The sequence below is a fragment of the Hyla sarda genome, chromosome 11 (genome assembly GCF_029499605.1).
Source record: "Hyla sarda isolate aHylSar1 chromosome 11, aHylSar1.hap1, whole genome shotgun sequence".
In the NCBI taxonomy this organism is placed as follows: domain Eukaryota; kingdom Metazoa; phylum Chordata; class Amphibia; order Anura; family Hylidae; genus Hyla; species Hyla sarda.
This window is the reverse complement of record NC_079199.1, coordinates 91,160,750-91,222,452: the sequence shown is the minus strand read 5'-3', so window position 1 is coordinate 91,222,452 and position 61,703 is coordinate 91,160,750. Positions and strand designations below refer to the sequence as shown.

At 42.7% G+C, this 61,703-nt stretch overlaps 4 protein-coding genes across 4 annotated transcripts; all 4 read right to left on the bottom strand.

Annotated features, from left to right (window-relative positions):
• Positions 1-4,523: 4,523 nt before the first annotated feature.
• On the bottom strand, positions 4,524-12,997 carry LOC130294925 (olfactory receptor 10A2-like). The gene is made up of 2 exons (XM_056545077.1): positions 12,857-12,997; positions 4,524-5,387 (listed from the first exon to the last, which is right to left on the bottom strand). The coding sequence occupies exons 1-2, from the start codon at positions 12,995-12,997 to the stop codon at positions 4,524-4,526; spliced, it is 1,005 nt and encodes a 334-aa protein (XP_056401052.1).
• A 4,336-nt stretch (positions 12,998-17,333) lies between these two features.
• Positions 17,334-18,260, bottom strand: LOC130294924 (olfactory receptor 49-like). Its single transcript, XM_056545076.1, has one exon. The coding sequence runs from the start codon at positions 18,258-18,260 to the stop codon at positions 17,334-17,336; it is 927 nt and encodes a 308-aa protein (XP_056401051.1).
• A 24,140-nt stretch (positions 18,261-42,400) lies between these two features.
• Positions 42,401-43,333, bottom strand: LOC130294923 (olfactory receptor 49-like). The gene has a single exon (XM_056545075.1). It carries the CDS (start codon positions 43,331-43,333, stop codon positions 42,401-42,403), a length of 933 nt encoding a protein of 310 aa, XP_056401050.1.
• Positions 43,334-51,656: 8,323 nt separating this feature from the next.
• Positions 51,657-61,477, bottom strand: LOC130294922 (olfactory receptor 5V1-like). The gene is made up of 2 exons (XM_056545074.1): positions 61,331-61,477; positions 51,657-52,637 (listed from the first exon to the last, which is right to left on the bottom strand). The coding sequence occupies exons 1-2, from the start codon at positions 61,475-61,477 to the stop codon at positions 51,657-51,659; spliced, it is 1,128 nt and encodes a 375-aa protein (XP_056401049.1).
• Positions 61,478-61,703: the final 226 nt, after the last annotated feature.

The following is a 61,703-nucleotide window of genomic DNA, read 5'->3' as shown; positions in this document are numbered from 1 at the left end:
ATTTCTTTAGGTGGTTCACTAGGATAAAGCAAAGTAAAGTTTTTTTGCTTTTTTTTAACCCCTTAAGGACGCAGCCCTTTTTCACCTTAAGGACTGAGTCCTTTTTCGCAATTCTGACCACCGTCACTTTACGAATTAATAACGCGAAAGCGCTTTTACCGAATATTCTGTTTCTGAAATAGTTTTTTCGTGACATATACTACTTTATTTTGGTGGTAAATTTTCGCCGTTAATTGCATCATCTTTGGGTGAAAAAAATGAAAATTTCAGGAAAATTTTTGAAAATTTAGCATTTTTCTAACTTTGAAGCTCTCTACTTGTAAGGAAAATGGATATTCCAAATACATTTTATTTTTCTTCACAAATACAATATGTCCACTTTATGTTGGCATCATAAAATGAACGTATTTTTGCTTTTTGAAAAAATTAGAGGGCTTCAAAGTAGAGCAGCAATTTTCAAAAATGTCATGAAAATTGCTAAATCTGAAGGGACATATGTTACAGAACTACAACTCCCAGCATGCCTAGGCAGTCGAGGCATGCTGAGAGTTGTAGTTTTGCAACATCTGGAGGGCTACCATTTGGGCACCACTGTAACAGTGGTCTCCAAACTATGACCTTCCAGATGTTGCAAAACTACAACTCCCAGGATGCCTCGACTGCCCAGGCATGCTGGGAGTTGCAGTTTGGCCTTCCTAGTGGTTGCCACAGTAAAGATCACTTTACTTTCACTTTCAATCCCCCCCCCCCCCCACCGTCGATTCCCTACCTGAGCAAGGATCCAGCAGGCTCCAGCGAAGATCCCAGGTCCCCAGGCATCTTCTCCTGCAGGTACGGCCTCCATCTTCTTCCCAGATCCCCTCGACATCCAGGGGCGGGCAGAACGGGGGGTTGCCAGGGCGCTGCCATTGGTCAGAACTCCGTTCTGCTAATGGCAGGGGATAGGAGGAGATCGCAGCTTTGCGACCTCACTTCTATCCCTGTTGCTGTTGCTGACAGCTCCGATCAGCCCTATTTCCCGGGTGATCGGGTCACCAGAGAAAATCGAGAAAATCGAATTGGAGAAAATCACATGTCTGAATTGACATGCGATTTTCTCCGATCGCCGACATGGGGGGGGTCTCTAGACCCCCCTGGGCGAAGTGCCGAGGTGCCTGCTGAATGATTTCAGCAGGCATCCGGCTCCGGTCCCCAACCGGCTAGCGGTGGGGACCGGATTTCCCACGGGCGTATGGATACGCCCTCGGTCCTTAAGGACTCGGAATGCAGGGCGTATCCATACGCCCTTTGTCCTGAAGAGGTTAAATTCCAATTAATTATTTATTTATATGATTTTTGTAAAATTTCAATTATTTTTTTTGTAACGAACCTGCTTTGTAACAAAATAATAATTGAAAAAAAGTGCAAACAAACTTCAGATTATCATCCATTACCCCGATTCTTTGGTTTTTAGGGATATCCCATATGTCCCCCTCGTGTGCTTCTTGACTTCTTGAGGTCTTAGACATGACACCTTTTTCTAAGGATTGTCCACCATGGTACCAGTACAGTGGGGGAAAAAAAACACAAGTGACCCTATTTTGTAGAGAGCATTTTGACACCACAGATGTTTGAGGAAATTTTTTAGCATTAGGCATTTTACTTTGCACTTTTAGAACTGATTTTCTCACTTTTACACAAGGAGCACAGTGATAATAGCACCCCAAACTGTAATTTCTCCAGTACCCCATAAGTGGTCATAAGCCTCTGTTGGGCACACAGCAGTGAGGGGATGAAAGCAGAGAAGCTCCTTAAGGCATTTTGGATGCAAATTTTACAGAATCTGTTTCCTCTATTTCTGGGGTCTACATAGGGTCACTTGTTTGGGGAGGATGCTCATGCAATGTTGTGGGACGGTTCCTACTGGAGGAGGAGAAAAGGAATGTGGGGTATACTCCTTTTCTCCCTCACTGACTGTCTTGATGTCAGAGACAAGAAACCTTTAGGCCTCTTCTGCTGAGTAAACCCTTTTTGATGTCCAGGTGTTTCAAACCTTATAGGTAGGGTATATGTAGTGATTTTACATCTGTGTGTGTGGGTGTGGTGGTGGGGGGGGGGTGGAGGGTATGTCAAGTATGGGTGTATGTAGTGATTTCACACTTGCTGGGGGGATGTAAAAGAACCTAAGAGAACCTAAGAAAAGTCAGCACTCTACCACATCCCATCTCTGCAAGTAATTTGCCAGCATGCCAATGCGGAAGTAGTAAATTCAAAATGAAAAAGTATGATAACAGCATGACTCCAGAGGTCGGGTGTTCAAACAAGTATAGAAGTTTATTGCACCATAGTACAACATTTAGCATTTAGATTTCTTTTTACAAAAAACGTATGTCACTAACTTAGTCTAACCTAAACACCCGTCACCGTAACAACCTGAATATAACAGGAACCTATCTCGTAACAAAGATATGACATTTGAATAGCAAAACATACAAAAAAAAAAACAATAAAGGCATATGCTGTTGTGAGAAAGACCTCCATAGTACAACAGGAAGGTTTATTACAAAATATGTATTCAATAAAAATAAAAATAAAAAGAATAATAATAACATTGCAGGTGTAAATTCTAGAGGAGCTGTATTCATTCATTCTAACAGAGTTTGAAGCATATCTTTTTCTCTAAAAATGAGATACTATATTTTCTTAAATAATGAAGGAATATCTTTTCAAGAGAATGGAGCAAGGTTGGGAAGGCAAACTTAACCCATCGTCATTACAATACTAATCTTTTACTCCTTAAAGGGGTACTCCGGTGGAAAACTATTTTTCTTTTTAAATCAACTGGTGTAAAAAAGTTAAACAGATTTGTAAACTACTTCTATAAACATAATCTTAATTCTTCTAGTACTTATTAGCTGCTGAATACTACAGAGGAAATTCATTTCTTTTTGGAAGACAGTGCTCTCTTCTGAGATCACGAGCACAGTGCTGTTTGCTGACATCTCTCTCCATTTTAGGAACTGTCCAGAGCAGCATATGTTTTCTATGGGGATTTTCTCCTACTCTGGACAGCTCTTAAAATGGACAGAGATGTCAGCAGAGAGCACTGTGCTTGTGATGTCAGCAGAGAGCTCTGTGTTCCAAAAAGAAAATAATTTCCTCTGTAGTATTTAGCAGCTAATAAGCCAGAAGGATGAAGAAGTAACAGAAGTAATTTATAAATCTGTTTAACTTTCTGGCACCAGTTGATTTAAAAAAAAAAAGTTTTCCACCGGAGTACCCCTTTAAGGACGAAGTGCGTACCTGTACACAGCTGTCACAACCTGGTCCCGCTTCATAGTAAGGTGGTCCTGATGGTTTTCAGCCGCCAGTGGCTAACACTGGACCGATCCCAGTGATGCTTGGCATTAACCCCTTAGACGCCGCAATCAAAGTTGATCATGGCATCTAAAACAGAAAAAATCTATCCTGGCCGCTCACCGGAGATGATCGGGACCACCGCGTTGAAACTACGGTTTCCCGATTAGCTTAGAGGATGGTAGAAGGGCCCTTACCTGCCTCCTTGCCTTCTGATCATTGCTAGGTTGCTCCAGGCAGTCTCAGCAACCTGGAGCAATCGAGCACCGATAACGCTGATCAATGCCATGCTATGGCATAGCATTGAGCAGTGATTGCAATCAGAACATTGCATGTAATAGTGCCCTATAGTGACTATAAAATTGTGTAAAAAAAAATGTAAAATAAAAGTTAATAAATATGAATTAACCCCATCTCTAATAAAAGTTTAAATCACCTCCCTTTTCCCATTTAAAAAAAAAGAATATGTAAACAAAAACATGTAAACGATATGTGGTATCGCCGTGTGCGTAAATGTCTGAAGTATAAAAAATACAATGTTAATTAAACCGCATGGTCAATGGCGTATACGTGAAAAAAAATACCAAAGTCCAAAATTGCATATTTTTGGTCACTTTGTATACCTTAAAAAAATTATAAAAAGTGATCAAAAAGTCCCATCAAAACAAAAATGGTACCAATAAAAACTTCAGATCACGGCGCAAAATTATGAGGCCTCATACATCCCCGTATATGGAAAAGTAAAACAGTTATGAGGGTCAGTAGATGACAATTTTAAACATACTGATTTTGGTCATTTGTTATTTTTTAACGAAAAGTGCACTGCGTAGAATTTATATGTTGTACATCTTGGCAAAACATTAACCTTTCTAATCTACATTATAAAAAAGTTTATCTCCATTTTATAGAAATCATGGCTTATAAAAAGACCACTAGAGGTCCCCATGTCATGTCCCCATTATGTCCAGCTGCAGCACAAAGTCCAGGAAGTGGGTGGGACTAGTACTCCTATGTGCTCACTCCTAACCTGTCAGACTGCAGCATGAATGGATAAAGAGACACATATAAGCATGATTTTTTATGTGATTTGACAGGTAAGTTTTAAATAAAAAATACAAAAATATAAGCAGATATAGTGAACTGTTTTAAAGTGCCATTTCAGTTATCAAATGCACTGGTGTATCTTGTTAACAATGACATAGCATGATGGCTTGGTTAGTTACTTTTCTCAATGCCTTCTTTATCTCTCTATTTCTAAAAGTATAAATAAAGGGGTTTAAAATGGGTGTAACCACCGTGTACGTGAGGGCAAGGAACTTGTTATAGTGACTGCCTTTAGGCCTGACATACACAACAATAGCCGACCCATAAGCCAGGGATGCTACAATGAGATGGGACGAGCAAGTTGAAAAAGCTTTTGTTTTACTCCCGGTTTTGTCAATTTTCAACACAGTGTATATGATGTGAATGTAGAGCCCTAATACAACAAAAAAGGGTAAAACAGTTGCAACAACAGCTGCCAAACTGGTTGTCAAATTACTAATAAATGGGTCTGAACAAGCTAGACTTTGCAGTGGTGCAAAGTCGCAGAAGAAATGGTCAACCTCATTGGGTCCACAGAAGTCCATTGAAAAAGTAAAAATTGTGGGAAAGAAAGAGGTAATAAAACCAAGAAACCATGGCAAGGCAGCCAGTCTACGACAGAGTCGACTGTTCATTACAGCCGAATAACGTAATGGATTATTAATGGCTAGATATCGATCAAACACCATTAACGCTAGAAGAAAGCACTCTGTTTCTCCAAGGGCATTAAAGGCATACATTTGGACAAAGCAACCAAAGAAGGAGATGGTCTTTTTAGTCTGAATAAGAATCACTAGCAATTTTGGAATTGTCACTGAGACTATCATTATATCTAAAACAGTAAATATACTGATGAAGAAGTACATTGGAGAATGAAGAGAAGGCTCGGACGTAACTAAAAGAATAATGGTAAAGTTTCCAAAAACACAAATGATGTAGGCCAGAAGAACAACACAAAAGAGTACCTTCTGAAATGAGTGGAAGTGGGAAAACCCCACAAGAAAAAATGAACTCACAGTTGTTTCATTAAAATGCTGCATTTTGAGTTAAAAAAATGAAATACAGAAAGAAATATAAATACACAAAGATATAACGCAACAGGTTAATGTTATGTTTCTTACATTATGTTGACATTTATAAAAGACAAAAATCAGGCAGGTAAAAAAGAGGAACCAACTGAATTCTGACGTCAGAGCGGCGCTTTTTACCTTAAGCATATACATTTTGGATGAGTTAAAAAAAATCAACAGAAACATCTGGCACCACAATGGTTAATTTGCTTTTTCTGCAGGTGTAACTTGCCATTTAATAGCATTTACACTGTACTTTGTCTTAGATTTTTAGAGCGAAATTCATGGGATCAACTTTCCTAAATGGAACATTAGAAGATTACTTTCATGCGGCGTAAGGTTTGAAGGTCATTCTTCGAGGTTCTGATGTTGAGCCATCGGGATATTTTAAGTCAGGTTAAAAATCTTTACTAGGATTTGATTTTAAAAAATTAAACTTAAGTTCTGAATCTCAATGAGGGTAACATATGGAGAGCTTCAGTTCATTTTGGAAGGTAAGAATAGGATCTTCGGTTAGTAAATGATGTATTGGTCTTCTTTGCTGAGAACAGTATGGGTAGGTTGGTTTGTTATGACTTTTAAGAATTTCCACTTATGTGTTACTATCTGATATGAGCAAAGAAATCCCCAAAATAAATAATCTGTAATAGATTTGTCATCTTAATGCACAGAATACAAATACAGTATATGTAAATCACACATTCCTCTTTTATATCCTTTGTTGAAAAGGTAATAAGGGCAAAAGGGAATACTTTGTCCTTTGATAATGTACTTTAATGGTGTAATTGGGGACCTTGCAACATCAAACATCAAATATTTGGCAGCATTACAATACTGTAGATATAAAATGAATGGAGTAGAAATTCTGTAAAGAAGCCAGCTCACCCTGTTCTTTTTTTTTTTTTCCCCCCCAATTTCTGCATGGGTTGAGCTTGACTTTGGCTCCAAGGAATGAAAATCAAGGTCCTTTTTATAAGAACAAATCAGCATGATACACTTAAAAACAGAAAAACAGCCAATGTGTTCCCAGCATAGGTTCGGCCCTTAGCCATTGTCATAAATAAAAGCTTACGCCAAAAGTGCATCACTTGCTACCTGTTTGTGAGTGTACAATATTTTTGTGGCATCATAATAAAGGACCTTGAACGCCTTCCATGGAGCTGGAGCCTGTTATTGGGTCCATCAAAAATCCCTTTAATATAAAAAGTAGCGATTTGCGGCATGTTATATTTTCCATTGCCAATGTACGTATCCGACAATGTTTTTTGTTTTCTGTATAAATATCATAATAAGTTGTACCAATAAGCATTTGACTTTTCTAAGCTTTGTGCTGCATACTTCAAACTTTCCTTTCAACCTTTAGGGTTCATGGCTAGAGTTGAGCAAATTTTTCAAACAATTCGAAAAATTTAGTTCTAAGCCAAAGTGTTAACCAAACCTGGAACTTAGCAATAACCTTTAAATTTGTGTATAACACTAAGAGCACGTAAAGTGTACCTGTTGTTAACAAAAACTTTGTATATAATGCATATAATACCATTATATGTATATTTGTAGTATACATTGGTTAAAAAAAATTGTATATTTTTGTTCCTACAGCTATTGCCTTTGTGTGTCTGTGAGGAGACCAAATACAGGAAGTGAGGGTGGACAAGCAGGGCTCTGTACACTGAGGACAAGCAGGGCTCTGTACACTGAGGACAAGCGGGGCTCTGTGTACCGAGGACAAGCAGGGCTCTGTACACTGAGGACAAGCAGGGCTCTGTACACTGAGGACAAGAAGGGCTCTGTACACTGAGGACAAGCAGGGCTCTGTACACTGAGGACAACCAAGGATCTGTACACTGAGGACAAGAAGGGCTCTGTACACTGAGAACAAGCAGGACTCTGTACACTGAGGACAAGCAGGGCTCTGTGCACTGAGGACAAGCAGGGCTCTGTACACTGAGGACAAGCAGGGCTCTGCACACTGAAGACATGTCTGTGCCAGTCTGCGCCAGTGTGTGACAGTGTGTGCCAGGAAAATCCGACAAACCCGACATTGCACTGTGAAAAGCAGAAAAAGGGTCGTGGTCTATCACAAAGGGGGCATGGCTGGCTTCGCGAAGAAGGAATACAAAAGCGAGATGGGGAGGGTCCTAAAGAGATACAACATCTTTGGCAAAAGGAGCATCTTAACGCTAGCAACTACCCACCCATGAGGGTTCCATTTTAAAGAGTCTGCAGGATTCAGAGGCCAAATCAGATAGCAGTGGCTCGTAAGAGAGGCATGTGGGAAAGAAAGGTTTACTCCTAAGTATAGTTTGTGAGAAGTGCAACAATTGAATGTGTAGGAAGATTGTAGTTGCCAGGTAACGGGTGGGGCGAAGGTTAATGGGGTACTCTGCCCCTAGACATCTTATCCCCCATCCAAGGATAGGGGATAAGATGTCTGATCGTGGGGTCCCCCCAGTGGCAGGACCCCCACGATCATTCCTGCACCCATCTGACCCATGTGGCGACGTGTTCACTCTGCGGGATGGAGTATACAAATTTGTCTTCAAACATGGACATAAAAATATTGGCAAACGATGGGGCCACTGGGGACCCCATTGAAACGCCTTGTAATTGTAAGAAAAAATCTTCTCCAAATCTAAAATAATTTTTAGTTAGGATAAGCTCCAGAAGATCCATCACAAATTGAATTTTAGAATTGTCTAGGGAAGCATCCTTGTACAATTATTCTTTGACCGCTCTTAATATCCAGCGTACATAGCCACATGTCCTCACTAATATTAACTTTGTCTATGCGATCCAAAAACTCGTTTGCATCACATAGACAATTGTCCAATTTCTGTACAATCTTTTGTAGAAAACCATCGACATATACAGGCAAAGGATAGAGTATGGAGTCCACCCCGGAGACAATCGGGTCACATAGACAAAGTCAATATTAGTGAGGACATGTGGCTATTTTTCATTTAATTTTATTTATTGTACAAAAAAATTATAATATTTTTTATTTTTTTAAATATTTTTTATTTTTATATATTTTTTTTATTTTTATATTTATTTATATTTATTATTATTTTTATTTTTATATTTATATTTATTTAAAAAAAAAATTCTGTGTTTATTTATTATTTTTTCCATACTCACTCATTTATCATCTTCTCTCTACCAGTCGATTCTCCATTTACATATTATGGTTTCAGTATAATGCCCTACTCCCTTCAATATAGTGGTCAGATGGCTGGGTGCTCCACAACCCCTGCATTCCTTTATATACTAACATATAAGTTTATATAATATGTAAAAAAAAAAAATTTTTATATATGGTCTTTTTTATATACATTGCTCATATGTGAACCCCCTCTTCCTTTTATATATGTGTATCTTTGTATACTGGGTGGTTCCCCTCCAGTGGAGCCCTGGGGGTTAATCCCTCATGGGCTCAACTGGAAGGTTAACCACCCAGCTCCCTATATATAGCATGCCTGTACTCACCTGAGTATGCCTGATGAAGCATATGATCTGTGAAACGCGTTTCATGATGGGTGATTAAAGTGTATTCTACCCCACGAGTGTGTCCAGCGCCTGTGGATGTCCACCGCTCCCTTGGAGGCTCCTTGGCTTTTTGTTTATCTGTCCTGAGGTGGACCGGCTGCCGACACACTTTCACACAAGCCTTTTTCCATTGTTGCACTTGGCGAGTGTAACATCCTGGGGGAGCATTGTATTTACCTCTGTTCACCCTTGTATTTTTAAGTGGTAATGCGCTAGGTTGCGCCCTCTCTATTCCTTTGCTGAATATAATTCTGACATACATGCATAAACATCATATACACATATACACCCCCTCTTATCCTCTGTGTCCTCATCACCCCCAAAACCCCGCCAAACCTCTCCTCATAATTACTATAACTCCCCCCCCCACACCTCTCCTCATCACTACTATAACCCCCTCTCCTCATCACCCCCATAACACCCCTGCACCTCTTATCCCCTCCATAACCCCCCTGGACCTCTCATCAACCCCTGTATCTTTCATCACCCCCCTGCACCTCTCATCACCCCCTCCCCTGCACCTCTCATCACCCCCCTACACTTCTCATCACTCCCCCTGCACCTCTCACCACCCCCCCTGCACTTCTCACCCCCCCTGCACCTCTCATCACCCCCCTGCACCTCTCATCACCCCCATAACCCCCCCTGCACCTCTCATCACCCCCCTGCACCTCTCATAACCCCCTGCACCTCTCACCACCCCCCTGCACCTCTCTGCACCTCTCATCACCCCCCTGCACCTCTCATCACCCCCATAGCCTCCCCTACACCTCTCATCACCCTCCCTGCACCTCTCACCCCCCCCAGCACCTCTCATAACACCCCTGCACATCTCATAACCCCCCTGCACCTCTCATCACCCCCCTGCACCTCTCATCACCCCCCTGCACCTCTCATAACCCCCCTGCACCTCTCATTACCCCCATAACCCCCCTGCACCTCTCATCACCCCCCTTGCACCTCTCATAACCCCCCTGCACCTCTCTTCACCACCATAACCCCCCTGCACCTCTCATCACCCCCTGCACCTCTCATCCCCCCCTGAACCTCTCATCACCCCCATAACCCCCCTGCACCTCTCATCACCCCCATAACCCCCCTGCACCTCTCATCACCCCCATAATCCCCCCCTGCACCTCTCATCAACCCCCTCCCTGCACCTCTCATACCCCCCTACATCTCTCATCACCCCCTGCATCTCTCATCACCCCCCTGCACCTCTCATCATCCCCTGCAAGTTTACTTACCCTGCCGAGGATCGGTGCAGCAGCATGAGGCTTCTGCTGCTCCTGTCACTGCACGTGGGAGGGTGCTGGAGATCGCTTGGGACGTAGGCAGTGACAGGTCAGGTGATTGGAGTAGATGTGCGTGCCTGCGCGGGGCACATGACGACTCTACTCCAATCAGCTCTTGGCCTGTCCGGCCCAGCAATGATTCTTAAGCGGCCCGCACCCTCGAAAAAGGTAAAGGTAAATTAATAGAAATGTGCGGGCCCCCCGGACTATGAGGCCCAGTCATAGTCCTTGCGGGCACCCAGCGCCAGCGGTCAGTGAGTGACAGTCGCAGTTACTCACTGACAAGCCAGTTAAAAAAAAAACGAACTGTGTCGGCCGACGGGCGCCCCTGTCACTATGGCACCCTGTGCGGCTGCACAGCTCGCACACCCCAAAGGCCGGCCCTGTGTACACCACATTGCAGCAGTACAGAGTGGCTGTGTAGTAAACCCAAGAGTTTACTTTCTCTCTCTCTCCCTTCCCTGTCAGTGCTTTTATGCAGTGATTTGGGCTTGTGGTGAATCGCTGCTGTGAAGCTGTTTTTCTGTGCAACACATACACTGCTCTATCTCTGTCTGCAATAAAACGGTCTCTCTGAAATACAACGCTGGAATGGCTGCCCGCAAGATGGCTGCCAATTATATAGGGCTGTGACATCACAGGACTGGGGCTGCTTATAAGCTGCATTCTGCATGAGATTCCGGGTCATCCTGCCTACCCACCTTCTTGCCTTCCCAGAGTTTCTTGCCCCATATCCTCACATGTGGATCCACCATTTTAGATGCCCTAGATGCCCTGGAGCCTGGACGGCACTAAATGGAGTTTAATGAAGCAATTTGTTTCATCGAATCGTGACGATATTCAGATTCGTTGCAAAGCAAATTTTTCATAAAATTCTTAATGAATTTTGATTCGTCATATTCAATTTGCTCATCCCTAATAGATAGCAAAAGAAGAAAAGCAGCACATCCCAATTAGAGAAGATTTCAGTAGGTGCACGCAGGTTCTGGAGTCCGGGTTAGGGGCCCACTTTTTAAACCGCATAGAAATCTTCCAACAGCACACAAAAAAAATCAAAATAATCCAGTGATTTATTTAAAAAACTAATTAGTAAAAAAAACAGAAAAATTTCAATCAGCTCATCCTGATCTTCTTTAAGCTATATCTTGAGAAAGATTAGGATGAGCTGATTGAAATGTTGCTGTTTTATAAATAACTGGATTCTTTTTGACCATTTTTGTGTGCTTCTGGAAGATTTTTATGCTGCTTAGATAGATAGGTGGATAGATGAATAAATACAATATTTTTTCCCCTTTGTTTATTATAAATTTCATAAAAATTACAACAATGCTGATTACACATCCAATCTTCAATTTTTCACTACATTGCTGTATAAACCAACAAAACATTTCTCTTTTATATTTATTAGTCCTACATAAGAACTCCTTAATCGTCCCCTTATTTTCTATGTCCCCTAAAATAACGAACACAATAGTATGAGGAATCTTTTTTCCTATTTTACCTTCAAGAATGTTCAATACTTGATCCCAGTAATTAGATATTACTTGACAATCCCACATATAATGTCTAAAATCTTCCACACTTCCACACCTCAGGCAATTTGACGATTCACATATACCAAATTTCCTCATTTGGATGGGGGTATAATAGGCCCTATGTAACATCCTAAACTGAGTGATTTTGTGCTGCATATTGAGTGATACTCTATTCAAATTAACACCAATATTGTGCCAAGTTTCATCCATCAACCCGCAGACTTCATTCATCAATTTTTAAAAAATATTTTTCCAACCATCCTCTCCTAACCAGGAGTTCAAAAATTTACACAAACGTGACATGTTTATAGCAAAACAGCTTTTATTTGTTGTGCAGGCGACCGCGTGTTTAATTTGTATATAATATAACATTTCACTATCCTTCATCCCAAATTTTTCTTTAAAGTGTTTAAATTCGTGTAACTTTCCATTTTTCCCAATATTTACTTTCACAAGTCAAAAATTCCTTCAAATTCCTGTTCCCCCACAGTGATGCAAAATTCAATCTATTTACTCCTACTTCTTAGTGTACACCATATCTTATTACATTTTTCCCAAAGGGTACCCAACCCCTGATAAGATTCCATCAAAGTTCCTATTTCGAGAAGTGCAAAGTTATTTGTTAAGCCCCTTTCTCTTATTTATTGAGGACTGCAGATTCCTTCCAGTTAATCAATTTCAGAAATTGGCAAGACATATAATAATTTTTTTTCCCAGGGGGCACAACATTCTGACATTTTAATTGTTTGCGTCCCCACAATAACCTGCCAAGTTGGACTTCAACTTTCCTAAACCAAGAATGTCCTATCCCTATGGGTGTAGCATTAAATAAGAACAAAACTTGGGGCAGAATGACCATCTTAATAATTGCCGATCTCTTGGACATCAAAAAGGGCATCCTACTCCAAAGTCCCACTGTTCGAGTCAAATTAGATGTAAAAGGTATAAGATTATCTTTCTTAAAGCTATCAATTTTAGATGATATTTTTACCTGCAGGTACGTAAAATTTTCTGATTTGTTAAGGATCTTGAGTTTCTCCACTGATGTCTCTATTTCTTCATCCAATGGGAGTAGCACCGATTTACCCCAGTTTATATCTAGACTGGAGACTGAACTAAAGGTATCAAACATCTTAATAATTAAGGGGACTTTTTCCCAGGGATTAGTTACAAATCATAGAATATCATCTGCATACAGCAGGATCTTATTACTCAGCCCTCTACTTCAAATCCCTCGAAATTCCCCTTCTCTCGAATCCATACTGCCAGCAGTTCAATATATGATGCATATAACAAAGGGGATAGGGGGGCACCCTTGCCTGGTTGCCCCACGTAATTCAAACTTTTTTGATGGAATACCATTAATCAAAATATTCACTTTCAGTTGATTTCATAGTAATTTAACATAATTTATAAACCTCGGACCCAGCCCAAAGTGCTCCAAGACTCTCCAAAGCTATCCCCACTCTACCCTGTCAAACTCCTTTGGAGCATCCAATGACAGGATAGAGCGGGGACCAGATCCATAAAATTGCATAGCCTCTTAAACTCTCTGAATATTCCAATGTACTGTACGTCCTGGAATAAATCCTCCTTGTTCTTCTCCCACAATCTGTTCAATCCCTTTATTTAATCTTCTTGCTAAAACTTTGGCAATTAATTTAATATCTGTATTCAATAAGGATATGGGGTGGTACGACCCCACATCCAACGGGTCCTTATCCTGTTTCCTAATAAGGGTAATATTTGCTTCCTGCATTGATTTAGGCAGGGCTCCCCCATATCCAGGATTCATTTTATAACTACCGACAGTTTTGGTAATAAAAATTAGCATAATTTCTATAAATCTGGAAAGGCCGGCCATCTGATCCAGGAGTGGTATTGCTGTCAATTGACGATAAAGTCTCCAGTATTTCCCGGATCGAGATCTCCTGTTCCAGTTCTGCAATACTTATTTCTGACAATTTTGGTAATTTTAAATAATCCAAAAATATACATACCTCTTCATCTTTTGATCTCCCTTCTGACCTATTTAAAACTGAGTAAAATAAAACTAACTCCAGTTCTATCTTTTCACTGTCCCTTATTATCTCTCCTCTGCTGTTCCTTAACATAATGATTTCATTGTTTTCTCTTTGGTTTTTAAGAGTTTGGGCTAGTAATTTGTTAGGTTTACCTTTTTCAAAATAATTCTCTGCCCCAGAAATTGCATTTTATGATGAGCTTTTTCTAATAGGTAAGAGGCATATTTATCTTGAGCTTCTCTTAATTTTTTTTACTTTCTGTGGCTTTGAACTCTTTTTTTTTTCCTCAAAATTTTCTGTTTAGAAAGAAACCACACTACTGCCTTCATTGTATCCCACAAATTTAACCTGTTGGGGATGAAGGGCATACAGGTACGCCCTTGCTCCCTGATACTTAAGGAGCAAGGGCATACCTGTACGCCCGTGGGAATTCCAGTCACTGCTGCCCACGAGGCAGTGATCGGAACGGGATCACTGCTGATATATATTAGCAGCCATCCCGACACAACGCCTAGGGCGGTCCTGAGACCCCCCTTGTCGGCGATTGCCGTGATTTGTCGGTCAATTTGTTGGTCAATTCTATGGCTTTTCCGGGCTGATCGTATCTCTGATGACCCAATCACCCAGAAAATTTGTCAATCACCTGTGGGGTGGTAAGGCTCACTATACCCCTTGTTACATTCCTTGAGGGGTGTAGTTTCCCAAATAGGGTGCTATGTGTTTTTTTTTTTTTTTTTGCTCTTCTGATATGCCCACCAAAAACCATTTCAGTAAAATTTGTTCTTCAAAAGCCCAATGTTGCTCCTTCCCTTCTGAGCTCTCTAGTGCATCCACAGAGCACTTTACATCAACATATGAAATATTTCCTTACTCAAGAGAAATTAGGTTACACATTTTGTTGGCTTTTTCTCCTTTTACCCCTTGTAAAAAATGGAAAAAAAAATGGGTCTATAAGAACGTTAGTGTAAAATATGAAGATCTTAAATTTTCTCCTCCACCTTGCTGTTATTCCTGTGAAACACTTAAAAGGTTAACAAAATTTCAGAATTTCATTTTGAATACTTTGAGGGGTGCAGTTTTCATAATGGGGTCCATTATAGGGTATTTCAAGCATAAAGACCCTCAAATTCACTTAAAAAACGGAACTGGTCCCTAAAAAATTCAGATTTTCAAATTTTCGTGAAAAATGGAAAAATTGCTGCGAAACTTTGAAGCCCTCTAATGTCTTCAAAAAGTAAAAACGTCAACTTTATGATGCCAACATAAAGTAGACATAATGTATATGTGAATCAATACAGTATATAATTTATTAGAAATGTACATTTTCCTTACAAGCAGAGAGCTTCAAAGTTAGAAAAATGCTGAATGTTAAAATTTTTCATGGATTTTGGATTTTTTCAAAAAGAAAGTATCGGCAAAAGTTTACTACTAACACTAACCATAAGTAGAATATGTCACGAAAAAACTATCTTGGAATCAAATTCATAAGTTAAAGCATCCCAGAGTTATTAATGCTTAAAATGACAGTGGTCAGATTTGCAAAAAATGGTCTGGTCCTTAAGGATAAAATGAGCTTCATCCCCAAGGGGTTAATAGTTGGTTGAGTTTATATTTATTTCCCAGAAGGTTTCTTGTTCTTTAATAAACCATTCTTTGTCCCCAACTAGATTTATCCAATGGGGGTTTACCGTATTTATCGGGGTATACCACGCACCGGCCTATAACACGCACCCTCATTTTACCACGGATATTTGGGTAAAAAAAGTTTTTTACCCAAATATCCATGAAAAAATGAGGGTGCGTGTGTGCGCGTGTATACCCCGATATACCCCCAGGAAAGGCAGGGGGAGAGAGGCCGTCGCTGCCCGCTTCTCTCCCCTTGCCTTTCCTGGGGTCTAGAGCGCTGCTGTCGGCCCTTCTCACCCCCTGGTTATCGGCGCCGCTGCCCGTTCTGTCCCCCTGACTATCGGTGCCGGCGCCGATAGCCAGGGGGAGAGAAGCGGCGCCGACAGCCAGGGGGAGAGAAGGGGCACCCATTGCCGGCGCCGCTGCCCCGTTGTCTCCCCCCATCCCCGGTGGCATAATTACCTGAGTCCGGTCCGCGCTGCTCCAGGCCTCCGTCGTGCGTCCCCAGCGTCGTTGCTATGCGCGGCGCACTGACGTCATGCCCCGCGCCGTTCAGCGCATAGCAATGACGCGGGGGACGCATGACGGAGGCCTGGAGCAGCGGAGCAGCGCGGACTGGACTCAGGTAATTATGCCACCAGGGATGGGGGGAGGCAACGGGGCAGCGGCGCCGGCAATGGGTGCCGCTGCCCCTTCTCTCCCCCTGGCTGTCGGCGCCGCTTCTCTCTCCCTGGCAGGAGTCAGGGGGACAGAACGGGCAGCGGCGCCGATAACCAGGGGGTGAAAAGGGCCGACAGCAGCGCTCTAGACCCCAGGAAAGGCAGGGGGAGAGAAGCGGGCAGCGACGGCCTCTCTCCCCCTGCCTTTCCTGGGGGTGTATCGGCGTATAACAGGCACACAGACTTTAGGCTAAAAATTTTAGCCTAAAAAGTGCATGTTATACGCCGATAAATACGGTAATTTAAAATGTGTGCGTTTTCCCCTATTATCCGGTTCAGTCAGCTCCATCATCAAGGGAGAATGATTTGTTATAGACTTTGCTTGATATGCTATATTTTTTATATACTTTGAGGAGTCACTTTCACATAAGCACAAATGAATTCTAGAGGCGGCTTCATATGACGTACTAAAACAGAAAAACTGGATTAAAACTGGATTAAAACTCTGCCATGCCTCCTTCCAGCCCACTTCCCTACAAAATCTAGAGAGAGGAGAGTCCTCACCAATCCCTTTTTTGTTTTTACTCATTTTTTCCATACTGGGGTTCATAGTACCATTCATATCTCCCATAACCCATAGACCCTCATATGCTTTTCCCTCACAAAACAGAGTAATACGTCTGACTTAAATGGGGGGGGGGGGGGGGGATGTAGGCAAATGCCAGGATTACTGCCCTGTCACACCTTTTACCATAAAGAAAAACAAATCTCCCATATCTATCTACCTTTTCCAGGGAGACTATAAACGGAGTATTTTGGTGAACATACACAAATGCACCTATTGAGTAATTAGAGTACCTTGAATAATATTCCTGAGATGTCCATCTTTTTCTCAGTGTATGGGTCTCAACAAGGGCAACAATAGCTGGCAAATGTCTATGAATCGCATCAAATATAGCACATTTTTTACCACATTTATCGGCCATACTACAAATTTACCATACGAAAATTTTAAAAGACAAAAAAAATCACTCTCTCCTCTCCCTCCTAGCCTTACCCGCCCACCCCCTCCCACCCCACTTCTTAATGACACACATAGCTATACTACTATATACTATATTTAAAAGTATGTTGCATAAACCAGAAAGCCGCTTTAACATTAAGATTGTATTATATTACTGATAACTTTTATGAATGCATTTTTTACCTCTCTATTTCTTAGAGTATAAATAAATGGATTTAAAAGTGGTGTAACCACAGTGAATATGAGAGCAAGGAACTTGTCATAGTGAGTACCTTTAGGCTTCACGTAGACAGTAATACCTGAGCCATAAAACATAGATGCTACAATAAGGTGGGAGGAGCACGTTGAGAAGGCTTTTGTTTTACCATCTCTGCTGTCAATCTTCAGTACAGTATATATTATGTGAATGTAGAACCCCACTATTGCAAGAAAAGGTAGAACTATTGCAAAAGAAGCGGCCACAATTGTAGTCATATTGCTTCTAAATGGGTCTGAACATCCCAAACTCTGCACTGGTGCTAGGTCACAGAAAAAGTGGTTGATCTTGTTTGGTCCACAGAAGTCTAAAAGATAAGTCTCAACAATAGGGAATAAGGATATAGTAAAACCAAAAAACCACGGCAGGGCAGCCAATGTATAACAGAGGCGACTGTTCATTATAGAGACATAACGTAATGGATTGTTTATAGCTACATATCGATCAAAGACCATAAAAGAAATAAGGAAGCATTCTGCCTCTCCTAAGCCACATAAGACATACAGCTGAATAAAGCAACCAAAAAACGAGATGGTCTTCTTGGTCTGAATAAGGATAGCCAATAATTTTGGAACTGTTACAGAAACAAACATGATTTCCAAAACAGAAAAAATGCTGATAAAAAAGTACATAGGGGAATGAAGAGAAGTCTCGACTCTCACTAACACAAAGATAGTTATGTTTCCAAGAACACAAATAATATATGCCAAAAGCACAACACAAAAAATAACGTTCTGAAATGAATGAAAACTGGAAAATCCCAAAAGCACAAACTCCATCACTGTAGTTTTGTTGACCTCTTGCATTTTGAATAAAAAAAAAATGCAAAAAATGTTTATAACATTAAAAATTAAAACAAGCACGTGAATCTAGTTTCTTGCATCTTCAAGATCCTCAAGTCTTCATTGGTCCTTCAACCTTCTCTATTGACCTTTCACTACTATAGTTTTTATTCTTCCAGTTGCTGTCCAACTGCATCATAAACAATGTAAAAAATATACAAATGATTTTGTGAGTTGCAGATGTGATTTTAAATGGATTTTCCAAATGAATATTTTAAGTCATGCATCATTTTCTATTTAGAATGTGTCGGCAGATAAAAACCATTTGGCCCATCTAGTCTGCCCAATAATCTGAATACTATGAATAGTCCCTGGTCCTATCTTATATGAAGGATAGCCTTATGCTTATCCCATGCATGTTTAAACTCCTTCACTGTATTTGCAGCGACCACTTTTGCAGGAAGGCTATTCCATGCATCCACTACTCTCTCAGTAAAATAATACTTCCTGATATTACTTTTAACCCCATTTTGGCCTTAACCTCCTGAGCGGTAATCCCGAGCGTGACTCGGGGTTAATTTTCCCTGCCAGGATCGGTAACCCCGAGTCACGCTCGGGGTAGAATTACAGAGTTCCCGGCCGGGCTGCACGATATATCGCAAAAGCAATGCAATATAGCGATGCGGCCCCCGGGAAAACATGCGATTACCTGCTCTGGTTGGCTCCCGTTGCGGGGGCCGGCCAGAGCAGGTAAAGAAAAATACTAAAAGTCAGTGTTTCCCTACCAGGGGGCCTCCAGCTGTTGCAAAACTACAACTCTCAGCATGCCCGAACAGCCAAAGGCTGTCCGGGCATGCTGGGAGTAGTAGTTTCACAACAGCTGGAGGCCCCCTGTTAGAAAAACACTGAGCTAAGTGTAAAAGAAAGAAGTAGTAAAAGAAAAAAAACTTTTGCTCACCTAGTCCCGGTCCCTGAAGATGCCGTTCCCCTCCGTGCAGCCCGGGGTGTCCTCTCTTCACTATTCATCTTCTAGGACCTTTCACTTTTCAGCCAATCACAGGCCGCAGTGGTGTAAAGCCTGTGATTGGCTGAAGGGGAAAGGGCTTGTTCTGCAGCAAATACACTAGGTTTGAAATCTGCCCGGCAAACCCAGTGTATTTGCTGCAGGACAAGGTGACAAGGGGGGGGGGATGAATGTGACAAAGGAGGGGATGTGACAGGAGGGGGGATGTGACAAGGGGGGGGGAAAAGTGACATGAAGGGGGGAAATGTGACAGGGGGGGGGAAATGTGACAGGGGGGGGGAATGTGACAGGGGGGGAATGTGACAGGGGGGGGGTGACAGGGGGGGAGGGGAATGTGACATGAAGGGGGGATGTGACAAGGGGGGATGTGACAGGGGGAGGGGAATGTAACATGAAGGGGGAGAATGTGACAAGGGGGGGAATGTGACAAGGGGGAAGAATGTTACAAGGGGGAGAATGTGACAAGGAGGGGGGAGAATGTGACAAGGAGGGGGGAGAATGTTTCGGGGGATGTGATAAGGGAGAGGGGGAATGTGACAAGGGAGGGGGAATGTGACAGGGGAGATGTGAAATGGACAAAGGGAGATGTGAAATTCAGTTAAAAAAATTGTACCGCTTTTGGTACAAATTTCCAGACAGAATCATACCGCCAGGGAGGTTAAGGACAATTTAATTTTTACATTTTCATTTTTTCCTCCTCGCCTTCCAAAAATCATAACTCTTTTAAATTTTCATCCACAGACTAGTATGAGGACTTGTTTTTTGCGCGACCAGTTGTCCTTTGTAATGAAATCACTCATTATATCATAAAATGTATGGCGCAACAATAAAACACTATTTTTGTGGGGAAATTAAAACGAAAAACGCAATTTTGCTAATTTTGGAAGGTTTTGTTTTCCCGCCGTACAATTTATGGTAAAAATGACGTGTGTTCTTTATTCTGAGGGTCAATACAATTAAAATGATACCCATTATTACATACTTTTATATTATTGTTGCGCTTAAAAAAAAATCACAAACTTTTTAACCAAATTAGCACGTTTATAATCCCTTTATTTTGATGACCTCTAACTTTTTTATTTTTCCGTATAAGCAGCGGTATGGGGGCTCATTTTTTGCGCCATGATCTTTACTTTTTTTATACCACATTTGCATATAAAAAACTTTTTATACATTTTTTATAATTTTTTTTTAATAAAATGTATTAAAAAAGTAGAAATTTTGTACTTTTTTTTCGTTCACGCCGTTCACCGCACGGGATCATTAACATTTTATTTTAATAGTTCGGACATTTACGCACGCGGTGATACCAAACATGTCTAAAAAACATTTTTTTACGCTTTTTGGGGGTAAAATAGGAAAAAACGGACGTTTTACTTTTTTATTGGGGGAGGGGATTTTTCACTTTTTTTTTACTTTTACTTTTACATTTTTTTTACATATTTTTTTACACTTGAATAGTCCCCATAGGGGACTATTCATAGCAATACCATGATTGCTAATACTGATCTGTTCTATGTATAGGACATAGAACAGATCAGTGTTTTCGGTGATCTTCTGCTCTGGTCTGCTCGATCACAGACCAGAGCAGGAGACGCCGGGAGCCGGACGGAGGAAGGAGAGGGGACCTCCGTGCGGCGTTATGAATGATCGGATCCCCGCAGCAGCGCTGCGGGCGATCCGATCATTCATTCAAATCGCGCACTGCCGCAGATGCCGGGATCTGTATTGATCCCGGCACCTGAGGGGTTAATGGCAGACGCCCGCGAGATCGCGGGCGTGGGCCATTGCCGGCGGGTCCCTGGCTGCGATCAGCAGCCGGAATCAGCCGCGCATGACACGGGCATCGCTCCGATGCCCGCGGTTATGCACAGGACGTAAATGTACGTCCTGGTGCGTTAAGTACCACCTCACCAGGACGTACATTTACGTCCTGCGTCCTTAAGGGGTTAAACCTTCGCCCCTCTAATTTAAAACTATGTCCTCTTGTGGTAGTTTTTCTTCTTTTAAATATGCTCTCGTCCTTTACTGTGTTGATTCCCTTTATGTATTTAAAAGTCTCTATCATATCCCCTCTGTCTCTTCTTTCGTCCAAGCTATACATGTTAAGGTCCTTTAACCTTTCCTGGTAAGTTTTATCCTGCAATCCATGTTTTAATTTAGTAGCTCTTCTTTGAACTCTCTCTAGAGTATCTATATCCTTCTGGAGATACGGCCTCCAGTACTGCGCACAATACTCCAAATGAGGTCTCCCCAGTGTTCTGTACAGCGGCATGAGCACTTCTCTCTTTCTACTACTTATACCTCTCCCTATACATCCAAGCATTCTGCTAGCGTTGCCTGCTGGTCTATTACATTGTCTTCCTACCTTTAAGTCTTCTGAAATAATTACTCCTAAATCCCTCTTCTAAGATACTGAGGTCAGGGCTGTGTTAAATAATCTATATTATGCCTGAGGATTTTTACGCCCCAGGTCCATTATCTTGCACTTATCCACATTAAATTTTAGTTGCCAGAGTTCTGACCATTCTTCTAGTTTGCCTTAATCCTTTTTTATTTGGCGTATCCCACCAGGAACATCAACCCTGTTACATATCTTTGTGTCATCAGCAAAAAGACATACCTTACCATCGAGATCTTCTGTGATATCACTAATGAAGATATTAAACAATATTGATCCCAGTACAGATCTCTGAGGTCCTCACTGGTGACAAGACCGTGCTCTGAATATTCTCCATTGACTACAACCCTCTGTTATCTGTTACTCAGCCACTGCCTAATCCACTCAACAATATTGGAGCCCAAGCTCAATGACTACAGTTTATTGATAAGTCTTCTATGTGGGACAGTGTCAAAAGCCTTACTAAAATCTAGATATGTGATGTCTACTGCCCCTCCGCCATCTATTATTTTAGTCACCCAGTCAAAAAAAATCAATTAGATTTGTTTGACATGATCTCCCTGAAGTAAACCCCTGTTGTTTTTCATCTTGCAATCCATGGGATTTTAGATGTTCCACAATCCTATCCTTTAGTAGGGTTTCCATTAATTTCCCCACTATTGATGTCAGACTTACTGGCCTATAATGTCTTGATTCCTCCCTACTACCTTTCTTGTGAATGGGCACAACATTTGCTAATTTCCAATCTTCCGGGACTGCTTCTGTTATCATTGATTGGTTAAATAAATCTGTTAACGGTTTTGCTAGCTCACCACTAAACTCTTTTAATAATTTTGGGTGTATATAAAGGTTAAATTAACCAGAAACAAATGCATTACATGTACATTTCCATAAAAGGGATTATTTTCTATTACCAGTCATATTTTTTTCCATCAATGACAATGGAAGAACTTATCAGACTCTTCAAAAGCATATCTTTTTAATTAAATAACTTATTTCTTATTAAGCTTTCTTCCAATTACAAATGGTGCCTACTGTTACGCCGAGCGCTCCAGGTCCCTGCTCCTCCCCGGAGCGCTCACGGCGTCTCTCTCCCTGCAGCGCCCCGGTCGGTCCCGCTGACCGGGAGCGCTGCACTGATATGGCCGTTGGGGATGCGATTCGCACAGCGGGACGCGCCCGCTCGCGAATCGCATCCCAAGTCACTTACCCGTCCCGGTCCCCTGCTGTCATGTGCTGGCGCGCGCGGCTCCGCTCTCTAGGGCGCGCGCGCGCCAGCTCTCTGAGACTTAAAGGGCCAGTGCACCAATGATTGGTGCCTGGCCCAATTAGCTTAATTGGCTTCCACCTGCTCCCTGGCTATATCACATCACTTCCCCTGCACTCCCTTGCCGGATCTTGTTGCCTTGTGCCAGTGAAAGCGTTTAGTGTTGTCTAAAGCCTGTGTTACCTGAACTCCTGCTATCCATCTTGACTACGAACCTTGCCGCCTGCCCCGACCTTCTGCTACGTCTGACCTTGCCTCTGCCTAGTCCTTCTGTCCCACGCCTCTTCAGCAGTCAGCGAGGTTGAGCCGTTGCTAGTGGATACGACCTGGTTGCTACTGCCGCAGCAAGACCATCCCGCTTTGCGGCGGGCTCTGATGAACACCAGTAGCCTCTTAGAACCGGTCCACCAGCACGGTCCACGCCTATCCCTCGCTGACACAGAGGATCCACTACCTGTAAGCCGAATTGTGACACCTACATTGTGAGTACACTTCTGAAAAGGTTCTGGACATATTCTATAACACCCTCATAGACATCTATAAAGAAGTGTAACCTGTTGTTCCTGAGTCACAGTACAAAAGCTGAAAGGGCCCCCACCTACCATAGAACATTTATACTATTGGTGATTTATGTAGCAGAGAGCACTTTAGGTCACTCAGTCACAAGTGCCTGGGTGTGACTGTCATTGTTACACTTTCTAGCTTCTAGATGTATGCCAAAAGACTGTCTTCTCACTAAACATTTGGTCATAGCTTCAGCTATTTCCAAAATCTCTATAGACAATGAATGGAGCAGCAGTATTTGGACCCCATTCTTAAGATCACATGGAGCCCCACCACTGGAGCCCCCACAATCTGACACATTTTTTGGGGTCCTATAATCAGGATCACACCTGATTTGTATGTAACTAAAAGTATAATACTAAAGACTAAAGTTTCAAAAACCACAAATGGTGTAGGCCAGAAGAACAAGATAGGAGAGTACCTGCTGAAATGAGTGGAAATGGGAAAACACCAAAAGAAAAAACTCCTTCACAGTTGTCCTGTTAATGGGCTACAATTTGAGTTTAAAAACAATATGGACTACAGATGGTTATATAAATACACAAAGTTAAAGCACAACAGGCTAATATTATGGTTGTTATATGAGACTTAAAGAAGAAAAATAAGCAGGTAAACAAGAGGAACCAACTGAATCCTGATGTCAGATCGGTGCTATTTTCCTTAAGGACGTGCATTCTGCGACCAGTGAACAAATCTCCAAAAACATCTGGCACAATGACGGCTATTTTCATTTTTTCTGCAGTAGTACCTTCCCATTTATTGCAGATTTTTAGAGCAAAATTCGTAGGATCAACTTTCTCAAATGGAACATTAAAAAATTACTTTTATGCAATGTGAGGTTTGAAGGTCATTCTTTGGGGTTCTGATGTTGAGCCATCGGAATATTTTAAGTCAGGTTAAAACATTTTTACTGAGATTTGTTTAAAAAAACTATTTAAACTTTAGTTCTGCATCTCAATGAGGGTAAAATCTGTAGATTCAGTTGAAAAATAATTTTGGAAAGTAAGAATAGGAGGATCTTCGGTAAGTAAATTATATATTATTTCTCTTTGCTGAATACAGTATAAATAGATTGGTTTGGTATGACTTTTAAGCATTTCCACTTACTTGCTACTATCTGATATGACAAACAAATCCAAAATTAAATAAACCATAATGTGTTTGTCATTTAATGCATGGAATACAAATACAATATATAAACCCCACATTGATCTTTTATATTGTTTGTTAAAAAGGTAAAGGGCCAGAGAGAATACTTTGTCCTTTGATAATAAGCTTTAATGGTGTAATTGGGGACCTTTTAACATCAAAGAAAATTATACTGCACTTAGCAGGTTTTTTTTTGTTTGTTCTAAATTAAGATGTGCACAGTATTTGGCAACGGTACTGCAGATCTATAATGAATGGCCCTGGGCTACAATTGTAGGACCGGTTGCTATGAATTTCTGCATGCACCTTTGGCTCCTTTGCAGACACAGAATAAACAGAAGGGTCCAGCTCAGTTCAATGCAGTTCAAGGTCCTTTATTACTATGTCATAAAAACATGGAACCCTCAAAAAGAGATAACAGCCAATACAGTCCCGGCCCAGGTCAGGCCCTTAGTCATGGTCATAATTAACCCCTTAAGGACTCAGCGTTTTTCCGTTTTTGCATTTTCCTTTTTTCCTCATCACCTTCTAAAAATGATAACACTTTCAATTTTGCACCTAAAAATCTATATGATGGCTTATTTTTTGCGCCACCAATTCTACTTTGCAGTGACATTAGTCATTTTACCCAAAAATCCATGGCAAAACAGAAAAAAAAATCATTGTGTGACAAAATTGAAGAAAAAATTTCATTTTGTAATTTTTGGGGGCTTCCGTTTCTACGCAGTGCATTTTTTGTTCAAAACTACACCTTATTTTTATTCTGTAGGTCCATATGGTTAAAATGATACCCTATTATATAGGTTTGATTTTGTCATGCATCTGAAAAAAATCATAACTACATGCAGGAAAATTTATACGTTTAAAATTGTCATCTTCTGACCCCTGTAACTTTTTTATTTTTCCATGTACTGGCCGGTATGAGGGCTAATTTTTTGCGCTGTGTTGTTAAGTTTTTATCTGTACCATTTTTATGTTGAACAGACTTTCTGATCGCTTTTTATTCATTTTTTTATGATATAACAAGTGACCAAAAATACCCTTTTTTGGACTTTGGAATTTTTTTGCGCATACGCCATTGACCGTGCGGTTTAATTAATGATATAATTTTATAGTTCGGATATTTACGCACTTGGCGATACCATATATGTTAATTTTTATTTTACTTACACAGTTTTTTTTATGGGAGAAAGGGGTGATTCAAACTTTTTTTAGGGAAGGGGTTAAATGACCTTTGTTAACTTTTTTTTTCGCAGTGTTATAGCTCCCATAGGGGGCTATAACACTGCACACTGATCTCTTATGCTGATCCCTGCAAAGCCATAGCTCAGGCTTGAAGCGATCAAACCCCGATCGGACGACGCGGAGAGAGGTAAGGAGACTTCCGCCTGCGTCCCAGCTGATCGGAACATCGCGATTTTACGACTGAACTGCCGGGAAGCGTTTACTTTTGTTTTCAGATGTGGCGATCAACTTTGATCGCCGCGTCTGATGGGTTAACAGCGCGTGGCACAATGGTCGGTGCCGCACACTGTTAGCCCAGGGTCCCGGCTATCGTTAGCAGCCGAGACCGACCCGGTGTGATGCGGGGTGACGGCGTGACCCCGTTTTTCACACCGGGACCGGGCTCAGGGCGTACAGGTAAAGGGGTGCTATTCAGGAACATCTTGAAAATAACCTTCTAAAACAGCACCACCATGGATGTATGCAGAATCGGTCCTATCAGACTGATCAGCTTCTATGGGGAGGTCAGTTATAGATTGCATCAGGGTGAAGCTGTGGATGTTGTATATCTGGACTTTTCTAAGGTGTTTTATACTGTGCCGCACAAAAGGTTAGTACAATATTAGTTAGTACAAAATTATTAGTTAGTAAAATGACAATGCTGGGACTAGAGGAGGATATATGTAAATGGGTTAGTAACTGACTCAGTGATAAGAAAGCAGAGGATGGATAATACCATTATGTGAATATTTGTAATATACATTAGAAACTTTGATACATAGAATGTATCAGCAAATAAGAACCATTTGGCCCATGTAGTCTGCCCAATAATCTGAATCCCATGAATAGTCCCTGGCCCTATCTTATATGAAGGATAGCCTTATGCTTATCCCATGCATGTTCAAACTCCTTCACTGTATTTGCAGCGACCACTTCTGCAGGAAGGCTATTCCATGCATCCACTACTCTCTCAATAAAGTAATACTTCCTGATATTACTGCGTAAACCTTTGCCCCTCTAATTTAAAACTATGTCCTCTTGTGGTAATTTTTCTTCTTTTAAATATGCTCTCCTTCTTTCCCATGCTGATTCCCTTTATGTATTTAAATGTCTCTATCATATCCCCTCTGTCTTTTCTTTCTTCCAAGCTATGCATGTTAAGGTCCTTTAAGTTTTATCCTGCAATCCATGCACTAGTTTTGTAGCTCTTCTCTCTACTCTCTGTAGAGTATCTACATCCTTCTGGAGATACGGCCTTCAGTACTGAACACAATACTTCAAGTGAGGTCTTACCAGTGTTCTGTACAGCGGCACGAGCACTTCTCTCTTTCTACTGCTTATACCTCTCCCTATACATCCAAGCATTTTCTTTCTATCTTCGGTTAAAACAGGTGTATAAATTTGTCCCTACAGCTTTTATGTGTGATTCTCTGTGAGGAGTCCAAATAAGGGAAGTGAGGGCGGACAAGCAGGGCTCTGTGCACTGAGAACAAACAGGATCTGTACACTGAGGACAAGCAGGGCTCTGTACACTGAGAACAAGCAGGGCTCTGTACACTGAGGACAAGCAGGGCTCTGTACACTGAGGAAAAGCAGGGCTCTGTACACTGAGGACAAACAGGGCTCTGCACACTGAGGACAAGCAGGGCTCTGTACACTGATGGCAAACAGGACTCTGTACACTGAGGACAAGCAGGGCTCTGTACACTGAGGACAAGCAAGGCTCTGTACACTGAGGACAAGCAGGGCTCTGTACACTGAGGAAAAGCAGGGCTCTGTACACTGAGGACAAACAGGGCTCTGCACACTGAGGACAAGCTGGGCTCTGTACACTGATGGCAAACAGGACTCTGTACACTGAGGACAAGCATGGCTCTGTACACTGAGGAAAAACAGGGCTCTGTACACTGAGGACAAGCAGGGCTCTGTACACTGAGGACAAGCCGGGTTATGTACACTGAGGACAAGCAGGGCTCTGTGTACTGAGGACAAGTGGGGCTTTGTGTACTGAGGACAAGTGGGGCTCTATGCACTGAGGACAAGCAGGGTTATGTGCAGTAAAGGCCAATCAGGGCTCTGTGCACTAAGGATAAGTAGGGCTTTGTCCACTGAGGACAAGCAGTGCTCTTAGTACTAAGGGCAAACATGGCTCTGTGTAATAAGGACAAGTGGGGCTCTGTACACTGAGGACAAGCAGGGCTCTGTACACTGAGGACAAGCAGGGCTCTGTACACTGAGGACAAGCAGGTCTCTGTGCACTGAAGACAAGCAGGGCTCTGTACACTCAGGGTAAGCAGGGTTCTGCACCGGGGAGAAGCAGGGCTCTGCACTGAGAAGCAGGGCTCTGAACACTGAGGACAAGCAGGGCTCTGTGCAGTGAGGACAAGCAGGGCTCTGTACACTGAGGACAAGCAAGGCTCTGTGCACTGAGGACAAGCAGTGAGGCTCTTTGACATGCTTCCGGCTCACAGAGCAGGATTATTGACAAGCCAGGAGCCTGCACAGAGCCCTGCTTGTCCTCTCCTCACTTCCTGTATTTGGACTCCTCATAGAGACAAAACAGGAAATAGCTGCAGGGATAGCATTTTTTTCACCCAAAAATATACACATTGTTTAACCAATATATATTACAAATATACATATAATGGTACTAGCTACATTATAGCAAAAGTTTTTGTTAACCACAAGTACACTTTAACCTCTTAAGGACGGGGCCCATTTTGGCCTTTAAGCGGTACTTCGGTGGATAACAATTTTTTTTAAATCAACTGGTACTAGAAAGCTAAACAGATTTGTAAATTACTTCTATTTAAAAATCTTAACCCTTCCAGTACTTATCAGCTGCTTTATGCTCCAGAGGAAGTTCTTTTCTTTTTGTATTTCTTCTCAGTCTTACCACAGTGCTCTCTGCTAAAACCTATGTCCATGTCAGGAACTGTCCAGAGTATGAAAGTTTTGCTATAGGGATTTTCTATTGCTCAGGACAGTTCCTGACACAGACAGAGGTTTCAGCAGAGAGCACTGTGGTCATACTGGAAAAAACTACACAACTTCCTCTGTAGCATACAGCAGCTGATAAGTACTGGAAGGATTAGGGTGTTTAAATAGAAGTAATTTACAAATCTGTTTAACTTTCTGGTACCAGTTGATTAAAAAAAAAATTGTATTTCACCAGTGTATCCCTTTAACCCCTTAAGGACCCAGGGTTTTTCCGTTTTTGCATTTTCGTTTTTTCCTCCTTACCTTTAAAAAAATCATAACTCTTTCAATTGTGCACCTAAAAATCTATATGATGGCTTATTTTTTGCGCCACCAATTCTACTTTGTAAAGACGTCAGCCATTTTACCCAAAAATCTACCGTGAAACGGAAAGAAAATGATTGTGAGACTTAATTGAAAAACAAACAAACGCTGTTTTGTAATTTTTGGGGACTTCCGTTTCTACGTACTACATTTTTCGGTAAAAATGACACCTTATCTTTATTCTGTAGGTTCATATGATTAAAATGATACCCTACTTATATAGGTTTGATTTTGTCGTACTTCTGGAAAAAATCATAACTACATGCAGGAGAATTAATACGTTTAAAATTGTCATCTTCTGACCCCTATAACTTTTTTATTTTTCCGCATATGGGGTGATATGAGGGCTAATTTTTTGTGCAGTGATCTGAAGTTTTTAGTGGTACCACTTTTGCATTGATAGGACTTATTGATCGCTTTTATTTTATATTTTTTCATGATATAAAAAGTGACCAAAAATGAACTATTTTGGACTTTGGAATTCTTATGCTCGTACGCCATTGACTGAGCGGTTTAATTAATGATATATTTTTATAATTCAGACATTTCCGCACACGCCGATACCATATATGTTTATTTTTATTTACACTGTTTTGTTTTTTTTAAGGGAAAAGGGGGGTTATTCAAACGTTTAAAGTTAAATGATCTTTATTCACTTTTTTTTTTCACTTTTTTTTGCAGTGTTATAGCTCCCATAGGGACCTATAACACTGCACACACTTATCTTTTACATTGATCAGTGGTTTCTCATAAGAAACCACTGATCGATGATTCTGTTGCTTGACTGCTTATGCCTGGATCTCAGGCACTGAGCAGCCATTCGGCGATCGGACAGTGAGGAGGCAGGTGGGGATACTCCGGCTGTCTTGTAAGCTGTTCGGGATTTCGCCGCGGCTATCCCGAACAGCTTCCTGAGCTAACCGGCATGCTTTCACTTTCACTAAAGGTTTAATAGTGCATGGCACCGCGATCAATGCCGCGCGCTATTACCCACGGGTCCCCGCCATTGTTAGAGGCCGGGCCCGACCCGCTATGATCAGGAGTGGACTCATGACGTACGTGTACATCATGGGTCCTTAAGAGGTTAAGGACTTAGCCAATTTTCATTTTTGCATTTAAGTTTTTTTTTCCTCCTCTCCTTTTAAAATCCATAACTCTTCAATTTTTTCACCTAAAGACCCATATGAGGGCTTGTTTTTGCGTGAACAGTTTAACTTTGTAATAACATCCTTCAATTAACCATAAAATATACTGTGCAACCAAAAAATATTATTTGGTTGCGGAAATTTAAAAGAAAACTGCAATTTTGCTACTTTTGGGGGGGCTTGGTTTTTAAGCAGCACACTTTCTGGTAAAAATAATACAATACATTATCTTTATTCTCGAGGTGAAAGGAATTAAAATGATACCCAAGTCATATAGTTTTTCTATTATTGTACTGTTTAAAAAAATGCAAACTTTTTTAAACAAAATTGGCATGCATAAAAATTTCATTTTTGACCCCTATAACTTTTTAATTTTTATGTATATAGAGATTTATGAGGATATGCAATATGGTAAACAGAAAAGGTAATCCTGCACTCACCGCTCGGGTTCAATACGTCCAGCTCCTCTCAGAAGTATTCCATCAGACGGGCATGGGGTGGGGCGCTCAGAGGCGACTGCCGGCGGTTTCACGCACAGAGATTATGCGCTTCTTCCGGCCTCGTTAACATCATCGCACAATGCAAAGATATAGTGCAAGGTAGTGATCATGTGATCGGGAGACGTACGTCACAGGTTCAGGTAAAAAACAAAAAAGAGCTTCAATTCAAAATAGCTAGATATTATGCAAAATATAATTATACTTAGGGGTTTGAGGCGGAAAAACCAAAGCAAAAAATCTTTAGATAAAGAAAAAATGAAAAAGAATTAGAGGAACCGAAACATGTCTAACCTGACGTTCAGACCTAATGTGCCCTGGGCTTCTAATCGTAGAATCCAACGGGCTTCAGCTTGAAGCAATGAACGACTTCTATAATGGCAGATAGTAATGCATTCCAAACCTCCAAATCTTAGTTGCTCATAGTTACCTCCATGGATTTCCTGCATATGCTGTACAAATCGCAGGGAACCTCCTCCTTTCCTTATGGAGTATAAATGTTCCCGTATCCTGGTACAAAGTTGTCTCTCAGTTTTGCCTATATAGAACCTATGGCAACTACAAAGCATAAAATACACTAAGAAGGTACTTGTACATGTTGACAACTCTTTTACAACATATTCCTTTCCTCCAAGGTTGCCACAATTGGAATTTATACTGTATTTACAGAAATTGCATGCACCACATTTTTTTATTTCCTTTGGGAAAAATTTTTGTAAGCCAGGTGTCATGTTTTTTTGAATCATCATGATTTTTCATTTTTCTCAAGACATCTTGAATGGTATTGTTTCTTTTGAATTCCACTATAGGTCTGTTGGTCACAGTTTCCACAATGTCCACATCCGATTGGAGAAGATGGCAATTCTTAAAAATCATAGATTTAATAATATAATTTAGGGGACTGTTTTTAAAGGCAAAGAAAAATCTTTGTTCATGTTGATCCTTGGGGATAGTCTGTTTTTTCTTGAAGACAAGGTCATTTCTGTTCAACTTATTTGCTTTTTCAAATGCTTTTCTAACTATATTCCTGGGGTATCCTCTGCTGGCTGTTATTCTGTTTGAGCCTCAAAAATTGTCTATATGGTATTCCATTTTTTACCTGTACTGGGTGTGAGCTGTGATAATGAAGAATAGCATTTTTTGCAACGGGCTTTCTAAAGCCCTGAGTCTTCAACATATCCTCTTCTGCCTGTAATTTTAAGTCTAAAAATGGCTGAACGTTTGTTACCTGTTCAGCCTGCTAACCCTAGATGATATCTGCTTCCGAAGGTTCACAGGTCCCGCTCCCACCCCCCAGGTCGACCCATAGTCGCAGGGGTGGGATCAGTGACTGAAGATCTTTCGAAGTATGTTGATTGGCTCCTAAAACCCCTTTTGGTAGAGATGCCCACTTACTTAAAAGATACAGGAGTTTGTAGATTACTTAAACACAACAAATAAAATTAATATGATTTTTTATTTTATTTTGGGGGTAGTAGCCCTTGAATTTTTGGACTTAAAATTACAGGTAGAAGTGGATAAGCTGAAGACTTAGGGCTTTAGAAAGCCGGTTGCAGAAAATGCTATTCTTCATTATCATAGCTCACACTCGGTACAGGTAAAAAATGGAATACCGTATAGCCAATTTTTGAGGCTCAAACGGAATAACAGTAATTAAGTTTAATTTTTGCAACGAGCCACGGATCTTTCTGCTCACTTAGCCAGCAGAGGATACCCCAGGAATATAGTTTGAAAAGCATTTGAAAAAGCAAATAAGTTGAACAGAAATTAATCACGTCTTTAAGAAAAAACAGACTATCCCCAAGGATCAACATGAACAAAGATTTTTCTTTGCCTTTAAAAACAGTCCCCTAAATTATATTATTAAATCTACGATTTTTAAGAATTAGCATCTTCTCTAATCGGATGTGGACATTGCGGAAACTGTGACCAACAGACCTATAGTGACATTCAAAAGAAACAATACCATCCAAGATGTCTTGAGAAAAATGAAAAATCATAATGATTCAAAAAAACATGACACCTGGCTTACAAATTTTTTTCTCATGACACCAAATGGTGCATGCAATTTCTGTAAATAAAATATTAATTCCAATTGTGACAACCTTGGAGGCAAGGAATATGTTGTAAAAGAGTTGATAACATGTAAAAGTACCTTCTTAGTGTATTTTATGCTATGTAGTTGCCATAGGACTTCCAGGACATCAGGGGCACATGTGCTGAGGACCTCTGTGTCCCTGGCAGCGGGCCAAGCTCTGATGTAGGGAGGATAAGTATGGCGGCGGTGGGGTCTGTTGCTGGCCGGCATCCATATATAATTTTCCAATGGATAAAGCAGCCAGAAGCGCTGCCAAAGGTATGGCTGCATTACATGTGTTCACAACAGTAAGCTCATGTATGTTGTCTGGGGGGGTAACACACTGGTGAAAGTTGCACATTAAGGCCTTCAAAAACTGAAAGAAGCTATTTCATTGGTTGCCCAATCGTAATGTGAAACCACCTGCTGCATATTTTTCTGCAGATTTTGTGCAACAGATTTTGCTTCCCATTGTAGTCAATAGGTAGCAAAATCAGCAGCATAATACGCAGTTGTAAATGTACATTTAGAGCTCGTTCACACTGGCAGATCCGGCGTATTTTACTCTGCGGATCCGCCGATGATGGACCCCTAAAGTGTGACTCAGATGTGTCTGCTCAGAGCGGCAATCTGACGCTGCGAGCAGACACACCGTTGTGATGTGCGAGTCGCTGTGAGGTGTACTCACACACATCACGGCCGCTCACCCTGTTCCCTGAGCTAGGCCGAAAGCAGCAGCGATGTGAGCGAGTATACTGCGCCTGCGTGCGGCGACTTGCACATCGCAGTGTGTCTGCTCATAGCAGCGGATTGCCGCTCTGAGCAGGCACATCTGAGTCACACTATAGGAGTCCACCGTCGGCGGATCCGCATCATAAAATACCCTGTGGATCGAGCCCTTAGAATGAGTTTCTTCTTTTTGTAAGGCAAAAATGGGCAAAAAACGCCAGATGTTAGCTGAATCGTGTAAAGCCATTTGGGTTATTGTTTGGCATTTATTCCCTTTTTGGTATTTTCTTGGCTCAGTGGCAGTTTTTGTTTTTGTCAGGGAATCTTGGCGTTTTTTCTCTCCCATAGACTCCTATGGTAGGAAAAAAATAACAGGAAAAACACAATGTGGGTTTATCATTGGCGTTATTCAGGTGTGTCCTCCCCCATTTCTTTAATAGAAATCCCTGAGGCACATCATGAAGGAATCACATAACTTGTAATTAAAAAAACATAGGGGAAACACCACCAAAGAATAAAATAAAAAAATTAAAACAAGCCTGAAACCCATTCATTCTGAATACATGTGTCACGATGCCGGCTGGCAGGTAGTGGATCCTCTGTGCCAGAGAGGGATTGGCGTGGACCGTGCTAGTGGATCGGTTCTAAGTCACTACTGGTTTTCACCAGAGCCCGCCGCAAAGCGGGATGGTCTTGCTGCGGCGGTAGTGACCAGGTCGTATCCACTAGCAACGGCTCAACCTCTCTGGCTGCTGAAGATAGGCGCGGTACAATGGAGTAGACAGAAGCAAGGTCGGACGTAGCAGAAGGTCGGGGCAGGCAGCAAGGATCGTAGTCAGGGGCAACGGCAGGAGGTCTGGAACACAGGCTAGGAACACACAAGGAAACGCTTTCACTGGCACGATGGCAACAAGATCCGGCGAGGGAGTGAAGGGGAAGTGAGGTGATATAGGGAAGTGCACAGGTGTTAACACTAATTGGAACCACTGCGCCAATCAGCGGCGCAGTGGCCCTTTAAATCGCAAAGACCCGGCGCGCGCGCGCCCTAGGGAGCGGGGCCGCGCGCGCCGGGACAGGACTGACGGAGAGCGAGTCAGGTACGGGAGCCGGGGTGCGCATCGCGAGCGGGCGCTACCCGCATCGCGAATCGCATCCCGGCTGGAGGCGGTATCGCAGCGCCCCGGGTCAGTGGAACTGACCGGAGCGCTGCAGTGAGGAGAGTGTAGCGAGCGCTCCGGGGAGGAGCGGGGACCCGGAGCGCTCGGCGTAACAGTACCCCCCCCCTTGGGTCTCCCCCTCTTCTTGGAGCCTGAGAACCTGAGGACCAGACTTTTGTCCAGGATATTGTCCTCAGGTTCCCAGGACCTCTCTTCTGGACCACAACCCTCCCAATCCACTAAAAAGAAGGTTTTCCCTCTGACCTTTTTTGATGCTAAAATCTCTTTGACGGAGAAGATGTCCGAGGAGCCGGAGACAGGAGTGGGAGGAACAGATTTGGGAGAGAAACGGTTAATGATAAGTGGTTTAAGAAGAGAAACGTGAAAGGCATTAGGAATACGAAGAGAAGGAGGAAGAAGAAGTTTGTAAGAGACAGGATTAATCTGGCGCAAAATTTTGAAAGGACCAAGATAGCGTGGTCCCAACTTATAGCTAGGGACACGGAAGCGGACATATTTAGCGGAGAGCCATACCTTGTCTCCAGGGGAAAAAATGGGAGGAGCTCTTCTTTTCTTATCCGCGAATTTCTTCATGCGTGAAGAAGCCTGTAAGAGAGAATTTTGGGTCTCTCTCCATATGATGGAAAGATCACGAGAAATTTCATCCACAGCGGGCAGACCAGAGGGCAAGGGGGTAGGGAGGGGAGGAAGAGGGTGACGGCCGTACACCACGAAAAATGGGGATTTGGAGGAAGATTCAGAGACTCTGAAATTATACGAGAATTCGGCCCAAGGTAGAAGATCTGCCCAGTCATCCTGGCGGGAGGAAACAAAATGTCGTAAATAATCACCCAAGACCTGGTTAATTCTTTCTACTTGTCCATTGGATTGAGGATGGTATGCAGAAGAAAAGTTCAATTTAATCTTGAGTTGTTTACAGAGAGCCCTCCAGAATTTAGACACGAATTGGACGCCTCTATCTGAGACGATCTGCGTAGGCAACCCGTGAAGACGAAAAATGTGTACAAAAAATTGTTTAGCCAACTGAGGCGCTGAAGGAAGACCAGGAAGAGGGATGAAATGTGCCATTTTGGAGAATCGATCAACGACCACCCAAATAACAGTGTTGCCATGGGATGGGGGTAAGTCAGTAATAAAATCCATACCAATCAGAGACCAAGGCTGTTCGGGGACAGGCAGAGGATGAAGAAAACCAGCGGGCTTCTGGCGAGGAGTCTTATCCCGGGCACAGATAGTGCAGGCTCGCACAAAGTCCACCACATCAGTCTCTAGAGTCGGCCACCAATAGAAGCGAGAGATGAGTTGCACAGATTTCTTGATGCCCGCATGACCTGCGAGATGGGAGGAGTGACCCCATTTGAGGATTCCGAGGCGTTGGCGTGGAGAAACAAAGGTCTTTCCTGGAGGAGTTTGCCTGATGGAGGCTGGAGAAGTGGAAATCAGGCAGTCAGGAGGAATGATGTGTTGAGGAGAGAGTTCAACTTCAGAAGCATCTGAGGAACGAGAGAGAGCATCGGCCCTAATGTTCTTATCGGCAGGCCAAAAGTGAATTTCAAAATTAAATCGGGCAAAGAACAGAGACCACCTGGCCTGACGAGGATTCAGCCGTTGGGCAGACTGGAGGTAGGAGAGGTTCTTGTGATCGGTGTAAATAATAACTGGAAATCTTGATCCCTCCAGCAGATGCCTCCATTCCTCAAGTGCTAATTTAATGGCTAGAAGCTCTCGATCCCCGATGGAGTAGTTCCTCTCCGCCGGAGAGAAGGTCCTAGAAAAAAAACCACAAGTAACAGCATGCCCGGAAGAGTTTTTTTGTAGAAGGACAGCTCCAGCTCCCACTGAGGAGGCATCAACCTCCAATAGGAAGGGTTTAGATGGGTCAGGTCTGGAGAGCACGGGAGCCGAAGAAAAGGCAGACTTGAGCCGTTTAAAGGCGTCTTCCGCTTGAGGAGGCCAAGACTTGGGATCGGCATTTTTTTTGGTTAAAGCCACAATAGGAGCCACAACGGTAGAAAAATGTGGAATAAATTGCCTGTAATAATTGGCGAACCCCAAAAAACGTTGGATGGCACGGAGTCCGGAGGGGCGTGGCCAATCTAAGACGGCAGAGAGTTTGTCTGGATCCATTTGTAGTCCCTGGCCAGAGACCAAGTATCCTAGGAAAGGAAGAGATTGGCATTCAAACAGACATTTCTCTATTTTGGCATAGAGTTGATTGTCACGAAGTCTCTGAAGAACCATACGGACATGCTGGCGGTGTTCTTCTAGATTGGCAGAAAAAATCAGGATATCGTCCAGATATACAACAACACAGGAGTATAGGAGATCACGAAAAATTTCATTAACAAAGTCTTGGAAGACGGCAGGGGCGTTGCACAGGCCAAAGGGCATGACCAGATACTCAAAGTGTCCATCTCTGGTGTTAAATGCCGTTTTCCATTCATCCCCCTCTCTGATGCGGATGAGATTATAAGCACCTCTTAAGTCCAGTTTGGTAAAAATGTGGGCACCTTGGAGGCGATCAAAGAGTTCAGAGATGAGGGGTAGGGGGTAGCGGTTCTTAACCGTGATTTTATTAAGACCGCGGTAGTCAATGCAAGGACGTAGAGAGCCATCTTTTTTGGACACAAAGAAAAATCCGGCTCCGGCAGGAGAGGAGGATTTACGGATAAAGCCCTTTTTTAAATTTTCCTGGACGTATTCAGACATGGCAAGAGTCTCTGGGACGGACAGAGGATAGATTCTGCCCCGGGGTGGAGTAGTGCCCGGGAGGAGGTCAATAGGACAATCATAAGGCCTGTGAGGAGGTAGAGTCTCAGCTTGTTTTTTGCAAAAAACGTCCGCAAAGTCCATATAGGCCTTAGGGAGACCGGTTACAGGAGGAACCACAGAGTCACGGCAAGGGTTACTGGGAACCGGTTTTAGGCAGTCCTTGGAACAAGAGGGCCCCCAACTCCTGATCTCCCCAGTGGACCAATCCAGGGTTGGGGAATGGAGTTGAAGCCAGGGAAGTCCAAGGAGAATTTCAGAAGTGCAATTGGGGAGGACCAAAAGTTCAATCCTCTCGTGATGAGATCCGATGCACATTAGAAGGGGCTCCGTGCGGAAACGTATGGTACAGTCCAATCTTTCATTGTTTACACAATTGATGTAGAGGGGTCTGGCGAGACTGGTCACCGGGATGTTGAACCTGTTGACGAGAGAGGCCAAAATAAAATTTCCTGCAGATCCGGAGTCCAAGAAGGCCACAGCAGAGAAGGAGAAGGCAGAGGCAGACATCCGCACAGTCACAGTAAGACGTGGAGAAGCAGAGTAGACATCAAGGACTGTCTCATCTTTGTGCGGAGTCAGCGTACGTCTTTCCAGGCGGGGAGGACGGATAGGACAATCCTTCAGGAAGTGTTCGGTACTAGCACAGTACAGGCAGAGATTCTCCATGCGGCGTCGTGTCCTCTCTTGAGGTGTCAGGCGAGACCGGTCGACCTGCATAGCCTCCACGGCGGGAGGCACAGGAACAGATTGCAGGGGACCAGAGGAGAGAGGAGCCGGGGAGAAGAAACGCCTCGTGCGAACAGAGTCCATATCCTGGCGGAGCTCCTGACGCCTTTCGGAAAAACGCATGTCAATGCGAGTGGCTAGGTGAATGAGTTCATGTAGATTAGCAGGGATTTCTCGTGCGGCCAGAACATCTTTAATGTTGCTGGATAGGCCTTTTTTAAAGGTCGCGCAGAGTGCCTCATTATTCCAGGATAATTCTGAAGCAAGAGTACGGAATTGTACGGCATACTCGCCAACGGAAGAATTACCCTGGACCAGGTTCAACAGGGCAGTCTAAGCAGAAGAGGCTCGGGCAGGTTCCTCAAAGACACTTCGAATTTCCGAGAAGAAGGAGTGTACAGAGGCAGTGACGGGGTCATTGCGGTCCCAGAGCGGTGTGGCCCAAGACAGGGCTTTTCCAGACAGAAGGCTGACTACGAAAGCCACCTTAGACCTTTCAGTGGGGAACTGGTCCGACATCATCTCCAAGTGCAATGAACATTGGGAAAGAAAGCCACGGCAAAACTTAGAGTCCCCATCAAATTTATCCGGCAAGGATAGTCGTAGTCCAGAAGCGGCCACTCGCTGCGGAGGAGGTGCAGGAGCTGGCGGAGGAGATGATTGCTGGAGCTGTGGTAGTAACTGTTGTAGCATAACAGTCAGTTGAGACAGCTGTTGGCCTTGTTGCGCTATCTGTTGTGACTGCTGGGCGACCACCGTGGTGAGGTCAGCGACAACTGGCAGAGGAACTTCAGCGGGATCCATGGCCGGATCTACTGTCACGATGCCGGCTGGCAGGTAGTGGATCCTCTGTGCCAGAGAGGGATTGGCGTGGACCGTGCTAGTGGATCGGTTCTAAGTCACTACTGGTTTTCACCAGAGCCCGCCGCAAAGCGGGATGGTCTTGCTGCGGCGGTAGTGACCAGGTCGTATCCACTAGCAACGGCTCAACCTCTCTGGCTGCTGAAGATAGGCGCGGTACAAGGGAGTAGACAGAAGCAAGGTCGGACGTAGCAGAAGGTCGGGGCAGGCAGCAAGGATCGTAGTCAGGGGCAACGGCAGGAGGTCTGGAACACAGGCTAGGAACACACAAGGAAACGCTTTCACTGGCACGATGGCAACAAGATCCGGCGAGGGAGTGAAGGGGAAGTGAGGTGATATAGGGAAGTGCACAGGTGTTAACACTAATTGGAACCACTGCGCCAATCAGCGGCGCAGTGGCCCTTTAAATCGCAAAGACCCGGCGCGCGCGCGCCCTAGGGAGCGGGGCCGCGCGCGCCGGGACAGGACTGACGGAGAGCGAGTCAGGTACGGGAGCCGGGGTGCGCATCGCGAGCGGGCGCTACCCGCATCGCGAATCGCATCCCGGCTGGAGGCGGTATCGCAGCGCCCCGGGTCAGTGGAACTGACCGGAGCGCTGCAGTGAGGAGAGTGTAGCGAGCGCTCCGGGGAGGAGCGGGGACCCGGAGCGCTCGGCGTAACAACATGCCACACAAACTGCTTCTCAGAAGAGCAAAATGAGGGGCAGTTTTTGTTTGTGTGTTTCTTTTTGAGCCTTAGATTCAAGTAAATGTACTTGTAAAAAAGTTGTGGTTGGGCCCAAAATCTTGCACCCCTATTGACGCCCCTGTTTGTGCCTGGATATAGTACAGCCCTGACACATGATCATGATGTCTTATAAAATACCCAGTCTCTTTCTTGTCTTGGGGACATCTGTACAACAAGGCATCATGTATTTTTAAGTTCTAAAAGATAATGTAGGGGGGATTATTAAACATGTAATGTGGAGCAGTTGCCAATAGCAACCTATCAGATTACTGATTTCACTTTTTTAAAAGGTCTCTGAACAATGAAAGCTAGGATGTGATTGGTTGCTATAGGCAATTGCTGTATTTTTTCTCTGCACAGGTTTTGACAAATCTTCCCCAATCAGTTTTTGGCGTATTAGGGGGCTCCCACCAAAACTGTCCGATCCAGACTGTTAACCCTTTAGATACTGCAGTCAGTGCAACTGAAGCTTCCCACATGGTTACAGAAAGAGGGGGGAGCTGCCTCTGTTCCTCATCAGAGCCCTGCAAAGTAATAGGGAGGTGCCTAAGGTAACCTTGGGAACCAGAGGCATAAGAACAGAAGTAAAGATATGTACTACAAAGTATTCTTTTATGTGGGAGATAATGTTGCAGCAGAGGCAGTTTTTTGTGTGACATCATCGGATCATCGGCCGGGCGGCTGCTGGATGCGCTGCTGACAGATATCCTTGTCACATATAGCGATGCAATGGAAAATTATAATAACTGCTTTGAGGGGCTCAGATTATAAATGCGCTGGTGGGGGTAATACTGTATTAATGCGCAGCGGGGATATATATATATATCCCATAGAAATTTTCTATGTATAAAGAGTGTAATGCATACTGTATGTTATGAACCTGATGAAGAGGGGTGCCCCCTCAAACGCGTTGTTCCACAACTGAAATAAAGCCTATAAAACTTCACACCGCATCTGTGACTACTTCGGGTGTGCGCCAACCCAGACACCAAGTCGGATTTCACCGGACATCTGGCTAGCACTGCCGGGCAACCCAGACTCCACATCTGTATCGCTATACTGAACTCATATCCGATCCTCATATACTGAACTCATATCACATTGTCATATACCCTTTTTATATGTTGTTCTCATATTCCATTCTCATATTCCAACTTCATATCCCATCCTCCTATCTGGAGATGAGCGAATATTTGAAATATTCAATTCGGACGATTCGCCAAATTTCCCCCAAAAAATGGATTTTGTTCCAAATTTATTTGCGGCTAATCCCTATAGAAAAGAGCTATTTCTGGCCGACAGAGAGCCTCAATAGGGGTGTAGAACACTTTGCCTTGCTGTGTATATGTATAGGGTGTGTGCTGGGTTAGTGAAATAATACTGTTATTCAGTATGACATGCAGACTCTTTTGGAGATTTTCTTCATGCCACGAAAATGTAATGACAAGAGTTATCTTCCATTCTGGACTTCTTACCTGGCCTTTATGGATCAAAATTATTTATTTAAATTCTTTAAAAATTTATTTCAACATTTACAAGTCAATTTTCATAAATTATAAATAGTCTGCAAACTACAAGGCAATAAGATAAAAGCTAAACATTGTTACATGATGTGCATTACAGACAGAGCTGTAGCTAGCTCTTTTTGCTCCTGAGGTTAGAACTTGTGCCCCCCATTTTGGCTTGGGGCACCCCCTGGGAAAAAAAATGGGACAATTAAAATTTTTATTGGGGGAGGGTGTTTTTCACATTTTTTTAAACTTTTTTTAATTACTTTTTTTACTTTTATTTTTACACTTTAATAGTCCCCATAGGGCTATGCACAGGACATAGCACTGATCAGTATTCTGGTCTGGTCTGCTCGATGATCTTCTGGTCTGGTCTGCTCGATCGCAGACGAGAGCAGAAGACCCATAGAAGGCAGCCGAGGCAGGTGAGGGGACCTCCGGCTGCCATGCTGTATGATCGGATCTCCGCGGCAGCACTGCGGGCAATCCGATCATCCATTTTAGTGTCCGCAATGCTGCAGATGCCGTGATCTGTATTGATCATGGCATCTGAGGGGTTAATGGCAGACATCCGTGCGATCGCGGATGTCCGCCATTACGGGCAGGTCCCTGGCTGCTATCAGCAGCCGGGACCTGCCACGCATGACACCAGCATCGCTCCGATGCTCGCGGTTATGCATAGGACGTAAATGTACGTCCTGGTGCGTTAAGTACCAGCTCACCAGAACGTACATTTAGGCCCTGCGTCGTTAAGGGGTTAAACCAGCTACATCTTATTTCTCTGCATTTCCATAATTAGAAGGTTACATTTTAATAGGTAATAAGTTTACACCTTGAGGTCTGAATTCCCTCTGTTTTGGTTATTATTTATTTTTTGTCCCTTTTGGGTATAGTGCAACTCAGTATCTCGGTCTAGACTCAACGTATTTTTATTAGTGTGATGCCACCCAATTCGTATTTTTCCTTTCACAGTACAGTATTTAAAAGTAGGTTCTAGAAGCCAGAAAGCTGCTTTAACATTTAGATTGTATTATATGACTGATAACTTTTCTGAAAGCATCCTTTACCTCTCTATTTCTTAAAGTATAAATAAATGGATTTAGAAGGGGTGTAACCACAGTGTATATGAGAGCAAGGAACTTGTCATATTGAGTACCTTTAGGCTTCACATACACAATAATAGCTGAGCCATAACACATAGACGCTACAATAAGGTGGGAGGAGCACGTTGAGAAGGCTTTTGTTTTACCATCTTTGCTGTCAATCTTCAGTACAGTATATATTATGTGAATGTAGAACCCCACTATTGCAAGAAAAGGTAGAACTATTGCAAAAGAAGCGGCCACAATTGTAGTCATATTGCTTCTAAACGGGTCAGAGCATCCTAAACTCTGCACTGGTGCTAGGTCACAGAAAAAGTGGTTGATCTTGTTTGGTCCACAGAAGTCTAAAAGATAAGTCTCAACTATAGGGAATGAGGATATAGTAAAACCAAAAAACCACGGCAGGGCAGCCAATGTATAACAGAAGCGACTGTTCATTATAGAGACATAACGTAATGGATTGTTTATAGCTACATATCGATCGAAGACCATCAAAGAAAGAAGGAAGCATTCTGTCTCTCCCAAGGCACATAATGCATACAGCTGCATAAAGCAACCAAAAAACGAGATGGTCTTCTTGGTCTGAACAAGGATAGCCAACAATTTTGGAACTGTTACAGAAACAAACATGATTTCCAAAACAGCAAAAATGCTGATAAAAAAGTACATAGGGGAATGAAGAGAAGTCTCGACTCTCACTAACACAATGATAGTTATGTTTCCAAGAACACAAATAATATATGCCAGAAGCACAACACAAAAAATAACGTTCTGAAATGAATGAAAACTGGAAAATCCCAAAAGCACAAACTCCATCACTGTAGTTTTGTTGACCTCTCGCATTTTGAAAAAAAAAATGAATATAAAAATGTGCACAGATATTTACAATGTGAAGCCCAATTTGTTTATCTTAAAGATTGCAATAAGAGAAATGAGAAAGATCCTCAAGTCTTCATTGGTCCTTTCCATCTTCTCTATTGATTTTCTCTACCATAGTTTTTAAAATTCTTCCTGCTGCGGTCCAATGGCTTCATAAACGATGTCAAATATATGCTGTTCCATGTTTTCGCAAATTATTTAGTGACTTTCAGATGTGATAGGTTGATTTTAAAGGGATTTTCCATATAAAAATTTTAAGTCATGCTTAATTTTCTATATAAAGGCTTAAATAACCATGAACAAATGCATTACTTGTAAATTAACATTCATTCTTAATATAATTTATATATACATATACTATAGATACGTATATTATATTTTAATTTTTATAGAATTTATATATATATATATATATATACATATATTATATTTTTATTTTACATATTTTATTTTATAATATTTTACATAATTTATATATACATATATTATATTTTTATATTTTTCCTATCATTGATAATGGAAGAATTGGTCAGGCTCTTTGAAAACATATCTTTATTTTTGTCAGTATTTCTCTGTATCTGTTTTAAAACAATTTGCTTAACATTAAAAGAAACCTTGTGACAAAAAAACAAAACAATATTTTTTCATTTTGAATTAAATAAAACATTTTTCATCAAAGGGGTTATTCAGGAATAGAAAAACACAGCAAATTTTTTTCAAAAACTGCACGTCTGTTTCCATGTAGCTTTTTCTATTTCTGGATAACCCCTTTAAGCTCTCTTCCTATTGCTTATAGTGGCTACAGTAAGTATTTTGTGCTAGTGTGTGTGTGGGAAAAAATTAGATGGGAGATGTGGCTGGTATCTAAATATAATGTGCTTTTATTTAAATATATTGCCAATATAGTCAGTAATAAAATTCAGTCTCTGAGCAGGGCCCTTGCTGAATTGTATTACCGTCTATATTGGCAATATATTTTAAAAAAGAACATTATATTTAGATACCAGCCATATCTCCCATCTCATTTTTCCCCACACACACACTAGCACAAAATACTAACTGTGCTTAGAGGTCTGAATTTTTCTATTTTATTACTAGATTCTTTTGGCACTACGGGTAAAGTGTATCTCAGCACCTCGGCCCAGTTAAATTATACATTTATAGTGTGCAGCTCCCCACCCACTTTTTAATTTATAGGGAATACATTTGATGTACACTTCTGAAAAGTCTATGGACTTATGATGTAACACCCTCATAGACTTCTATGTAGTGGTGTAACTTGTTGTTCCTAAGTCACAATGCAAAATCTGGTCCCCAACCTACCAAAGACCATTGATACAATTGTTTTTTTATGGAGCAAAGAGCATTTCGGGCCCTCAGTCACAAGTGCCTGCCCGTAACTATCACAGTTGCACTTTCTAGCACCTAACTGTATGCCAAAAGAGTGCCTTCTTACTCTACATTTGTTTGATATGTGTCTATGCTTTTTTTTGTTGTTGCACTAAAAAGCCTGATCAACATTTTTAAATAGTTCAAACATTACAGTACCATGCAAAAGTTTTTACCAGGTAAAAAAATACAAAGTCTATAAACAATGATGGACCTCTTGTGATCTGACACTTATGTTTATTTGGGTCACATAATCAGGTTCACAGCTGGTAGGGACAATGGCCATTTTATGAAGCAAAGTGTACTTTTGCCCTCTCCTCCTTCATTATTGGAACATTCTTTAGCTCTTCATAGAACAAATTGCCTTCTGTTACAACCAACAATTCTGACACCATCAATCCAGAGTAACTGTTGTAATTTTTCTGTACCCTAGTTCCCATGTTTTAAAGTATACTTGATTCATTTGTCCTTTTTCCACATTGAAGGTATGTGTTTTTGGTTGTAATTCTTCCATGAAGATTTCTGGCCAGATTTCTTCAAACTGTAGATAGGTGTACCTTAGTCCTACAGGGTTTCCTTGGTGTGCAGTACTCAACAAACAGACAAACACTACATCTTGAAACCTCAGAGTTTGCTTTGAAATCTGTGACTGGCAGAGACCTTGCTAATGCAGTATAACGACATCATCTTGTAGAAGAGTTTGACTATTCCTTACCCAGGTTTAGACTACATAGGAAATACTACATATTACATGTTTGTTATAATTAGTTTATTATATACCTTAGTATCATACAAAATTCATTCCTACAAGAATTGATGCTGTTTTGAAGACAAATGGTGGTCACCACAAATAATGCAGAATTTTAGCTGTGGACCTACATGCAGGTACACTGCAGATTTTCTATAGGAAATCAACAGCAGACCCATCCGGTGTGAAAGCACAGAGGCATCCACAGCAGCCCTGATCAAGACATCCTGAGGCTCTGCTGAACCAGACTAATCATAGGATCCTACAGTTTTTTTTAGGACAGTTCAGTATAGCTTTGGAAGCTAAAACTCCTGTTACAGTCATGTAACAGTGGTGTTAAAGCATAGAAAATAGAACAGAATTAAGGATCTTTTATCTGTAAGAATGTTACCATTTGTCGTTCTTATGTCTTAATAGCCTATTACCCAGTGTACTATGTAACAATGTAATAAATGTTGTCTTTATCTCCGCCAGTCAATTTTACACCTACCTTATGAAAAAGATCTTATTATTGATTTTATTAAGGTATTTCATCTCCCATAGAATTATCCACTCAAAAAGTCCTCAGCCGGATTGTTTCTGTTGTAGTGGTTAATATTCTTCCGCGTGTAGAAGAATTACACTTCTTTCAGGTCAAATATATATTATATCATGGACTTATACAATAAAATAAACGGAAGCTTCTGTATCCAGAATAAAAATATAGAATAAGCTAACTACATTGCAAAAATGATTCTATTTATATTGTGTGTTGAAAATGAGAATAGGGTTTATGTCAATAGGGAATAGCATCATTTGATAATTCCAGCTGTAATGAGTTTTATTAACATCAAAATGATTAATACTGTACTTAATAGTAAACTGGACATTAAAACACATTAATAAAAATGTACCTTACTTAACCTCTTAAGGACGCAGGGCGTACCTGTACGCCCTGCGTCCGGTCCTGGTGTTTAAAAGGGGGTCACGCCGTGACCCCGCATCACACCGGGTCGGTCCCGGCTGCTATTGATAGCCGGGACCCTGGGCTAATAGAGCGCGGCACAGATCGTTGTGCCGCGCGCTATTAACCCTTCAGACGCGGCGATCAAAGTTGATCACCACGTCGAAAATTTAAGTAAAAGCTCCCCGGCAGCTCAGTCGTGCTGATCGGGACTATCACGATAAAATTGCGATGTCCCGATCAGCTAGGACGCGAGCGGAGGCCCCCTTACCTTGCTCCGTTGCATCCGATCGGCGTTTGATTGCTCCAAGCCTGAGCTACAGGCTTGAGCAATCGAGCCCCTATTACACTGTTCCATGCAAAGCTATGGCCTTTCCAGGGATCAGAGTAAAAGATCAGCGTGTGCAGTGTTATAGCCCCCTATTGGAGCTATAACACTGCAAAAAAAAAGTGAAAAATAAAGTCAATAAAGGTAATTTAACCCCTTCCCTAATAAAAGTTTGAATCGCCCCCCTTTTCCCATAAAAAAATTGAGTAAATAAAAATAAACATATGTATGTGGTGTCGCCACGTGTGTAAATGTCCTAACTATAAAAATATATCCTTAATTGAACCGCACGGGCAATGGTGTACACGCAAAAAAATTTCAAAGGGCTGTATAAGAATTTAATTGTATATGGTCCTCAGTACTAAGGCTGAGTTATTCACTTTGAGGAATAAACAAGACTTAGAAGATACAATGATCCCTCTTAACCACTTATGTGTGTGGAATTAATAAATCCTGAATCCCACAAGGGGATACTGGGAAGTCCCAGCAGATAGCCCCCACTCCTTGCAGGAGTGGGCTTATTTTTTACTGCTTGTAGTGGAGTCTCAATTTAAAACACAAAACTGTCACAACCCAACATGTTTCACCCCTTATGTGGCTTCATCAGGGAGACAACTAACAGCAATGAGTGTCAGTGCCAAATGAGCCTTTTTTATATGGTCTCTCTCTAACTATCCAGTATCGTCAGCCAATAGGCATGCCTCTGACTATAGTCCAATCCACCTCATCCTCTCATAGATACTCCCACCAATGCTCATCCGTTATACTCCCCATAGCATCCACTGGCTAATCTGGCTATAGAATATTGTGTTTTGTCACACGCTGCAGTAAGCGGCTAACCATTCAGTACTGATATTGAATAGGTTAATCAATAGTTACAACAGTGCGGTCTGCCACTCCCCACTCTGGTTCTTAGGACCAATCCGTATTTAGGGCAAGAGGGGTACAGCCTCCCTTACCTGCTCTCATACGGTTTCCTGTATCGAGCTGTCATAGCGCGCCTCATACCGGCCCGTACGCGGAAAAATAAAAAGTTATAGGGGTCAGAAGTTGACAATTTTAAACGTACACATTTTCCTGCATGTAGTTATGATTTTTAGTATGACAAAATCAAACCTATATAAGTAGGGTATCATTTTAACTGTATGGACCTACAGAATAAAGATAAGGTACAATTTTTACCGAAAAATTTACTGCGTAGAGACGGAAGCCCGCAAAAGTAACAAAATTAAATTTTTTCTTCATAATGAATTTTGTCACATAATGAATTTTTTTCCATTTCGCTGTGGATTTTTTGGTAAAATGACTAATGTCACTGCAAAGCAGAATTGGTGGTGCAAAAAAATAGGCCATAATATGTTATTTTATGTGCAAAATTGAAAGTGTTATGATTTTTAGAAGGTGATGAGGAAAAAATGAAAATGCAAAAACGGAAAAATGCTAAGTCCTTATAGGGTTAAAGGTATACTCCAGAGGAAAAAACAATGCTTTCAAATCAAATGGTGCCAGAAAGTTATACAGATATGTAAATAGTTTTTATTCAAGATTCTTAAAAAGTACCTGTTATGATTTTGTTAAATTTCTTAATCCAACAAGTTCACTGCCCCATCATGATAAACCACCCCCTGCCTTTATTTTTAAAAATTTTTAATTATCTACCTTGATATTGCTCTGTATTTTCGGTTCAGTTTCAGTCAGATTCAAAAAAATTGGGAAGAGGCATTCCCCAGCAGGCGTGACATCATCTGAAGCCATACAGGGGAGAACTTCTACCCTCACTCTGCTACACACACAGCCCAGAGCAGTTCAGTGTGTTCAGCTGTCAGGTGTGTCCCTTTTGAGCTCTCCAGTATTGAAAAGTTAAAATTGCATAATAATAATCCTAAATTTTGAAAATATTAAACTACAGGTGATGGAATTAGTTTGGCACAATCCTTTCAACATTTCAAAATGTTGTTCAAACCCGAAGTGTTTAACCCCTTAAGGACTCAGGGCGTACCTGTATCGTTCCGCTCCCATTCTATAACGCAGGGCCATAGCTTTTCATCGCTGGTCGGGCCCAGCCTATAACAAAGGCCGGGAACCATGGCTAATAGCGCGTGGCACGGATCGCGGTGCCGCATGCTATTAACCCTTTAGCTATTAACCTTATAGTGAAACTGAAACATTGCGGTTAGATCAGGATCACCGCGGGGAATTTGTGGCATCCTGAACAGCTGTAGGACAGCAGGAGGGTCCCCCTACCTGCCTCCTGGTGTCATATCGCCGAATGAATGCTCAGTGCTTGAAATCCAGGCATGAGCAGTAAAGCGGCAGAATCATTGATCAATGGTTTCCTATGAGAAACCAATCATCAATGTCAAAGATCAGTGTGTGCAGTGTTATAGCCCCCTATGGGAGCTATAACATTGCAAACAAAAAGTGGAAAAAAAAGTGAATAAAGATCATTTAACCCCTTAATGACCAAGCCCATTTTCACCTTAAGGACCAGGCCAATTTTATTTTTGCGTTTTAGTTTTTTCCTCCTCGCCTTCTAAAATACATAACTCTTTTATATTTCCATCTACAGACCCATATAAGGGCTTGTTTTTTGCCTGACCAATTTCACTTTGTAATGAAACCTCTAATTTTACCATAAAATGTACGGCGAACCCCCCAAAAAAATTTTTAGGGAGGAAATTTAAATGAAAACCCAAATTTTGCACATTTTGGAGGGGTTCGTTTTCACACTGTGCACTTTAAGGTAAAAATTACATGTGTTCTTTATTCTGTGGGTCAATATGATTAAAATGATACCTATGGCTAGATACTTTTATATTTTTGTACCGCTTAAAAGAAATCTAAAACTTTTTGTACAAAATCAGTAATCTAAAATCACCCTATTTTGACCACCTATAACTTTTTCATTTTTCTGTATATAGGGCGGTATGAGGGCTCATTTTTTGTGCCGTCATCTGTATTTTTTTAGGTACCACATTTGCATATATAAAACTTTTAGATCATTTTTTATTAATATTTTTTTTTAATAAAATGTGACAAAAAAGCAGCATTTTTGGACTTTTTTTATTTTTTACGTTTACGCTCTTCACCGTACGGGATCATTAACATTATATTTTGATAGTTCGAACATTTACACATGCGGCAATACCAAATATGTTTATTTAAAAAAAAATTACGCTTTTTGGAGGTAAAATGGGAAAAACAGACAATTTTCCTTTTTATTGGGGGAGGGGATTTTTCACTTTTGTTTTATTTTTACATTTTTCTACATTTTTTTTACACTTTTTATGTCCCCATAGGGGACTATCTATAGCGATCCATTGATTGCTAATACTGTGCAGTGCTATGCATAGCACACAGCACTGCTCAGTATTATCGGTGATCTACTGCTCTGGTCTGGTCGACCTCAGACCAGAGCGAAAGTCCCCGGGAGATGGCCGTAGCCAGGTGAGGGGACCTCCGGCCGCCATGCCGGATTATCGGATCGCCGCGGCAGGCGGGCGATCCGATCATGGAATCAAACTGCCACACTGTCGCAGATGCCGTGATCTGTATTGATCACGGCATCTGAGGGTTAATGGCGGACATCCGCACGATCGCGGATGTCGGCCATTACGGGCGGGTCCCTGGCTGCTGCTAGCAGCCGGAACCTGCTGTGTATGACGCGAGCACCCTTCTGATGCTCGCGGTCATACACAGGACGTAAATGTATGTCCTGGTGCGGGAAGTCCCGCCAAACCAGGACGTACATTTACGTCCGTGGTCGTTAAGGGGTTAACCCCTTCCCTAATAAAAGTTTGAATTCCCATTTAAAAAAAAAAACAGTGTGAATAAAAATAAAAATAAACATATATGGTATCACCCCATATGGAAATGTCCGATTTATAAAAATATATTGTTAATTAAACCACACAGTCAATGGCGTATGTGCAAAAAAATTCAAAAGTCCAAAATAGCATATTTTGGCCACTTTTTATATCATGAAAAAATGACTAAAAAGCGATCAACAAGTCAGATCAATACAAAGATTGTACCACTAAAAACATCAGATCACGGGGCAAAAAATTAACCCCATACCACACCGTACGCAGAAAAATAAAAAAAGTTATAGGGGTCAGAATATGACAATTTTAAACATATAAATTTTCCTGCATGTAGTTATGATTTTATCCAAAAGTACGACAAAATCAAACCTGTATGAGTAGGATATCATTTTAATTGTATTGACCTACAGAATAAAGATAAGGTGTCATTTTTACTGACAAATGTACTGCATAGAAACGGGAGCCCTAAAATTACAAAATGGCTTTTTTCTTCAATTTTGGTACACAATGATTTTTTTTCCATTTCACCGTAGATTTTTGGGTAAAATGACTGATGTCATTACAAAGTAAAAATTGGTGGCACAAAAAATAAGCCATAATATGGATTTTTAGGTGCAAAATTGAAAGGGTTATGATTTTTTAAAGGTAAGGAGAAAAAAAAAACGAAAGTGCAAAAAGGGAAAAAGGCTCAGTCCTTAAGGGGTAATATTAAGTTCAGGTAAATGGCATACAAGAACAGGGACTCCAGTCAAATATAAGATTCCCTGTTTTTGTACACTGAGCAGGAAGTCTGCTAAGAAACCATTTTCTGTGCCTAGAGTGCCTGGCAAGGTAAGCAGGGATTTTGTATGCGTTGCCATTTATTCTGTTTGCTAGCCTAGGGGCTTTGCTATCTGTTGATAGTATAGAGTCCCCACTCCTGCATGCTGGATGTCATTTTTGCATTGTTGCTTAGGTTTTTGTTATTTATTTTATTGTTTTTGTTTTTATAGCTCTTTAGTGTTGTTATATTACTGTATAGGTTTTGTAAAAGTTCCTACTCCCATCTATGAATATCAACAATGGTCTTGCTCAACATGGCTGATCCTAATCTGACCGAGGACTCGTAATACCTGTGATTTTCTTAGAGCTGCTTTCACATCTTTGTTCCTTAAGGTATAAATAAATGGATTTAGTAGCGGAATAATGACAGTGTATATGAGAGCAAGAAATTTGTCGTGTTGACTGCCCTTAGGCCTAACATACACAACAATGGCTGAACAGTAGAACAAGCAGGCTACTATGAGGTGGGAAGAACAGGTGGAGAAGGCTTTCTGTTTGCCTACGGTGCTTTTTATTTTTGAGATGGTGGCGATGATGTGGATGTAGAATCCTAAAATGATCAGGAATGGAACCACAGTGGCAAACACAGCTGTTGAACTTGTGACCAGGTAGCTGACCACAGGATTAGAGCAGGCAATATTCTGCATTGGAGCCAGATCACAGAAGAAATGGTTGACTTTATTGGACCCACAGAACTTAAGTTGAGCTGTAAATATTGTAGGTATGGCAGCAATGACAAATCCAATAACCCAGGGGGCAGCTGCGAGTTCAATACAAAGAGACTTGTTCATTATACTGGAATAACGCAAAGGGTTGTTAATGGCCAAATCTCGATCAAAGGCCATGATTGCCAGAAGATAACATTCCCCTACTCCCAAAGAGTTAAAGGCATACAACTGGGCAAAGCACCCAATAAATGATATGGTCCTGCTGGCTTCAAGTAAATTAGCTAGAAGTTTAGGAACAGTGATGGATACAAATACTATTTCCAGGACAGCAAAGTTACTAATGAAGAAATACATTGGCATATGAAGTGAACGTTCATGTGTTACTAAGAAGAGTATAGTACTGTTCCCCACAACACAGGATATGAGAGCCAATAGAATGAAGATAAAAAGTAAAACCTGAAGACTCTGTAAATTGGAAAAGGCAAGAAGTACGAACTCTGTAGCCAAAGTCTCATTGAACTCATGGGTTTTGTAGAGTTGAAATCTCTACAACAAAAATAACACATAATTATTATTTTTTTGTAAAATTTTGCTTCGTAAGTATAAAAGGGATAAGTCAACTCAACAATCACTTTGTTATCAGAAGCAGATCAGATGATAAGCTTATTGGTGTGGGTCCAGCTTACTATAACACTAGTGAACCCCAGTGATCTGCTAACATTGCTACATTGTGGAAGACTCTAGAGGGAAAAAGTAATAGATAGATAATGGTAAAAATTCATGGTATACCATGTGATACATGGACAGAGAAGGGATTATCCACCTTAAAGGGATTATCCACCATAAGGTGCTTTTAGTACATACCTGCCAGACAGTAATGGACATGCTAAGGAAGGATCTGTGCTTGTCTTGGCCTAAATGGCTATGTTGTGAAATTACTTTAACGCTGTGGCTATCTTTTTGTGAACTGAGTATTTCCTGATGGATTTCATTCTCAAACTAAACATCCCATAGTTAAAGCGTACCTGGCATAGTGCAAAAAAAGGAAAAAAAGTGATATGTTACTCAGGACCCAATCCTGATCATGTGCATATAATTTTTATGTGTCTCGGACCTATATATCCAGAGATATAAGCATTTATCTGCTGGTGAGTTACTTTTTCATTGTGCAGGCTAGAGGGGGCGTGTCACTCTGTCTCCCTCACAGGAGCAAGCCTGTGCAGTCAGCCAATCAGTGCTCTCTACTCTGTAACCCTTTCCTCTCTGGTTTCATGCTGTGTCATGTCAGAGGAAGATACTTGGAGCTTGCCTGCAGTAATCAGAAGACATTATGGTGAATTCGTAACAGGATAAAATGTATAAATATAAGAATAGATCTTTATAAAATTAGTGCAAGAATTTTTTAGATAAAAATACAGCATTTTATGAATACATGTTGTATCTGTTTTATCTTTTCCTAGTAAAGCTGGATGCTAATCAGCATAGCTGTCACTATGTGTGTCATTCATCTTTCACAGATTCCTGAATGTCTGATCAACTTCTTTGTCATTCAGGAGTCCGAGAAAGCTTTGACTATTTCAGCATGCTAGGAGTTGTAGTTTAGTAACAACTGAAGCTGCAATGTTTGTAAATAACTGTTTTAGAGCAGTGTTGCCTCCAGCTGTTTTAAAACTATAGCTCCCAGCATGTCCACACATCCTTTATCTGTAGTTTTGCATACACAATAGAAATCTCATATACTGGATACCGGTATGCTTTACGGCCGGTATCCAGTATGCTGTAAAATCTAGACTAGTCTGTCTGGCCAAAAGACAGGCGACCCCTAGTGGTGGCTATTTTGAGTTTGAATTTCAGGTGAATTTTTTTTTTTTTTTAACAGGTGTATATTGTGAAATGTCATATTATAATGAGTCCTGCAAGATATGAAAAGTTTTTAACAATGACAGTGCCTCTTTAAGGTCACTTTCTTCCCTCCCACACATCAGCCACCCACGCATTGAAACACAAATGAGCTTCATTCTATTCAATAGACCAGTGTTTTCTAACCAGGGTGCCTATAGCTGTTGCAAAAGGATCTCTCTCCCACTCAGCCATCACTCCCACCATTGAGGGAGACAGGCTCCCTGTCATCACCTGACCAGTGATGTCACTTCTCAACACACTGCAACCTGGGAAAAATCTGAGACAACAATCATTTTGTATGCTGTTAAAAATAAATATTGGTGCGAAAATCACAGAAAAATTGTGAGAAAACCGTCACACACAGGTACAGCCCCTGTAGCATAGTCAAATAAAAAAGAATCCTGGAATACCCCTTTAAAGGGGTACTCTACCCTAGATATCTTATACCTTTGGATAGGGGATAACATGTCTGATTGCCGGGGTCTGGCCGCTGGGATCCCCTGCGATCACCAGGCAGGCACCACAGCGTTTTGAATACGGCAGCTTGGAGCTTCCGTGTTTGTGACGTCATGCCACGACCCCTCCATTCATGTCTATTGGAGGGGGCATGAAAGCTAGTACATAGCAGTCACACCTCCTCCAATAGACATGAATGGAGGGGATGTGACATCTATGGTCACCCATCATCCAGCGCAGAGAAGAGCTCACTCCGTGCACCGGATGACTGGGGTGCTGCGCTGGAGATTGCAGGGGTCCCATCGGCCAGACCCCTGCAATCAGACAATTTATGCCTTATCCTTTGGATAGGGGATAAGATGTTTAGGGGAGGGGTACCACTTTACCAGAGCAAGAGTTGCACTTTGTTACCTGCTCTACCTGTGGCCAGTTGGTGGGGGCCTCTATGACATCCTAATAGGGTACCTGGAAAGGAGTTGTTTTCTTGAAAGGTTAGCCTATTCTCCACTCCATATTAAAAACACATACACACTCAGCTGTGGAATGGGCAGGTCAGAAGGTACAGTTATCTGACAAGAGTTAATGTATAAGTATAAGCTTTATAATGAATGCACTGAAGCAGGTGAGTATAGTCTACCATCCCCTGTAAGCAACTATTTTAGAGAGAGAAGAGGATGACTATACTATTCTGCATTGGGATTACACACAAGAAATCCAGAAACATCCCTTCATTCGTGACCATGTACTTTACATATCTCAGAGTCTGGGAATCTCCAGTAACTTTTAGGTCAGGTTCACAAATGGTAAATATTTTCAGTAACAGTTTAACACTAAAAATATGGAAAATAACAAATGAAGGGAGGATGTAGAAAATGCAAAAAAAAATTCAAATTTTCTGTTGCATTGTCTGTTCTGGATTTTGCTGCTGATTTCAACCCTTGAGATAAAATCCATGGTCAAATTTATGCCAAATTCTGAAAATAACATGCTTTAAAATTTTTCAAAAATAACAAAAGCTCAGGAGTGAGCTGAAATGTTTCCAATCTATAATAGAGGGGAGAATAAATTATTTGAGTTGCTATTTTTGTGTTTTTTTAAATCTTTTTGCCAAGATTAGGATTTGCTTTCACCCACTGAATGTTTCGGATGGAGTGCTGTTCTATATGGATCAATGTCAATGGTCTAAAACTGTGGCCCTCAAGATGTTGCAAAACTTCAACTCCCAGCATGCCCGGACAGCCAACGGCTGTCCGGGCATGCTGGGAGTTGAAGTTTTGCAACATCCAGAGGGCCCCAGTTTGAGACCACTGGTCTATATGCTACAAAAATAAGATATGAGAGAACATATTTGTCTTTACCTCTGATTTATTTCCCATAGTGAAATGTTAATAATGTTTTTTGGAGCCACAGCTTGTAGGTCATAGATGAATAAAGGTTAAGATGAAACACAACAAAGAGCCCCGGTTTTTATAATGTGATGAACTGGGAAGGGATTCTCAAGAAGTATTGCTTAGGGAAAGATTGTCCTCTGAGACTTGACAAAGACTCTTTCATTAAAGAAATAACAATCTAACAATGATAGTAAAACTTTTTTTTTATCCATAAATGTGATGGGTGTTTTGTTGTGTAAATCTGGCCATATTACTGACCCCTAGGCCAGTCAGTACCTGGGTGTAGCACCTCCATAAGCCAAAGCATTAAAGGGGTACTCCACCACAAAACATCTTATCCCCTATCCAAAGGATGGAGGGGGCCGCTGGAGACTCCCCGCAATCTCCTGGCTGGCAGCGGCTGCATCTGGCACACAGAAGCTTGGAGCTTCCGCGTACATGATGTAACGCCACACCCCTTCCCACAGACATGAATAGGGGGGACGTAGCGTGGCCTCCTTCCATAGACATGAATGGAGGAAGCGTGGTGGCTGTAGTCTCAGTTTGCTCCATGCATCGGATGACTGGGGTGCAGTGCCGGAGATCGCGGTGGTCCTCAGCAGCAGGACCCTGGCTGTCAGACATCTTGTCCCCTATCCTTTGGATAGGGGATAAAAATGTTTTTGCGGCTGAGTACCCCTTTAAGCAGCTGTCAGTAATGTGATGGAGCCCAGCCTAGTTCCCCCTCACTGGCCATTGTGATCATGGGTACAGTGTCAGTACGCGATGACTATTGATAACAAGAGAAACCAGTGACATGTATAGGTGGCACAATGCCATCACTGTTGATGGAATTTTCCATTAAACTTACATCTTCCCCCTTCCTGGCGCCCTAGTTCAAAAAGATAGATTAGAAAGAACAATGTTTACCACTGTAAAAACTTCTTAACTTGGCCTGTGCATGAAGTATTGCATCAGAATATGGTTTACTTCACTGATATTTTTTAATTTTATAATGTGGTTTAACCCTCTTTCATGATTCCATGCTTTCCCAAGTGCACGAGTTGAAGGTTAAAACTGCATGTAGGTATCTGTACCTAGAGGCTCTAGTGTAACAAATTGTCGCCTTGTTGTCTCCAATGACAGGAATTTCACACATTACATTGAGCACTGAAATCAGATATCTGAGGAAATAACAATTTTGATAGCACCAACCAATTGGAGTTTAATTTGAAGATGTATATAAATCTCATCTCTACCTCTACTCCTGGGAACAAGAATTGGTAATTGTTACGCCTAGCGCTCCGGGTCCCCGCTCCTCCCCGGAGCGCTCACGGCGTCTCTCTCCCCGCAGCGCCCCGGTCCCGCTGACCGGGAGCGCTGCACTGTCATGGCCGTCGGGGATGCGATTCGCACAGCGGGACGCGCCCGCTCGCGAATCGCATCCCAGGTCACTTACCCGTCCCGGTCCCCTGCTGTCATGTGCTGGCGCGCGCGGCTCCGCTCTCTAGGGCGCGCGCGCGCCAGCTCTCTGAGACTTAAAGGGCCAGTGCACCAATGATTGGTGCCTGGCCCAATTAGCTTAATTGGCTCCCACCTGCTCCCAGACTATATCTGATCACTGCCCCTGCACTCCCCTGCCGAATCTTGTTGCCTTGTGCCAGTGAAAGCGTTTAGTGTGTCCAAAGCCTGTGTTACCTGAACTTCTGCTATCCATCCTGACTACGAACCTTGCCGCCTGCCCCCGACCTTCTGCTACGTCTGACCTTGCCTCTGCCTAGTCCTTCTGTCCCACGCCTTCTCAGCAGTCAGCGAGGTTGAGCCGTTGCTAGTGGATACGACCTGGTTGCTACTGCCGCAGCAAGACCATCCCGCTTTGCGGCGGGCTCTGGTGAAAACCAGTAGCCTTTTAGAACCGGTCCACTAGCACGGTCCACGCCAATCCCTCGCTGACACAGCGGATCCACAACCCGTAAGCCGAATCGTGACAGTAGATCCGGCCATGGATCCCGCTGAGGTGCCGCTGCCAAGTCTCGCTGACCTTCCCACGGTGGTCGCTCAGCAATCGCAGCAGATTGCCCAACAAGGACAGCAGCTGTCGCAGTTGACCGCCATGTTACAGCAACTTCTGCCTCTGCTACAGCAGCAACCATCTCCTCCGCCAGCTCCTGCACCTCCTCCGCAGCGAGTGGCCGCTCCTAGCCTCCGCTTGTCCCTGCCGGACAAATTTGATGGGGACTCTAAACTCTGCCGTGGATTTTTGTCTCAGTGTTCCCTGCATATGGAGATGTTGTCGGACTTGTTTCCTACAGAACGGTCTAAGGTGGCGTTCGTAGTAAGCCTTCTTTCAGGAAAGGCCTTGTCTTGGGCCACACCGCTCTGGGACCGCAATGATCCTGCCACAGCCACAGTCCAGTCCTTCTTCGCTGAAGTCCGGAGTGTCTTCGAGGAGCCAGCCCGAGCTTCTTCTGCCGAGACTGCCCTGTTGAACCTGGTCCAGGGTAATTCTTCAGTGGGCGAGTACGCCATCCAATTTCGTACTCTTGCTTCCGAGTTATCATGGAATAACGAGGCTCTCTGCGCGACCTTTAAAAAAGGCCTATCCAGTCGCATCAAGGATGTGCTGGCCGCACGAGAGATTCCTGCCAACCTCCAAGAACTCATCCATTTGGCTACCCGCATTGACATGCGTTTTTCTGAGCGACACCAAGAGCTCCGCCAGGAGAAAGACTTAGATCTCTGGGCACCTCTCCCACAGCATCCTTTGCAGTCTACGCCTGGGCCTCCCGCCGAGGAGGCCATGCAAGTGGATCGGTCTCGCCTGACCCAGGAAGAGAGGAATCGCCGTAGGGAAGAAAATCTCTGTCTGTACTGTGCCAGTACCGAGCATTTCTTGGTGGATTGCCCTATCCGTCCTCCACGTCTGGGAAACGCACGCACGCACCCAGCTCACGTGGGTGTGGCGTCTCTTGGTTCTAAGTCTGCTTCTCCACGTCTCACGGTGCCCGTGCGGATTTCTCCTTCAGCCAACTCCTCCCTCTCAGCCGTGGCCTGCTTGGACTCTGGTGCCTCTGGGAATTTTATTTTGGAGTCGTTTGTGAATAAATTCCGCATCCCGGTGACCCGTCTCGTCAAGCCGCTCTACATTTCCGCGGTCAACGGAGTCAGATTGGATTGCACCGTGCGTTACCGCACAGAACCCCTCCTGATGTCTATTGGACCCCACCACGAAAGGATTGAGTTATTCGTCCTTCCCAACTGTACCTCTGAGGTCCTCCTCGGTCTGCCATGGCTCCGGCTTCATTCTCCCACCCTTGATTGGACCACCGGGGAGATCAAGAACTGGGACTCTGCCTGCCATAGGAAGTGCCTCTCCCCCCCTCCCAGTCCCGTCAGGCAAGCCTCAGTGCCTCCTCATGGCTCCCGTCCTGGTGTCACACTGCCCCGTGCCAGGCTTCGCCCTCTGCCCTCCCTCCCCATTCCCACTCCTGCTGTGCTGCCTGCCGTTGAGGAAACCCTCCATTCTTTCCCGGTGCCCTCATCCCAGGGGAGGCAGTTACCGGACAAAGAAAAGGGGAGACCTAAGGGGGGGGGTACTGTTACGCCTAGCGCTCCGGGTCCCCGCTCCTCCCCGGAGCGCTCACGGCGTCTCTCTCCCCGCAGCGCCCCGGTCGGTCCCGCTGACCGGGAGCGCTGCACTGTCATGGCCGTCGGGGATGCGATTCGCACAGCGGGACGCGCCCGCTCGCGAATCGCATCCCAGGTCACTTACCCGTCCCGGTCCCCTGCTGTCATGTGCTGGCGCGCGCGGCTCCGCTCTCTAGGGCGCGCGCGCCAGCTCTCTGAGACTTAAAGGGCCAGTGCACCAATGATTGGTGCCTGGCCCAATTAGCTTAATTGGCTCCCACCTGCTCCCAGACTATATCTGATCACTGCCCCTGCACTCCCCTGCCGGATCTTGTTGCCTTGTGCCAGTGAAAGCGTTTAGTGTGTCCAAAGCCTGTGTTACCTGAACTTCTGCTATCCATCCTGACTACGAACCTTGCCGCCTGCCCCCGACCTTCTGCTACGTCTGACCTTGCCTCTGCCTAGTCCTTCTGTCCCACGCCTTCTCAGCAGTCAGCGAGGTTGAGCCGTTGCTAGTGGATACGACCTGGTTGCTACTGCCGCAGCAAGACCATCCCGCTTTGCGGCGGGCTCTGGTGAAAACCAGTAGCCTCTTAGAACCGGTCCACTAGCACGGTCCACGCCAATCCCTCGCTGACACAGCGGATCCACAACCCGTAAGCCGAATCGTGACAGTAATCCAGCTTTCGTCTGAGCTTTAGCGCCATGTATTTAAGTACTCCTATGGCTTCTCCCGCCCATTAAGCTACAGGAAAACCATTTTAAACAATGTACAAGGTGGTACAGATCTCCTAAATCCCTTTTTAGACTAGGCTTTTTGAAGACTCAGATATGTTGGAGATGTGGGGGAGCCATCAGTACATTTACTCACGTGTAATGGACCTGTCCACTAAATAGACCATTGTGGGACACGGTTGAATGCTCCATTAACCTGGTTTGTAAAACCAATATTTCCCTGCCCAAGGAGGTGATAATGCTGTCACTACCACTTCCCAATGTAAGACCCTCTAAACAGTCTTTATTAGAGTTGATCTAACTTTTGAAAAATTTGGTTCGCTGGACTCGCCAAACTTTTTGGAAATTGTGAGTTCAGTTTGGCTAAGTTCGACTCGAACCAGCAATGAAAAAGCCCTTACACTTGTTTATAACACTGCCTAACAGCTCTAAACCCTTGTCTATTACTGTTATTAGTGTATTGAGTAGTTTTAAAGTGTCTTTAAGGTTCAGTTATGGAGACATGCAGTGACCCATGGTGACTATTACAGCCCGCTAATTTTTTAAGCTTATTCATACCAAAATAAAGAAGCATTAAGTATCCCTGGTTGTTTGTAGATGCCTTCTGGTGTTAATATGAACACGGCAGCATGGGAAGATGCCGTGGCTTTATCCTAGCATGCCAAAAATTATCTCTTTTTTGGGAGTAGCAACAGGTTCTTCGTCTAGCAAGTGAATAAAGATGGCAAGGATTTTTCCAAGTATCCCAAATATTTTCCCATTTATTGTGGATTATGGATTGTGTACATGTAGGCCTGGAGTGAAGTAAGTTGATGGTGGATTGGTGTTACTTGTAGTAGCCAGCACACAGCTGACGGTGGTGAGGTAGAGTTATCTGTAGCCAGCAGAGAGCAGGCATTGGTGGACTAGGTATACTTCTACCCAAATGGGGTGCTGACGTAGAGGCCTAATTCCTAAATTTGAACCCTGTCTGCGCCACACTTTCTCTCTGCAGAGACTGCACTGTGCCTGCATTCCTGCCTCTGGTAACATAGTAAAGAATTTCCACATGGCAGGATATTGGAAATAGCTGGGTACATCAACACCCGACTGTGCCCCTGTTCTAGAAAGTTTTTTTTCTCAAGCCTTCAGATCCAGCAACAGTGTCACCATCACTTGCTCCTGACCTGCTCGGACCAGAAGGCCTGCTGACATCCTCCTCTTTAAATATCTTTTCATCATCCCCACCACTCCTCTCAGGTAGCACTTCTTATGTGTCATCGTGGCTTCCTTGTTCCTCCACACCACATCTACCATAATGCCTTCCTGAATCCTCACCACGACTACCACCAGTCCCACTAGTGCTATGTTTGGCCACTGCAGCTCCTTCCCCCATGTTAGCAACACACTCCAAAGGCTGACCGTGACCCAACTCTTCCTCTTGGCTAGTGCTATCCTTCTGAGTAGCAGTAGGAGGGGGTGGGGAGCAAAGACAGAGATGATGAAACAGACCCTCTAGGACAGACATTTCCTTTACCAGACA

What these genes read in the sequence shown, in the direction of transcription:
- LOC130294923 (XM_056545075.1), bottom strand. Translation starts at nt 43,333, where the DNA reads ATGCGAGAGGTCAACAAAACTACAGTGATGGAGTTTGTGCTTTTGGGA.
- LOC130294924 (XM_056545076.1), bottom strand. Translation starts at nt 18,260, where the DNA reads ATGCAAGAGGTCAACAAAACTACAGTGATGGAGTTTGTGCTTTTGGGA.
- LOC130294922 (XM_056545074.1), bottom strand. Translation starts at nt 61,477, where the DNA reads ATGGTAGATGTGGTGTGGAGGAACAAGGAAGCCACGATGACACATAAG. An exon ending in CAGGTCAGGAGCAAGTGATG is followed by an intron (nt 52,638 to 61,330) that starts GTGACACTGTTG and finishes TTTTTGTTGTAG; the next exon opens with AGATTTCAACTCTACAAAAC.
- LOC130294925 (XM_056545077.1), bottom strand. Translation starts at nt 12,997, where the DNA reads ATGTTTGATACCTTTAGTTCAGTCTCCAGTCTAGATATAAACTGGGGT. An exon ending in AAAATTTTACGTACCTGCAG is followed by an intron (nt 5,388 to 12,856) that starts GTAAAAATATCA and finishes CACTCATTTCAG; the next exon opens with AAGGTACTCTTTTGTGTTGT.